This window comes from Urtica dioica, chromosome 10 (genome assembly GCF_054948205.1).
Source record: "Urtica dioica subsp. dioica isolate 48M chromosome 10, U.dioica_male_clone48M_v1_H2, whole genome shotgun sequence".
In the NCBI taxonomy this organism is placed as follows: domain Eukaryota; kingdom Viridiplantae; phylum Streptophyta; class Magnoliopsida; order Rosales; family Urticaceae; genus Urtica; species Urtica dioica.
The window spans coordinates 1,689,284-1,759,830 of NC_142765.1; the positions used below are offsets into that span (position 1 = coordinate 1,689,284).

Below are 70,547 nucleotides of genomic sequence, written 5' to 3' on the forward strand. Positions count from 1 at the left end.
GTGCGAGTCCTGTACTCGCATCCAGGTACGCCTCCAACGATTTTCGTTGGTCAAATTAGGTTAATTTTTACCGATTATAAAGCAGCCATTTTTTTAGGTGTTTCGCAGAAAAAAAAAAAAAAAATTAGGTCAAACGGATTTAGGATTGTGATCCTGTGATTAATTTTTTTGGAAATAGTTAATTGCTCATATAAATCGTGGTGTCAATTGAAGGCGTAATTTGGAATACCTTGCTGAACATTTGAAATTTGAGCTATTTTGCTTATCAATTAGTTATAAAAAAAAACAGATTAAGGTCAAATAGCCCTGAGGTGTCATGACTTAATAGCCAATTGAAATTTCAATTAATGGATTTACAAAAAAAAAAAAGTTTGTCTAAAATGAGTGAAATAGGCATAAATGTGCAAGTACCAGATGTCAATAATTTTTGTGACCTTGTAATAAATTGTTTATACATAAAACGTCACAAATTTTTATTTGACAACATTACTTTGGCTGTTTTGTTAATCAGTTAGCAATTTTGTATAATCTCCTCTATTAGTGGCATACTTGATCAGCAGGCATATTTGTTCATCGGAATTAGTGGCGTACTTTTAGTATATTGAGGTCTTTTCTCCATCAGGAAAAAAAAAATCACAATTCAGTGGCACAACTCGGTGTTTATTGTATTAGAAAAAAGAGGGAGAAATGAAAAGGAAAAGGATTTGAGGTTAAAACGGTCATTTGATGTGCTTGCAGGCGAACCCGGACCAGTGGGTGGCGGCGGTGCAGCTCCGGCAGCACGTGGCCCACCGGAGGACGTTCTTCTACATCGAGCAGATGATCCTAAAGCACGGCGCTGCCAACACGGCCATCAAGATCACCCAAATGGACACCGGAATCGATTTCTTCTTCTCCAACCGAAGCCACGCCGTGAAATTCCTCGAGTTCATCGGAAAAGTCTCCCCCGTGAAGAGCCGCCACGACAAACAGCTCGTCTCCCACGACGTCAAGTCCAGCACGTACAACTACAAGTACACATTCTCCGTCGAAATCTCCCCGATCTGCCGCGAAGATCTCATTTGCCTCCCCCCGAAAGTCTCGAACGGGCTCGGAAACATCGGTCCCATCGTGATCTGCACGAAGGTCACGAACAGTATAGCTCTCCTCGACCCGTTCACGCTCCGACACTGCTTTCTCGACGCCGATCAGTACTGGCGATCCTCGTTCAAGTCGTTTTTGACGAGCCGCCAGCTCGTCGAGTACATCGTTCTCGACATCGAGAAGATTTCGAGGGAAACCATCGTCGTCGGAGGTGTCGAGTACGCTCTCGCCGATGCTCAGATAGCTCGGGTCTCCGATTTCGGGAAAAACGACACGATTTTCTCGGTGCGGACCCACCTCGGGCACATCCTGAACCCCGGGGACAACGCGCTCGGCTACGACCTCTACGGAGCGAACCCGAACGACGACGAGCTCGAAAAGTACAAAGGGCTGGTTCTTCCAGATGCGGTGCTGGTGAAGAAGAGCTACGAGGAGAAGAGGCGGCAGAGAAGGCGGCGAGGGAAGGGTCAACGGCCATGGAAGCTCAAGTCGCTGAACATGGAGGTCGACGAGAAGACTCGGGTCGATCCGGAGAAGGTGAGCTCGGAGTACGAGCAGTTCTTGAGGGACCTCGAAGAGAACCCGGACTTGAGGTTCAACGTTGCGCTTTACCACAACGACGATTACGAGCCCTCCGAGGTCGCCTCTGTCACAGACGCCGGTGATCTTCCGGTGGTCCCTCTCGAGGAGTTGCTCGCCGATCTTGACCTCGGAGAAGATGAAGATGGAGATATGAACATGGCCGAATGATCTTTTTACCGATATAGATATCAGCAATTTTGGGTGTTTCTGTTTTGTTTGGTTGGTATTTATTTTTCTTTTTCTGGTTGTGCTTTTTTTGTTTTTAAGTTAGTTCTATACACATGTTATAAAGCGTTGTTATATTCACTGTCTTTTAAGGATTCCATGTTCATAGCCCAGTGTTTTAAATTACATACTGGTAAATTATGTGAAACCATATATTGTTTACCTCCAAAGTTCACTAGTTGAGCAGTTTCTTGTGTATGAGAGAGCATTCCCAGCGTCGACGTTGCACTAGAGATTCAGAAGGATCGTCGCTCTTATTTACATCTTTATTCCGGTCTAGAAACTCTAGCTCAACACTTCTATTCAGAACCAGAGACTATGCCTGGGAAGCTCTCATTTCTTAACCAACATGTTGTAGATCTCGCTGTGACTTTGGTCAAAACACGACAATGTTCCAGTCGAGAGAGAGAGAATCCATGTACCTCGTAGAGCTGCAAGCCTGGAAGATCAAAGGCTGCGGTGATTGAGTTCAACGTGGCGAGATCTCGGTCTTGGGAATTTCAACTCTCGAAGATGTCAAGTACATAACGGCAAGGTAACTTTCCATACCCTCGAACTCAATACCGAGCCGGATTAATATATTCGTGACTCTGTTTTCCCACAATCGGATCCCTTTGGTTTTGAAGCCGCCGAGATGAGGCGCTTTCGTGATCGATTTCGAACCCTTGATTCTTCGTCTTGTGGACGGGCAATACCGCTTCCTTGTGGGACCCGTTATGGACAAGCAAAGAGACCATCGTGTTTCACGAGACCATGCCCTTCAATGCTGTGCCGAATCACACTTCTGAGTATATCTACACATCCACAATCAGAGTCTTTATCGAGTTCTTAATTATACAATAGTCAGGGACGAAGCCAGGATTTCACTTTAGGGGGGCTAATTTGTAAAAACAATTCGGGGAGGCTAAATTATAATTTTAAAGGGTAAAAAATTGTAAAAATAAAAAGAAAAAGGGGTAAAAAGTGCAAAAAAAAAAAAAAAAAAATGGGGAGGGGGGGTTTGACTTCGTGTCTGACAATAGCTATATAAGATGTTGGTGTATAAACATCGGATAAAGAACAAATTTGAACATAAAAACGTTAGGAAACATATTCCAAATTTAATATTATTGGTGCTTGATAGCATCTACCCAGTGCCGGCCCTGGGCTAAGGCGGGCTAGGCCCATGCCTAGGGCCCCATATGTGGATGGGTCCCAAAAAATTTACACTTTTTGCATATTTTTTAGAAAATTTATATTTTTTACCCTAAAAATTTACATTTTTGGCCAATTTTTTAAAAAATTTACATTTTTACCCTGAAAATTTAAATTTTTATTAGTATTATAGGGCCCAAAAATATTGAATCGCCTAGAGTCCCCGGTGAGTTTGGGCCGGCCCTGCATCTACCGCATATTTTGAGTAAATAATTTTCCTCTCAAAATGAGCGAGTATCAGAAAATGAAACTCATTAAAATAGAAAGTGGTACAAAAACCTTTCTTTATATAAAGAAAAGAGAAGAAGTTAATGTCATTATCTCTTCTGATTTGGTAAAACAACGTTTTCTTATTTTCTTTGTTTTCGAATTTTTATAGTAGTGAGATTTTTATTTCATGCTCTAATTTGAATTTGTAATCAAATCTATAGCATTAGAATCAAGGAATAAAATCTCGCATCTCGCGGTCGTATCGTACTTTTATTTTTGGGGTATCTCGTCTCGTACCGTGGTATCTCGTCTCGTACCGTGGTATCTCGTGGTATTTGATGAACGTTCGGGGTATCTCGTACGTGTGGTATACCGCATTTCGTGGGATATACCACCCAAAAAAAGGTATTCCGCAGGTTATTTGAACAACTTTTTTATTATGATTTTGTATAAGTTTAGGATATACAGTCTATATAAATTTAAAATAAAGTTTTCAAGATTCCACACATGAAATTCTAAGTAGAGTACAAATCAATACACGTGTAATAGAGAGTTCTCAAGCAAAGTCACACTAAATAAAGAAAACAAATAAAGATACACGTAATAGAGAGTTCTCACACAAAACAACAAAAAATATAATAAGTGTACTACAAACCAAATCATAGTAAAAAGTAGAGTTCACAATCATTGTCGCTACTCGTTAATAGAGTGTCGAGGGCCCTGAAATGTATGAGGTTGTTGGTCTTGCATCAGGCAGTACTCGTACCAAGTCATCATGTGAGCATATGTAGTCATATAAGTCTCCACGTGACGATCGTAGTTATATTGATCTAATGCAACATAAATGAAGTATTTTGGGAGACCTGGTCGGTAATGAATACGAGGTTGTGGCTCATGTGGATGGTAAAAATCCCTTAAGATGGGGGAAAAGACAGGGATGACGGAGACCGGCACGGGCACATGCACTATCATCGGATACTCAGGATAAGTGTAAGACCCGCCATGCGGCTCAACTGGATGCGAGGATTCCGAGTCCTTCGGTGTAATTGAGAACCCACCGAAAAACTGTGACAATTGATCAACGTCTTTACTAGCAGAAGAGAATGACATTGCATCAGACAAACCTCCGTACGTATTGCCTCCATATCCTTACTCAAAAAATGCTGGATTCATGTGGTCGTATTCATTGTCTGTTTGTGGTACGCTATATCCACCACCGCCGCCGAATTAACAGCATTATCTAATTAAATAAATTACTACCTAAATTCGTATGGAAAAAAAAACCATTTCACAACAACATCAACATTAACAACATCTAATTAAATAAAATTACTACCTAAATTCGAATTAAAAAAAAAACTCATTTCAAAATCAAAACAACTTCAAGGTTAACAACATATAATTTAAATTACCAACTAAATTCGGAATAAAAAAACCCATCCCAATCAACATTAACAATATCATCAAATTATTCAAAATTACTACCTAAATTCGGATTATAATAAATCCATATCAACAATCCATTCTAAAATACTCAACAATCCATTCAAAATTCAACAAAAAAATAAAATTTCAGTTTTGAGCCTTATCGCGCGAGATCTGGGGGTACACGGCGATATTTGAGCAGTTTTACACCTCCACCGAACGAGAAACGACCTTCCCGCGCGAGATCCGGCGAGATCTACCCAGATTTGGTCTTCAACCGCGCGAGAAACGGAGTTCCAGTTTATCTTCTTCTTCTGCGGAAAACATGCGAAAATGAGGGAAAAGCGAGCAAAAACGAACTTAACCCAGACGAGATTTGAGGGTATACAACACGCGAGATAATGCACGAGATTTGACTAAACTTGTGAGATATACTCGTAGTTCTCTTGCAGCTTTCCCAAACACGAGATCGGGTATCTCGCGCGAGATTTTAAACCTTGTTATTATTTAGAATTACATATAAGATATAGGGAGCATTACCAATAAAAATAAAAATGCCATTTTCTGTCTACTTGTTTCAGCAGTGACGTCTTTTCTTACTTTTGTTTTTTTTTTTGTTTTGTGTCGTTTCCTCAATTTAAAGCAGAGTAATGCTTACGTATGTTCATACAGTGTCGAGTCATCTTCCTCGGAATTACCAGCACAGTTATCAAATCAAACCGCGACCAAAACCAAAAACCAAATCAATCATCATCAAGACATTGACAAAACTTGTTCTCCAGATTTTCTCGAAGCTCTAAAACCTTGTTGCCAATTATTATTTTTTAAAACTATATTGAGAGTCCACGAGCAGAATGTGTACTCTATAAGTTCCTTGCTGAATTGACCGCAAAAACACGATAAACACACGCAAAACAAAACAGAGATTGCATTGAGAAAATCGCCTCCAAGCTGAGAAGAGTTCGTTTTCAATTTCCCTCTTTCTTCGCATATCGATAAATACAGTGTAACTTTCTACAACTTTGATTAAAGGCTTCTCTTTTTCCAAGCATTTAAGTTTATTGGCTCTTGGGTTTGGTTTGGTGGGAATTCCAACTACATTCTAATTCTGAGACTCTTTTAGGTGATTTGTTGATTCTAGGTCAGGTGGTTGTGAGTTAGTAAAAGAAAATCAATAGGCGGTTTTGTTTGTATCTCCCAACTATAAATTCATTTGTCTCTTGGGTTTTGTTTGACCTCTCTTGAAGCATTTTTTTTATAGGTGATCAAAGCTGGGTTTGATTGAAAAAAGGGGCTTTGATTGAGGTAAAAAAAGTTTCGATCTTTGAGCATATCTTTGAAGAACAAAGAAGATTCAAAATAAAAAAAATAGTTTTCATTAAGGGACTGTATCTCCAATTCAAGATTCAAAGGTGGGTTTGATAGATAAAGGGCTTTGAGGAAAAAAAAAAAAAAGTTTCAATCTTTGAACATATCTTTGAAGAACAAAGAAGATTCAGGTAAAAAAATTTCATTACAAGTCAGAAACCAAAGCTGGGTTTGATAGGAAAAGTTTGAGGTAAAAAACAAAAAACAAAAAAGTTTCAATCTTTAAGCATATATTCGAAGAGCAAAGATGATCGAGACCGGTGCTACCGGCGGAGATGGCGTGGCACCACCGCAAGTGCACTCGAACGGCTCGGTGGAAGAGAAGCTCGACGAGCTCCGGCGGCTTCTGGGCAAAGCCGAGGGAGACCCGCTGAAGATCGTCGGAGTCGGCGCCGGAGCTTGGGGCAGCGTTTTCACAGCCATGTTGCAAGAAAGCTATGGTCACCTGAGAGACAAGGCCTTGGTCCGAATCTGGAGGCGGCCCGGGCGGGCCGTGGACCGAGCCACCGCGGAACACCTCTTCGACGTGATCAACTCGAGAGAGGACGTTCTGAGGAGGCTCATCCGGAGATGCGCTTACTTGAAGTACGTCGAGGCTCGGCTCGGAGATCGGATTTTGTTCGCGGACGAGATTCTCAAAGACGGGTTTTGCCTCAACATGATCGACACGCCGCTGTGTCCCATGAAGGTCGTGACGAACTTGCAAGAGGCGGTTTGGGACGCGGACGTGCTCGTTAACGGGCTTCCTTCGACGGAGACCGAGGAGGTTTTCGAGGAGATCTCGAGGTATTGGAAGGAGAGGCGAGCGATGCCTGTCATTGTTTCCTTGTCGAAAGGTGTCGAGGCCGAGTTGGACCCCGAGCCGAGGATTATCACCCCGACCCAGATGATCCATCGAGCCAGTGAGTCTCTTTCTTTAGCTGTTTGTTTGTTTATGTTTAGACGTTTTGTTCTAGTAAGGTTTGTAAGGTCATAAAATAGACATTCTAAATCGTCCTAGTATAGACTCACTAGTTGAACGTTTTCAGATCTAGACTTTTTGTACCATTTTTCAATTTGAAAAAACACTCGACGATGACGCTCAAAGATACCCTATGATGCTTTATGACGTTTTTTTTTTTTTTTTTTTTTTTTTTTTTTTTTGTCGTACCAAAGGTAATACTTTCTTAATTATGGCCAAAAGTATAGTTTTCATGAATTAAGACCTCTTAGAAGAGGTCTATTACATGAAATTTTCCATCCCATAATACTTAACAGGTATCAGAGCTCAATAGCTCTAACGAGCACCCAGTCCAAAATAATGGGATATGACCCAAGATGAGTGAGCTCCAATGGATAAAACTTGTTCGAATTCTGAGTTTAGTTTGTGATTCATTTTATTATTATTATTTTTTGCAGCGGGGGTTCCAATGGAGAATATTTTGTACCTGGGAGGGCCTAATATAGCATCAGAGATATACCACAAAGAGTACGCGAATGCTCGGATATGCGGAGCTGAGAAGTGGAGAAAGCCTTTGGCTAGGTTTCTGAGGCAGCCTCATTTCATAGTGTGGGACAACAACGACTTGCTTACTCACGAAGTTATGGGCGGTTTGAAAAATGTCTATGCCATCGGAGCTGGTAAGCGCTTTCACAGCGTTTTACGTTAACTGTTTGAAGAACTGAATTTGGTTTTTGCAATATTACAGTTTAGAGCTAGTTCCTACAACTTAATATGGCTTTGCAATGACAGTGACAAAGCTAGTCTCTGTTGGACTAGGACTCCTTTATCCATAATCTAGCCTCTATGATTTGGGTTGTTTTACTTGGGGAGGGAAATTATTGCCTCCGAACATTTTCTTTAGATTCATGCCACTAGGCAAAATCCAAAAGAGTAATACCCAACCTCACAGCCATTTTTTCATAGACGAAACTAAAACAGCTTTAAGGAAGCCAAAACAAAGTATATACCCGAAACTAGCAATAGAACTCATGGTTACGTTACTATTCATGGGCGTGCAGATACTATTCTTTACATTATTGAAAGATTATCTAATCAATCAACCCTTGTTGAAATCTCCTAACGGGTCGCGATTACATGTCGTGTGTTTATTGACTGTGACAGGAATGGTGGCGGGTTTGACGAAAGATAGCGCGACGAGCAAGTCGGTGTACTTTGCTCACTGCACGTCGGAGATGATTCTGATAACCCACCTTTTGGCCGAGAAGCCCGAGAGGCTCGCCGGACCATTGCTCGCCGACACTTACGTGACCCTCTTGAAAGGTCGAAACTCATGGTACGGCCACAAGCTCGCAACCCGAGACTTGACCCTCGACATGGGCGATAGCATCAAGGGCAAGGGCATGATTCAGGTTTAAAAAAAAAACACAAAAAAACGAAAAACAAAATCGATCTATGTATTCGCCGATGGTTCATTGATTGGTTGTCGATTGACTCTCTTTTGCAGGGCGTCTCTGCCGTGAAAGCGTTCTTCGAGCTCCTGAGCCAGTCGTCCTTGAGCGTCCAACATCCTGAAAAGAACGAGGCCGTCGCTCCCGTCGAGCTTTGCCCTATTCTCAAAATGCTGCATAGAATACTTATCACAAGGTTTTTTTTTTCCCTTAAAAAAACAAATCTTGAATATGAATTTTGATTTTAATCCATGTATTTGATTTGGTTTTTGGTTTTATCAGGGAATTCCCAGCAGAGGCCATTCTTCAGGCTTTGCGAGACGAGACGATGAACGACCCGAGGGATCGTATCGAAATAGCGCAGAGTCATGCCTTCTATAGGCCGTCGCTTCTTGGCCAGAAACCTTGAGTTTGGTGGTGTTTTCGATTTTAAAAGGCAGTGTGATTTGGTAGTGTGTTTTGCAAGAGCTGTGCTGTGATAAAAAGCACAGAGAATTAGCTTGGGACTCTTCTCTTGAGTTCATAAGTAGTTAGTATGATTTTTTTTTTTTTTTTTACAGGCCTCTCTTTCTTTGGCCTATGCGGTTTGTTGATGTCCGGTCTAGAATGGGACTAGCAACATAGAATATCAATTTTCTTCACAGAAAATTACAAATATGTCACCCTTTTCATTCATTTTTTTTTTCAATGTTGAGCTCAATTTCGCTAGGTTATATTAGAATGTGAGTTAAATTGTTTTACTCTGGGATTAAAATTTTCATTCATTTTGTGATATAATCCATTTTTATAAGGAGTAACGACGATACTGAAAACAAACATGAGAGATTTTACAAGACAAAAAAAAAATGGAGCGTAAACTGTATCCATCGAAAAATTTAAATTATTTCTGCAGCCAATAACCCTAATAGAAAAAGAGTTCATTAATATTAATACAAAATTGACTTTTATTGTGTTTTTTTTTAAATTCGTTGGACATTTTTACTCTTTAAGTTTTAGATGAAGTCGTGTTCCAAATATATATCTGATCGTAGGAGGAAATAAAATTAACAAACTAGTGAATTGGTACATTTGTATATAGACACTGAATTGGGATTTGAGTATTATTTTATCAACAAACTCGAAATGGAGTTTTCCACCAAAAAAAAGGGTGTAAAAGCTACTAGTTAGACTATGGGCGTGTTTGGCACAGCTTTTTTAAGCCTGTTTTTGTTGTTAGCAAAAACCAAACTGCAATCTTACTATTTGGTAAAACAGTTTTTAGAAAAAATTTCAAAAACGATTTTAAAAATTGTACATGTGTCACAAAAGCTAAGAATCTTATCTTTTAGAAAAAAAACGTTTTTGTATCTGATATAAAATTACTTTAATATCCTCACGTGATTATCCACAGCACTGTTAAATATTTATTTTGTGTCTATTTTAGTCTTTTTACTATAATATATTTATTTTACCAAACGCTAAATCAGTTTTTGTTACCAGCAACAACTATTTTATAAACAGTTTACCAAACACCTTGTCAGTTTTTGAAAAAAACAGTTTTTTTTCAAAAACTGAATCTAAAAGCGCTTTTTTTAAAAACAAAGCTGTGCCAAACGATGCCTATTTCTGTCTAAACCGTTTTTTTTTTTTTCTAAGGTATTCGTGTCCAAACCCCAAATTGAAACGACATATATTTCGTAATAAAACGACAGGAAAATTCAGTTGTTCCTCTATTAGAGAGAGAGAGAGAGGAATCGCGGGAGAATCAAGGGGAGAGAGAGAGAGAGAGAGATGTCTCTGGTAGATTACGACGCATCGTCGTCCGACGAAGACGAAGGCGTTCCGATCATGAAACCAAAAACGACGTCGCACAACCCTTTGCCCCAGAATCGCCCCCAAACCAAGTACTTTTCGCTTTCAATTTTCTCCAGAGATTTTTTTTTTTTTGGTTCAATTTTCCTTTCTCTAAATTCGTTCACAGCTCAAATTGCTTGCCGATTCGTAGTCAGCGATAGTCTTTCTAAGCTATTCGCAGTCAAATTTACTCACTACGAACTTTACTCGATAGAATTTTGCAAATTCTACACTTTCACAACTCAAGTCTGTATATAGGTTTTCCGTACTGCTAAGCATTGTAATCTTTTCTTTGTTTATAATTTAATCTAATAATAAACCTTCTAATCAATATATGAAATAGGTCGCAACGCTCACTCACAGTGTAGATTGCTTTAATAGAAAGATGAATCCCGAAATGGAATTCTCTATGCATTCATTTCTAAACATGTGTTTGTTTATTTGATCAGTTCAGAACCAAATCAGAAGCCAGAAAGTTCAAACCCGTCGATCGAGAAACTCCCTGACGCATCGGAGCTGTTGAACTCTGCGGGTTTCTCGCCGGGCATTTTCAGCGGAACCAACCACTCGCCTCAAAGCCCATCGCGAAAGAGGGTCTCGATGGGCTCGTCGTCTTTGCCTCGGATCGGTAAAGTTCCCAAAGGAACATTGCCTCGTTCCAGGAATGTCCTCGATACAGCCGGTCAGGTTCTTGTTCCTCCACAGCTTAGAGGAAGGTCAGTCTCTCTTTTTTTTTTCTTTTTTTTTTTTAATGGTTAGTGATATCTTTAGATGTTTTTGATGGGTGTGGAAGTAAGGAAAAGAAAAATCTCTGTCAAATGATATATTTTTTTCATCGAAGAAGCGATGATGATGCTAATGGTTTTTTTTTTCTTGGATTATGTGTAATTTTCTTAGGAGTAACATTGTGACCGAAGATATAACCAAGCTTTTCGTCAAAAGACAAGCCGAGGCTGCAAAGAGTGGAGTTTCTCAAGTTGGTGATACATAGTTTTTTTTTTTTTAACAATGCTGTAGTGTGTAGACTGTGTAGTAGTGTCTTCTTATCGATCAAAAAAGCGTTCGATACATTTTACAGTCCTTATTTTTTAATAATGAAATTGGTGAAATGTGGGACTTGTTTGTTTGTAGGCATAAATCAGGGCAGTTTAATTGGTAAACAAAAATCCTTCGTCTTTGTGTATGATTATACCATTTTTAATTCCGACTCGTTCGTAATTTGCACCATTATTTCATAGTTGTCGACTACTTTTCTTTGCCTTGGTATGTATGGATTTCTTTGTTCTGTGTTTTAATATATTGCTAAAAGCTACGTTCATCTGAGAGAACATACTCAACTCATACATAATTCTAATTTAATCGCCATTCTTTTCATTCTGAGTCATTCAAAGAACAGAACAAAATGAAAGAATTGGATCCATTTAAAAAATCAATGAATTTGAATTACCAAAGTCCTGAAAAGTAAAACTTCCAAAATTTTAGTCTGTCTAATGTTGCAGCCAGCTAGTCAACCCTCGTCCGCTGTGGCATCGTTCGGTCACACCCGTTCGGGTCCACTTGGAAGAGGTTCATAGCCATCGTCACGGTGATTTTGGCCGGCACGGGATTCGACCGGAATACACTTGAGAATAACGGCGACAAAGAGACTCACGGCTCCGATCAACACACTGAGACCCCACATATTCCAACTCAAAGGTACAGTTTCGGCGAAAAATCCCAATAACTCGACTATGATTGCCTGGAAAGCCACCGTGGAGACCATAACCATCATGAAAGGCCAACTTCCAAACATGCCTTTGAGCACATTGATCTTCTCCATATCCCTGCTGTTCACTTCATTGAATATCTGCGATTTCGAACCAAAGCATCAGTATATTCTGATGAAAACCGGGTAAGTAAAAAAAAAAAAAAAAAAAAAAAGTTTCCGCTCTGTATTAATTACTACCTGGCAGAAGACAAAGGCGTTGAATATGACAGTGTTGACGACCCGAGCGGAGTCGGGGCCGGAGAGGTTGAGAAGCTCTTTCCCTCGGAACTTGAGGAGCAAGAGAACGACGATCTGGTAAATGCTTTGTCCTATTATGTTCCTCCACATGATCGCGGTGATGAAGTTGACGTTCCTCCCGATCGGCGGCCTCTTCATCAGCTTGTCTGTTGGCGGCTCCGTAGCCAAAGCCAGCGCTCCGAGCGTGTCCATTATCAAGTTCACCCACAGCATCTGAACCGCAGTCAACGGCGCAGACCCTAAAATAAAAAAAAATAAAGGTCAGTCGGGTTTGGACCCTAAAGTCGATCGGAATCATCTCTCGAGCTTTTTTTTAGGAGATGATTATGACGGATTTTTAGAAGTTGGGGTGGGTATGAAGTGAGCATTTCGATAAAAGTTTCGGCGGATATGGATGATAATTTTTTTTTTTTTTTTTTTAGGACCTGAAACGCAAGCGGAGATGAAGTTGAGCATGAGAGCGACGACGTTGACGGTCAACTGAAATTGCACGAACTTTTGGATGTTGATGTAGACCGCCCGGCCCCACCGCACGACGTTCACTATCGTCGTGAAGTTGTCGTCCATTATGATCACGTCCGAGTTCTCTTTCGCCACCTGTTTGTAAAATTATCAAGTAATTAGTGTTCGTTTCGATTTTCGAAAGCTGAGTTTTTAGAAGGGATTCCGTTCCGAACCTCGGTTCCGGCGATTCCCATGGAGAGCCCGATGTCGGCCTCGTGGAGGGCCGGAGCGTCGTTGGTCCCGTCTCCGGTCACGGCCACGACTTCTTTGAACTTTCTTCTCAGGTGAGAGACGAGAGTGTGTTTGTCCAACGGCATCGATCGAGCCATCACTTGTAGCCTCGGAAGCAGCTCGTCGATCTCCTCGGAGCTCTTGTTTCGAAACTCGGGTCCTTCGATCGCCAGACCGCCTTCTGTCAGAATACCGCACTCTCTGGCTATGGCTTTCGCCGTGTTGATGTTGTCTCCGGTGACCATCCTGACCGTGATTCCGGCGGCGAGGCAAGCCTCCACAGCCTCTCTCACTCCGGGACGGACCGGGTCCTTGATTCCGACGACGGAGATCAGAGTGTAGCCCCGGTCGGGAATCTCGTCTTTTTCCACGTCGCTGAAAGCGGTGCAGAGAGTCCTCAGGGCTTCGCACGCGAACTCCTCGATCACTTTCGAGATCTTCGTCCGGAGCTCGTCGGAGAGAGGGACGGACTCCCCGTCGGAGTTCAGAACCCTGTCGCAGATCCCGAGCACTATCTCCGACGCCCCTTTGACGAAAGCTCTGAACTTTCCGGTCTCGTTCGGGATTCCGACGAGGACAGACATCTTCTTCTTCGACGAGTTGAAAGGCTCGACCTTTATTATCTTGTGATCCTCGTCGAAGGCTTTCGAGTCTCCTCCGAGGCCGACCCCGAACTCCACGAGAGCGACCTCCGTCGGAGTCCCTATCGTCCTCTCTCTCCCGTCTTTCCCTTTCGCCACCTCCGCGCTCGTGTTTTGGAATATCGACTGCAGAATCAGGTCCACCAATCTCGCGGAGAGCGCCGATCTCAGGCCGTCCGATTCTCCTCCGACCGTCTGGGATTTCTCTCCGGCCCAGATCTTCGTGACCACCATGTGGTTCGTGGTCAGAGTCCCGGTCTTGTCGGAGCAGATACAAGTTACCGAGCCCATGGTCTCGCAAGCCGAGAGGTGTCTCACGAGAGCCTTGTCGGACATGAGCTTCTTCATCGCAAAGGCGAGGCTGAGCGTCACCGCCAACGGAAGCCCCTCGGGAACCGCCACCACGATGATGATCACCGCGATCGCAAAATAGTTCAGGAGCTCCTTCGCGTCGCTCGATCCCCAGTCTCCGATCTCGCCGCGCATCGCTTTTCCGGCCAAGAATCTACCGGTCAGAACGAGGAAAGTCAGCACGGCGAAGACCAGCCCGATCTTCCCGATGATGGTCGCGACCCCGTTGAGCTTGACCTGAAGAGGCGTCTCGTTGTCACCGTCTTCCTCGCTCAGAGTCTCCATCAATCTCCCCCACTCGGTCCTCATCCCGACCGCCGTGACCATCATCTTCCCCGACCCGTCCTGAACCTTCGTCCCGGAGAGAAGAAACGGAGCTTCTTTTCCGATCATCACGGGCTCGCTCTCGCCGGAGAGGCTCGATTCGTCGACAGTGAGGCTAAACCCCGAGACGAAAAGCCCGTCGGCGGGTACTTGATCGCCGATCGAGAGGTGAACCACGTCTCCGACGACGAGGTCGAAGATCGAGACCTTGTTTCGGAACCCGTCTCGGGTTACTTGCACGACAATGTTCTTCTTCTCCTTGTCCAGGGCTCGGAACTGCAAGGATTGCTTGTAATCGCTCACCGCGGTGACCATCACGACGAGGACTATACTTAGGACGATTCCGAGCCCGTCGTACATTCCTCCCGGGAAGCCCTCGGTGGCGACTCCGACGCCGATAGAGACCGCGGCCGAGACCATTAGGATTATCAGAGTCAGGTCTTGGAACGCGTCCCACACGAACTTCCAGAACCCCTTTGGCGGCTTCTCGACGTAGCGGTTCGGCCCGAAAAACCGCTGGCGGAGCGCCACGTCATCGCCGGAGGACACGCCGGAGCCGAGCGAGACGCGGAGGTCTCCGGCGATGCCTTCGAGCCCGCCGTGGCTCTCGAGGGACTTGTTGTCGTGGGACCGGACGATGCTACCCAGCTCGTCCGGGTGGGCCGCGAAGCCAGCTTCTTCGAGCTCCCTCGACAGCTTGTACGTGGGTTTCGTGGCTTGCTTCCCAGCTACGTTAGGTCAATGAAAATTTGAGTAGAGAATACACAAAAAGAAGAGAAAAAAAATATTGATTTTTTGGGTCAGAAGATATTCAATACCTGCCATGAAGTGGAGAGCTGCTTTTTGGACATAGAGAGCAACTTTTAGTTTTTCCTGAACAAAGATGAGACCGTTAGAATGAAGTACAAACAGAGAGAGCCTCTATAAACATGTCATCTTGCGTGACAAGTCAACGGACTTTTTTTTGGGTTACCATGTAATCCTGTGATAGTTTCAGATGTACCAAAAAAAAAAAAAAAGTCAAGCTCTAGACTTCTAGTATGTCTCCTCTTAACTTTCTTTGTAATTTCTGTGGGTGATTGAATCATATGTTATCACATTGAGGTCGGAAAAAAAGGTACACAGATTTGAAAAATATGCTCTCTGATTTTGTGTAGTGAATTTCATGAAATCGAGACGTGAAACCAATGCCTATCTAGAAACCCCACATAACACTTACAAAATCATGTTTAATGAAAGCATACATTCCTTGTCGCTATATAGAAATAAAATAAAAACGATCAAGTGTGTGCGCACATCGGATGTGAAGAAAGTATCAAATTTAGATTTCTCTGAATGAATAGTGTGAAATATCAAAGAAATTTCCTTTTCGTTCTTATTTTCCTCATGAAATAATGAAGTCCTTTCAAATTATTGACTACATATATTGCAGTTACGATAGTTTCGGAACTAATGTTGAGAATATTGTTTAACTTTTTAAATTCATATTTTAATTGACCAACGAGAACGTGATATAAACTCTTTTCATTTAAAACTTAACTCAATCATTAACGTGATATAAACTCTTTTCATTTAAAACTCAACTCTTAATCATTAACGTGATTTCTACTAGTTCATAATAGTGGCGCGCGACTACAAATCACATTACATAATATAAATAAATAAATATTACTAGTTCAAATCCATTTAATGATAAATGATGTATATAAATCAAAATTAAAACAGCTGTCCAAAAGTCAGAAGTATTTATTTTAGTATCTCCTATTTTGCAAGTAACAAACTCATAAGGCATAATAGTTGTATATGGATAATACAGGTGTTTAATGTGCTGACAAATTCCATATTATTTCATAACAATAAATAAATAATAAAAAAAGATAAACTTCCTTAATTAGTAGGCTTCGAAAATTGAATTTCGCTTTTCATCTCCACTTGGGGTTTTTTTTTTTTTTTTTTTTTTAAATTATAAAACATGGAACCAAAAAAAGATGTCATCTTTACTCTCATTTCGCAGGTCTACAATGATATTTCACATACACAAATTTTCAGTTTAGAATGGGTAATCAATTTCCTTATATGGATTTACATATCACAAATGTCTGGCTTCTTAGCACTGATTCTTTTCCAAAAAAAAAAAAAAAAACACACAGACGTAGACATAACAATGCCAATAACAACAAAAATAATAACAATATTTAATGATATGAATCATATAATGTATTAGTACGTGTCGTACCTGAAGGTTGACACGCTTCTTTTCGTCCTCGGCGCGCTTGGCGAGATCGGCGACCATTCGAAACCGCCGGCGAGGGTTTTTGACGACGGAAACCGCCGATCGCCATCGCGCCAGAGCTTCCTCCGATGGCCTTTTCGGCTCCAACTCAAAGTTCTTCCTCAAGTACTCTTCCATTTTTTTGTCTGCGATATATAATCTTTTTTCACTCTCTCTCTCTCTCTCTAAAGCTTAAACCAAATATATACGTGTGTGTTCGTTTACAAATATATATATTATTATATACAGGGATAGACTCGTGTATGTAGGATCTGGTTAGTGAATTAGTAAATATAATAAATAAATAAAAAGTTACATGATGAGGTGGCCAACTGGAAGGCCCAGAGGGTATTTCTCATGCAAAGGAAAATGGGATATACACGACGCGACTTTATCAAACCAAAAGCTACCGAACAATCATAATATGAATAATATCGTATGGCATAGTCCGTTAATCATATGTGCACGAGCAGTAAATAAATTTAATTATAGTACTTAATCAAATGAGATTATATTTACTTATTATTATTATTATTATTATCTATGTTATAGCGACTTAGGAGTACATGGAGATTTTACATTTTGTTTTTGTTTTTTGTATTGATGAAACTTGGATATTTTTCTTTATTTGATTAAGATTATAGGAGAAGATCATCGCTTATGATTTTTAGTTGAGGTTTATAAAATATGAAAAAGGTCCAACTCCGACAAGGATAAAGAAGTAATCTTACAATGGGAGCAAAATTGTCTGTAAATTATAAATAATTATATATTATTTTATATGTATTTTTCTTGTTGTTTATAGTTTTATTTCAAAATGAGAGCAAAATTTTCTGTATATTAAAAATGAAGAGCTATGTGGAAGGTTTATAAGTTTGAGGTTCGGGAAATTAGATTATTCATAGGTCATGCCCTCCTCAATACTTTAGGACCAAAATTTAATAAGTCAAAATTGATTCAAAAGTATGACTTTCATATATGTTTAAATTCAAAAATACCCTTAATGAAATATATTTTTATTTTATATTTTGTATTTAATTTTTTTATTTATTTAATGGTCACAAAAGCAAATGTAGATATCCATTTTCCTTTGGTACGTAAAGTTACTTGGAAAATTTGAAAAAAAAAATGGTTTGAATTTTTTTTTCGTTTGGTACGTAAAGTTACTTGGAAAATTTGAAAATCTAAAAAAAAATTGTTTGAAAAATTTGAAAATTCGTTTGAAAATTTATTGACTTTTTGTCTTTTTATTAACATGAATGTCAATAAATCTTCAAACGATTCAGGAAAATTCTTTGAAGATTTATTAACATCGTTGTCAATAAATTTTATACATGTCAATAAATCTTCAATAGACTAAATTCTTTGAAGATTTATTGACATCCAGAAAATTTATTGACATCGATGTCAATATATCTTCAAAGAATTTCCCCATAATCATTTGAAGATTTATGACATTGATGTCAATAAAAAGACAAAATGTCAATAAATCTTCAAACGAATTTTCAAATTCTTAAAACCATTTTTTTTTTCCAGATTTCCCAAATTATTAGGTATATACGAGGCAGTGGAATAGTGAAACACGTTGATATGGACATAAATCTCTCTCTCTCTCTCTCTCTCTCTCTCTCTCTCTCTCTCTCTCTCTCTCTCTCTCTCTCTCTCTCTCTCTCTCTCTCTCTCTCTCTCTCCGCTTCCACGTCAATTCATCTTCTTCTCCATCATGATTTCTTCTTCTTCTTCTTCTTCTCCATCCAAAATGACAAAGAAACACCAAAACCCAAACCCAAACCCTAAAGTTAAAGTCATGACAAATAAATCTAAATCATCGCCGGTAAAATGGAGAGAGGCTCAAAACAAGATTGATAGTTGTTGATTTTCTTTTGGTTTGTTTGAATTTTTTCCAAATTTTTCAAGTTTCAAAAAAAAAATAGTAAGGTCGACAATGTCAATAAATCGGGTAGATTATTGATGATAATGTAAATAAACTAAATAGATGAAATATAAAAGAAAAATGATATTTCATTGAGGGTAGTTTTGTACCAACAAATATAAAGAAGTCATATTTTTGGATTAATTTTTATATATTTAATTTTGGTCCAAAATATTGAGGGTCCCTAGAATCTTCAGATGAGTTATCTGTGTAATACTTGAAGGCCCATCATTTTTATAAGGCCTACAGTGCAAACCCATTGCTCCCAGTTTTTAGGATTTGTCTTTAATTTAGTTAATCGGATCAAATTCACCACCCAGTGTACTTCAATTTGTTTTACATATTCCATTCAATCCTGTAAATTTTGATTTCATTTAGTGTAATATATATTTTATGGGAAAATATCAAGAGTATCCCTCGTGATGCGAGATTTATCCTCTCTATTTTTAGAAATATCAGACATCTCACTTCAGTTTAATATAAATGATATATACATCCCCTAAAAAATGTTATATTACAAATATCATCATTTTTCGTTTATTTTTTACAAAAAAAAAATAAAAAATTGAACTCCCCAAAATACTCTTAATGAAATAATTTTTTATTTTCTATTCTATATACAAAAAAAATTAAATTAAAAAATTTCTTTATAAAAAGTTAAGGATTTTTTTTATAAAGAGAGATTTTGATTTTTTTTAATAAAATAGTAAATAAATATTTATTCTATCAAGGGTGTTTTGGGGAGTTCAAATTATTTTTTTGTAAAAAATAAACGAAAAATTGTGATATTTGTAATATAACATTTTTTTTCAGGGAAAGTATATGTCATTTTATATTAAACTGAATGGATATGTGTGATATTTCTAGAAATAGATTGGATAAATCTCGCATTTCGATTAAACACGAGAGATATTTTTGATATTTTCCCATATTTTATTGTTATTCTGAAATTGGTGTTATTTTGGTATGATTGCATGGAAGGCTGAATTGACGTTATTGATATTCCAGCCTATCTAATTTCTAGAGTTCGACCACAAAAAAAATAGACTATTAGAACTGTAAAAAATGGTACGGAGAAACCTCAGAATTATTTTCCACGAGATCCTGAATTTTCGGTATCATATTTTACAGCTTCGAGATTCCTACATTTTTATTTTCTTTTAATTCTCGATTATTTATTTTAATTTTAGAGTAACTTACATAAGTAAAAAAAAAAAAAAGTACAACACTAAAAAGCACTAAAATAGTACTAAATAAAACTAAATGGCGATTCAAGTTCTGTAGCACTTCCCAAATGGTACCGAAACAAAAAAAATTGGAATCATTTTTTTTATATGATTTTTTTTTCTCATTTTCCAGATGGTACGGATCTCATATGATAAGCACTCGTGTATATTAATAATCAGATCATAATAAGTTTGTAACTGTGTGTGATATGTTTAATAAACCTAATAATGTATGAAATAAAAAGGGGAATCTTACGTAGCTACCTTGAAATTTTAAATCAATTTTGAAATACTTCACGAGCTAAATATCTTTCTAATGCAATATGTCTGATTCGGAAAATAAAAAAGCTGTTACAGATTTGGCCACACACAGAGAAACAATGACAGTGACAATAGGCTTGGTACGTATTTGGTATTTATTTTTGGACCCAATTGCTTATAGCAAAATAGTGTGGAATTTATCTTCTCATTGCAAAGCCATGGTGAACATTAAATACATATATGGTATATTGGAAAACTTTGGTTTTTATCCGTAGTATTTGCTTCCCTGAAAATCGCAGCTTTAACTAAACGAGTGATAATGGCTTTATTTTTTTTATCAGATTGCATTTATTTTAAGTTTCCAAATCTAAAACTATTTTTGACCAGCCAGACAAAATTAATCGGTTGTCTGACCGTTTTCTTTAACCTTGGTTAGAAGTAACTAGAAAATCAATTTATTTTTATCGTACCGATAAAAGAATCAATTATTAATCGGTCTTTTTTTTAATACGTTTTTAAACGTTTTTTTTATTGTCTATAAAATGGATTTTGATCCAGTTAATTGGAAGGAAAAAAAAAAGTTACCGGTTAATCTTTTACCCTTTTTTTTTTTGGTCAAAGGACTAATTAGCAACCTGATATCCCGTAACAGTTATTGTTGTACAGCTTGAAACACAGGTTAAAATCTGAAAAATTATGTAACATTTTTAAAGTAACACGTCGAGGTGGTTGTGGTGCAAATAATTCAGCATGAAAATGAGTATTTTTTTAGTGTCTAAGACTCGGAACCAATGGTATAGAATTGTGGGTTCAAATTTTACATATCTTCTTTAATTTGTTGGAGAGTGAATTTACATCCCTTCGCCATGGTGACAACTTTAGTGAATTAGTTCTGATTAATTTGTAATTAATTTGTGTGATTTTTCAATTATAGGACTTTATTTCTATTAATTATTGATTTATCTTAAATAATCAATTTATCATCGATCCCGTTTACATCTCTATTGATGCTCTTGCACTCTGAACTCGTCCCTCCTTGATTCTCACGTACTATGGAAAATCGCAAAATAATTGTTTAAAGATGAGATTTTTTAAATATAACCTCACTCTCAAAATTCTATAAATTACTGATTTTGATTAAATTCTGGACGATTTTTTTCTTGATGATTTTTCGACCTTGAAATTATGGAGATCATAAAGCATGTTGGACTAGCTTCACTCGAAAGTATATATGAACTCCTATATCTACGATATCTACGTCAGTTTTTTTATGTGTATGGATATACTTCTATAATGCAATTAATGTCAAAATTAAATAACAAAAGTACAAACTAAATATATTATCACGGTTTATTAAAGAATAAAAAGTTCTATCACGTAACAATAATAATAATTAGTTTCAAGTTACAACCTCGGATCTTATAGGCATATGTTAAACACATGTTATCTATGATAAGATAGCTAGAATGAACTCAATTAAAGTAAGGAATAAAACGTGGTGAAAATATTAACAAAAAGATATAAACATGACAAAAAGGGTATAATGATCCATGTAACTGTAAGCAAAATAATGAAAGAAAAAATAACTAGAGGGTAATCTCAAACCGACAAATCTTATGTCGTGGGCTAAAGAAGACCTTTCATGCCGATAACGATAACAGGGGATGAGGTGTAACTCAATATTTTTAATGTTGAATTCTTTCTTGGCTGATAGATAATGTAGAGGTTACACGTGAATACGTGAACAGAAACGGATGTCATGACATAACCGAAGTAAACATCACAGTGGTTAAGTGTTTTACTCATTTTCTTCACATTTTTTTACGATGAAACATGTGCATTGTCCGCCGTTTACACATCCACATCTTATTTAGCGATACATATTGTTACAAAAATAATGGCCGAACATCTTCACGATTGCAACCATTTTGAAATTTTTCAACCATGTGTCACAGCTATGAGAGCAAAAAAATTTAAATATTGGAGAACTTCAAAGATTCCGTACTTATATGGTTTTACATGCATTCTAGACACCCGAATGAAATTTGGGGGTTATCTGACATTTTTACAGTATTTAAAATGTCATATCGGACAAGATTACGTGGCACATGATCATGTTAGGGTCGTGGAAGAGTCTTACTCATTTTCAAGTATTACCAGCGACAGATTCCAACTTGTCCCGAGATGAGTCCACCCCGACACTCATCAACTAGTAAAGGAATATAGCTCGTTTTGCCCGAGGCGGAACTTCATCTCCAAGATCGTCACCACATCCTCCGCCCACTCAAGAGATGTCTGAACACGACGAGATTGTGCTATACACCTCTTAACAATTTGCCTCTATGAACCAAGACGACCTCAAAGTACATTCGATTCTGGTTTCAACGGTGTCATCCGAGTCCGCATTTAGTAGTTTGAGTTGCATCATTAACGATCAAAGGTAGAGCTTGAAATCCGAAATGGTCGAGGCACTCACCGTTTACAAAGATTGGTGTAAACATGAACAACGTTCTCAAGAAACATTTGTGAACATTGATCTTGTTGATAATTTTGATATAAATTTTCAAAACATGACTATTAATGAAATGTAGTCTTATTGTAATGTTTTACTCATAATCTCGTTGTAATATTTTAACTTAAAAAAAAGTTATTAATAAAGATGAAATTTATTTTGCATATTAGTACTTTCTTTTAGAATTTTAACACTTTAATCCTTTTCATTTACCATTCAAATCTGATTTTTTTTTTTTATTATTTAATGAAAATTAACGAAAAGGCTAATTTTTATTAAACCTAACGAAAATTTCACTTTCATTAAGCAATGGAATACACTAAATTGTCTAACAGAAATGCAACTTCTAATAAGTAATAATAAGAGGTGGAAGACACTTTATTCGAAATGAAATTTCCATGAGCTTTCAAATGTCGGGATGAGCCATGGCTATATTCTTTTTTCGTCAAAAGTGTCGTGGCTATAAATAGTTGGTTGTGAATATAGTATATTAGAAAACACGTTATAAATGTTTGAAAAATTAAATATATATTTATAAACTCAGGGTCCTTTATTTCTCCAATAAATATACAATCTCATTTGTTTCACAACTCATAGAATCTTAGCAGTACCAATGTCCATGTAATTGATTCGACCAAAGAATAAAATTAAAGTATGTAAAAATAAAATAAAACAAAGCATCCAAATATCTAAGACTAACAATAGTCCTTGACTTTATTCAAGTTTCATTGACTTTCTAAAACGAATTTCGGAACCACATGTAGATCGTCCCCGTAAGCCATAAATTAGGTTCCTACGTATATTCTTAAACATTAATTTGGTTTTACTAGCTTTCACGTGAAATAAGAGAGCACATTTTCTAGTGCGTATTACTCGCACACTTCATTTATATTCAAATATATATATATATATATATATATATATATATATATATATATATATATATATATATATATAACTTGTATGATTAGGTTAAGATAAATATAAGAGATGCATAAATAATGGAAAGCGAAACATCATGATCATGTACTTAATCAGCATTCGTATTATTCCCCCACAATTATATAGGCCACTACATAATTTTTCAAACATATTATAATTAGCAATCACAACAACTCGTATTGATGAACCCATCCAAAGATTATTAATTTTTCAAACACTATCTATCACTGAAATTGACCTGATTTCTATCTTTCTTTTCCTTCGGCTATAATGTAGAACCCCAATTCAATTTAACCATAAATTTAATTTGTTAATAGAGCAAAAGATGTAGTTGGTCAATAGCTTGGACAACATCCATTTCTATATTTTTAGTCACCAACGTCATTATTGCAATTTTTTTTTGCGATATATGATTAACCTTTTACCGTATTGATTGGCAAGCCAAACGCTAAAATCTACATATATTGATCAAATGAATGGAATTAAAATAGTCATAAACAAGAAGTAGTACAATTCAATTATATAGCGAAAAAAAAGGCTGCAAAATTATTTTATATACCGAAAAAATGATGTTTGTATAATAATGGCTGCAAAATTATTTTACATTATTGGGAAAACGATTTTTCCTCACACATGTACATGTCAAGAGATTGGTGTGATGAGTAGCCCAATTTGAATCCAGGTTCTGAGTTTTTTTTTCAACTCCCTTCTCTTGAGCCAAAATAAAAGACATTCAACTTCAGAAAGTATATAAGGTTCAACTCGAATCTCAATCGATGCAATGAAGAGTATTACTTTGCATAAAGGTCTTCGAAGATCGCATCGACACGAGTGTGATTAGGCAACTAAACATGTCCATCCGATATAAGTCGACGCTTGATCTTCTTGACCTTCAACATAAATTTGTTCATGGAAAGAGATCTTTTCTTCGTAGAAGATAGTTCACCTTTTGAGTTGTTTGATGCAAGACTTCGTAAGACTTTGTCTGAACGTTCAAGTAGTGTTGAAGCGTTGACTAAATCTTGCTTTGACTCTTCACATGTGATCATACGTACAAGTGATCAAATTTTCAGATATGGTAGAAAGAAATCGATCTTGACTCTCCGATTCTTCGAACTCTACTTTTGACTAGCATTCCACGTTTTCTTATAAAAATTAGATAGAAAACGAGTAAGTTTTGACGATCATGAGATAAAAGATTAAAGATACATCTGAGTGGACCGGAAGACTCGAAAAGTATCCTTTAACAAAAAATAGAAGAAACAAACTTCTATTTTTTTTAATTAAATTTTGTTTAATATTGGATTACTATAACCTTGTTAATTGATATATGTGTTTTTACGCGTTAAACTCCTATTTTTCGGCTTAAATTTAGCGAGTTCTCAAGTGTTTTTAATGGTTTTAGTGTGTTTATGAGGATTTATAGGTTTAAAAGAGTAAAAGAGCCTCTATAAGCTCTTTGGAGTCATTTTTAGGCAAAACGAAGCAATCGGGAATCGAAACGGGTAAAAACGAAGCACGAGAAGCGAAGGGACAAAAATAAGAGCCTCCGTGCGTCGTGCAGAGCATTCAGACAATCCCAGAGCGTTACGTGTGTTTCGTGGGGAAGTAAAAATTCTACCTCGCGGCGTGAGCCTCTCTTCGCACGCCGCGAGGTGTCGTCCAAATGTCGCCGAAAGTTCCATAAAGATATGTGCGCTCTGCGCACTTCTTAAAAGTTTCGAAGCGCGCCGCAAGCCTTCCTCTGCGCGCCGCAACCCTTCATCTGAGCGCCGCGAGCCCCTTTCTACGCGTTGTTTGAATCGTTTTGAGCTGTCGGATCAGTTTTAACGATCCAGATCACTCTGAAAATCAGGAGGAAACCTATATAATCAATTGGTGTGACCTATAAACACACTTTAGCTTTTATTTTAGTTTTTCTTAGATTGTTTGGCTAGTTGGGAGAGAAGAGGAAACCAGAGAAGAAGATGACCGTTCGCTCGATTAACAACCGCGAATTCAACATTTTTTCTTTCTTAGCACTATCCTTGGAATTCAGGTTTATGTTTATTTATTATGGTTTTCATGGATTGCTTTTGTTTATTTTGTTTTTCTTTTACTCCTGTCGCCATAAACTAATCCCCTTAAGGGTGATGGTGTAGCGAGTCTTGAACATGGTTATTGATTCAAATTCACTTTATTTAGGTATTTATTCGTTCTATATTGCTTTGCTTAATTCAATTTTGTTCTTAATGCTTGAATGTGACTAGCTAACTCGTTCATGATTTTTATATTGACTTGATCCTTGAGAAAGATTAGGTTGATTGTGTTTTTAAATTGAATTATTGTAATACATTACTATACTAGAGATAACTAGGTTGCTACTGAGTCGTTTAAGCGTTCTTGTGTTTAATGTTTGCCTTGGTTTTAGTAATTGATATCGAGAGATAAAATTTCAGCATAGGTTTAGGTTATAAGATGCTCGAGAGATATTTAGTGATATTATTATTGTGAACGTGACTAGCAAAGTATAAATGTTTAAATCGTGCGTTATTTCTGTGAATCCAAATCATCGAATAGATTTGTGAAATCAGAGTTCTTACCTTCGCACAGCCGTAAAACCATTTCTTTTTGCTTCCTTTATTTCTTGTTTAAATTAGTGATAATCCTTCTTCTCTATCTTTTAAGTTCAATTCAGTCTAGTTAATTAAATCGCTAATTAAGCTTAGTCCTCGTGAGTTCGACATCCGTAATTACTATTCTATATTACTTGGATGATATGTTCACTTGTGTGTGCGAAAATATCGCAACATTAATCAACCATGATTTAAATATTTCAAAACAAACATATTCCAATCTCGGCCACTAAACAACTAACATAAAACAATTAATTCATATAATATATAACCCTCAAAAGAATGACGAAATAAAATTAAGCTCGCGATGGAAGATTAATTGTGCAAGCCAAAACAAAATATAGATGTGTAAGGGTGTAATTCATGAAGAAGAAGAAAAAAAAATCAAACACTTGATTTAGATGTGGACTCGACATCCTCTGTATATCTTCAGTAATTTATATTTGTCTTCCCTAATTACTATCAATTTATAAAAGATTTTGTAGTATATTAAACAGTTAAAATTGTGACTTTTTAGGGTTAATTTAAACGTGTCAACTGACTTAGACCATGGAATTTTTTTAAGATGGAATAACAAATATTCATATCTTTGAATTAATTTTTATTGATGTAGATAAATATTTAAGTTACACCGCTATCATACAAATATTCAAATTCCAAAACATAAGAACATTCTACTTGATTTTACTAACCATTTTTCACATTATTTTAACACAAATTAAAAAAATATATATGTATATGCGAGATGAAGATTAACTGCAAAAAAAGTTAATACACATTAATTTCTAAATGACAGCTCAACACTTCAACTAGATAATCACAATTCTGACCTATTTATATAAGACAAATAAAAAAAAAATTACTTGTCAAGTTCATGTATGATTGCATGACTGCGAAATAAATATATTTGGAAAATAATTTTTTTTAATTCAAAACAGGGATTTATCATTGTCATTAGTTTTTTTTCGTAGAAGTTTCAAAGCTATCATTAAGGCTGTTATTAATGCGATTCATATTTGCCAATCACTATTTATTTTTTTTCTTCTGAAAATCGTGGCCGATATAAACAAGTTCTTAATAGTTAAATCCCACAAAGGACTTGTCATCCACCGACTCACCGAGGCCGTTAAAATCAAAATTTCCCATTTTTACATTTTACCTTTTTATTCACAAACTCCGAAGCAAACAGTTAATAATTAAAAACAGCAACTGTGGTCAATTTTCCATTTTAATTTTATTTAAATGTCACACATTCACTCACAAGCAGCCTTTCAGAGCCCCCAAAGATTCTCTTCATTTCATTCATCCGTGCAATTTTGTCATACGTGCGAGCATCACCATCAGCTTTTAGATTTTTGTACGTATACAGATTTGTATATATACATTATCATTCATCAATTCTTTTCCTTTAAATGAGTAATATATCTATTATATTAATATAGACATAGGCGTCACCACATGGGTGTGTGGGTCCCACAAAAAACCTGGCTGGCATTTTAATGGAAAATGGGACCCACGTTGAAGCAGTGTCAGCAACACCCCACCATGTGATGCTCTGCATTGTGGGACCCACATTCAGCTTTAATATTTAATGTTTTATAATTATTATTTCTCCCCCAATTCCATTTTCACCTCCATGAATAGAAGAAAATAATATTAATAAAAGAAAAAAGATTCAGACTTTGTGTACCCTATCAATAATGCAACAAAAGAAATATGTGATTTGACACCAAGAGACTTATACTTTTTCTTTTTTCTTTTTTCTTTTTTCTTTTTTCTTACTTGAAATCACTAAGCAAATCAGAAGTAAAGGAGACAAATAATTAATAAAGAGAAAATCTCGTAAAATAAGTAAAGTTCTTTTTTGAATTAAAACTTTCTCCTTTTGTTCTGTTTTTTTTTTTTTTCTGAATACATCCTTGTTCCTAAACTCCTTTCTAATTGGTAACACCACTATAGAAAGGTTTCATTACCTTGTATGGCAATAAAAAACACTACAAAGTAACAAATAAATAAATACTAAACATATGTAACTACATATTTATATAGGAATATGTTTAGTAGTCGTAGTAGTTGTAGAAGCTTCCCTTATGTTTTTCTTCTCTGCCCAAAATGCCCTTGACGTGTTCCTTTGCAGTTTGAAGCCATACACAGCATTTGATTTCTTTTTTCTTTTTCTTTTTTCTTTCTTTTTCTGCTTCTTCTGTACAATAATCTGATATCATCTTGATTTTTTCTAAGAATAGGTCTAAAACAATATACTAAAAAACACTAAGATTATGAGGCCCCTTTTCAATCATGGGAAGCTTGGAATTACAACGTGTTACAAGCTAACATTTGTTTCTTTTTTCTTTGACAACTTTATATTCTAATATTTCCTTGTGCATTTTTTTTACCTGTGGTTTTGACTCAAAACTACATAAAATGGGAACATGACCATGATGATGATGATAAAAACCAAAATAGCAACAACAAAAAAAAGGAAATTGGCTGTGATGACCCCACTTCCTTTACTAGCTGTCTTCTTCACGTATGCAATTTGTATAGTATTATGGTATTGATTGATGATCATGATGGCTTTTGGTGATGGTAAAGATAAGTAGTGATTCTCTACAATATATATTTGTTTTTGGATTAGTTTTGGGGAGTTATTTATTTCTCAGTGATATTCCTGCATACATTGAAACAAAACAAAACCCCCCAAAAGAATTAGTATAATGAAATGAATACAAAATAAAAGATATTAAAAATTAAAATTAAAATTAAAATTTAAAAAAAAAAAAAAAAACTTACCCTAAAGATTAGGGAAGCTAAAGCTAAATTCCAACCGGGAACTTGGGACCACCGGCCGTGCCGGCATACATGCCTATGGCTCCATGGCCAGATGTGAACCTGAATTTGAAATAAACAAAATCAATTGAAAAATTAAAAACAAGAATTTAATTTTATGTTGTCACCACAAAGATGGTGACATATCTTTGCGTAGCTAAGATTTTGGATAAAAAGGGAATCCAAAGTAAAGGCCAATAGATTGGAAAGTCATTATTAGTTTACAAAAAAAAGTTAGTTTTTTTTTTTTACCTTGGCAATTGGCAATTGAAGGACTTGAAAGATGCCATGTCCAATGTGGGAGATGATGGAATAAGTGTGGTGGACATATTTATGTTGGAAATTGAGGGAGAAGAATTGGTTGGTGATAATGTGTGACCATTGGCTTCATTTGGCACAACCACATGATGGCCAGAGAAGGCATTCATGTGATTATTGTAATTTGCTTCACCGGATTTTGTTGGAGATGCAAATGGACTATCCGGAAGATTATGCTCCAAACTGAAAAAATTTAAAAAAAAGAGAAAGAACCCCATTTTGGAATCAAGTCTTGTTAATTATTAGTACTACTAAAGTATGAAAAAATAATGATAAAGTTGGAATCTTTACATCACAAATGTGATAATGGACAATAAAGCTTTATTATTATACCTTTCCAACAAGTCACCCATTTCATCATGAGAGCTCTCTTTATCATTGACATTCTCATCGCGGCTAGATGGAGACTCTCTCCCGCTCCCCACGGACGCCGGTGGATCGAGAGCAGTCACGGGGATCGGGGTCGGGCTCGAACAGTTTTGATCTGCGAACAAAGATCGAAATTTTTACATTCGACGATACTTACAAGGATTAATATAATAAAAAAAACAAAAAATGAATATAGAGAATTGAGTACTTGGGTTACCGAGCGAGATTTCAGAGCTGCTGAAAAAGTTGGCCGGCGATTGGGTCGGAGACTGAATGGGACTTCCGACAGACATTGCTCGGTGGTGATTCTTCTTCACATCTAGAAGCTGAAGACCCATAATCCTTCGGCTTTGAAACTCGAGAGCTTGCTGAAACTCGGCTTGCTCTTCCAATTTCCTTCTCCACAACATGTCTTGAGAGTTGTAGTACATCCTACTTCCTAAAAGCACCCAAAAAAACAAAACCCATCAATCACAGGTTCAGAATGACTTAAAAGACTAGAACTTTTGTCATGTTAGGTACTAGCAAAACTAAACTAACCTAGTTGGAGATCAAATGGGTCTCTAGATTCCAATCCAGTGGGAGTTCCACAGGGAGAGAAATCCCCTCGCTCCACTTGTGCCTGTTGTTGCTTCCTGAAAAATAAGCAAACGCTTGAATCAATACTAAAAGTTTAGGTTTTTTTCCAAGGATATATATAATTAAGAAAGAAAAATAAATGAAAGAGAAAGAGTTGCCTGTACTTGTCCTGGACTTTTCCCTTCTCTTTGTAAGGCTTAACAAGCACTCTAGCATCGCACACAAAGTGAGGATTCCCTTTGGCCAAAATCAACTTCACAGTCTCTGAGTACACAAAAGTCACAAACCCAAACATCCTTTTTTGCTGGTATGGAATTCTCACATCTTGAACCGGTCCATAAATACTTCAAAAACATTTATATATATACAATAAAAAAACATCAACATTATAACTCACCAAAATCAAAATAACCCATGTAACTAAAATTAAATTCAATTATTTACCTGAAATAGTTCGACACATCTTCTTCTCTGAAAGTGCTGTCAGCCGGGAAAGTCAAGTAGATCTGCCTAGAAGCCGGATTTACACAACCATTCAACGCAAATTCATTTCTCTCCAAACGAGTCCTTCCAAATTTGTGCAAATCTTCACTACCCATCATAAAAGCCGTCGCAGCAGCCCTAGTAAAACAATCAAAAATCCACAAAGCTTCAATCTTTGTCACAAAAAAAACACTAAAGACTCGAACTTTACTTTATAAAAAAAAAAAAAGGTCAAACCTTTGAGACTCATTTTGTTGCTGCTGCTGAAGAAGAAAGTTCATGCACTTTGGAGAGTACGGAAACGAATCAGCCACTGACGAAACCAGTCTCTGCGCTTGAACGGACTTGGATCTCAGAAGCTCGTGGTGACAGTGATTATGATGATGATGGTCATTGCTTGAAAACTCATCGCCATGCAGAAACCTACAAGCCGTACCGTTTTTGCAAAACCCTCTAGCGTAGTAGAGACAAGGCTTCCATCCGAAGCCACCGGAGTTCGGATCCTCTGCGGAGAGGCACATGTCGCTCACCGATGAGCTCCGGCGATGGACCGTCGACGGAGAGCTCGGCCAGAACATATCGCCGGTGTCTTGGTGGGCGAAGAATAAATTGTTACTACTGTCCGGGGACGAGTTTTCGTTGAGGAAAGAGAGCTGGTCTTGGACTAGAAACTCGTCCATGGTGTTTCCACTGTTTTGTCGGTAAAAGGGTAGAGAAGAAGAGCTGAGAGAGTTTGAGGACGTTGAAGAGGAAGAGGAAGAAGAAGAAGGGTTTTCGTGAGATGGGTTTGTGATGGTTATTGAGAGACGATGAGAGTTATTAGAGTTTTGGCGTGAAATGGATATTGGGTTTGAGGAGCAAAAAGGAGAAGGAGAAGAGAGCGTTGAAGAAGGAGAGTTCGTTGAGGAAGGAAGTCCCAAGTCTTTCCTTGCCTTGAGGATCACTGATTGGACTAGGGTTTCTGGTCCGAAAGCCAGCCTTATCATCTCTTTCTCGCCATGGTCTTGGATCAGAAGGAGACCCATGATCTTAGAGGCGTTTTCAGGGTCAAAGCTTTGGATTCTTGAGTAAACAACCCTAGTCGCTTCATAAGAATCCATGGCTTCGTCTTTTTGATTTGTTGTTTTTGGGCGTTTTCTTTTCTCTAGTCTAGTAGTAGAAGAAGAATACTAGAGCTAGAAGAGGAGGTAATAAAGTTGTAATCTTTTGAGTTTTGACACATAACTCATAAGAGAGAGTTAAATTTTTTCTTTTTCTCAACAGCAAAAGAATGGAACTTTTTTTTTTTTTTTTTTACCTACCAAACCCAAGTAGGAGTAGTGATGAGTGGAGAGGCTAAAAGTAGTAGAGCTAGTAATAGTAATAGCAGTGACCAGTGAGTAGTGATTCTCTCTCTTTCTTTCTTTCTATAATTCTCTTTTTTGCTCGTAATATTCCTGCAACCCAAGAAAAAGAAAGGTAAAGAGAAAAAGAAAGTTGATTGAGAGAGAGAGAGTTTTTTTAATATATATATGTGTGAGAGAAAGTATAGTGTTCTCGTGTGGTTGTTGATTGATTAAAAAGGGAAGAGAGGAAAGGAAACACTTGAACAAATAATACAAATTAAAAATTAAATCAAAATGGAAATAACAAGAAAGACGAAACCTTTACCATCATTTTCTCTTTACTCAGAACTGTGATTCAAAAAAGTACGGCTTACCATGAAATATGGAGTGTATTTATTTTGCTGCCTTTCTCTCTCTCCCCTCTAATAATTCTCTCGCTCTCTCCTCTAATAATTTTAGCTCAAACTTCAAGCACTGTAAATGCAGTCAAAGTCTAAATATTTTTTTACTAGAAAAGCCAAACCACCGCCTCATATTCTCAGTATGCTGTTAATAGCAATGCGCAGAGAAAAGAAGAAAGAAAAGAAGCAATAAAATCCATCACTTGCCCATAATTAAATTCACTGCCAATGAAGAGCAGAAAAAGCTCTCTACTCTAGTAAACCCTCTACGTATATAACTATATATTTATCCCTTTTTCGCACTCTTAAAAGACTCCAACAGTCAACTTAATTATTACACTTTCTCTCTCCTGAGACCCAGAGAGATAGAGAGAGTTTTGTTTTTGTGTTTGTGTTTGTGTTTGTGTGTTGGTATTTTTTGAGCCGATCCAGATCTATGCTTCAAATACTGCACGGTCTCTTGCTTCTAATCTCTGACACCACTCACTCTCTCTCTCTCTCCCCCAAAGACATTTGCTACAACTTACAAACAAGCAAGACTATTTGACCGGATTTGCTAGCTGAAATAAGTGTTTTGCACGCGCCAATTAGGACCCTCGTGTCATCTGTGGGGCCCAGTAGACAAGGAGGGTTTTGTTTCCATTGGTGTGTGGAATACACGCTCCATTAGTTGTCGTTTGTTTATCCCCGTTGTGTAGTGGGTCTGTGGGTTAGTCAATGCCTCTCTTCTCTAGTATTATGACCATATTAGGCTAAAATAATCACATTATCATAATTATGGTAGACACTCTCTCACGTATGCGACTAAGTGTTTAATAATAGTTTTTTTTTTTTTTTAGTAATTTTTAATGTAGTTGTTAACTTCTTATGGGTTGGAATTGGATAATTGTTGTTTTGTCAATTTCATGTTCGTTTGGTTTAAAAATTAAAATCTTGATCTATTTTTTCCATCATTGAAGCAATGTTCCGTGGCGAGCTTATCTACATATTAATTTGTATTATTGATTAGGGAAGATTATTATAGAAAAATGAAATAATTAGAAAGAGCACTCTTTTCTAAAAGGATTGGTTTCTTTCCCTGTACCAAGACCTTTTTTATTTTCATTTTGGGTAAATATTTATTCATTTATATTTTAAAAATAATAATAACATACTTTACAACTCTTGTTGTTTACTATTTTGTAAGAGCGGTCATTTATAAATTTAAGTTTTCATAAATAGTCAATGTTTCGTTTATTTTGTAAAATAGTCATTTACCAAAATAAATATAATATGAAACCCACTTTCTCTCACCGTTCAAAGAGATTTTGTTCTCGAAATCCCACCATCAATATCGAATCTATAAAAACCAAGACCTATTGCTGCTTCTCAGACACCACGAAGAATACCTTGCATAGATCTTCGACGCGAAGAACACCATTAACAATACCTTGCATAAATCACTTGAAGTTCAAAGAAGGAGAATCGAACATAAATGTTAATTTCAGTAAATAATGGCTCATTTCAATAAATAACGAATATTATTAAGTCAAATTAACTGAAATAAACAACAAAGTTAAGAATACCCTGCACATATCTGTTGGAAAAAACATATTGGTATCAGACACGAATAATCGCTCTGATACCACTTGTAGGTGATTTGCTCACCTTAATAACCATATAAGTTGCAGAAGGTTGGTATCAGACACGAATAATCGCTCTGATACCACTTGTAGGTGATTTGTTCACCTTAATAACCATATAAGTTGCGGAATTAATTGATTACACTAACAAGAGCTAATTAATTTTATGGTTATCTAACAAGATATAGATGCACTTATTAATTAATTTATGAAAGCATTCAAACATGTCAAGCAACCGATAAGAACAAAGAATAAAGTTCATAGAAAACTTACGGGTTGGACTCACGAACTGAAACTTCAAACTTTCACAATCCGTCTTCAAAACGCCTAGAGCTCATTCTTCAAGCTTTCAGATCCTCGTACTCCTTTTAATGACATCGTAGTCTTTCGAGACGTAATCTCCAAACGAATAAAGAAAGACGGTGTGGGACCACATTCTATAATCTCACTCATCTATAAACAATGTCGTTTCAAGATTTCACTCTTATTTTTCTAAGAACGGGATTGAGTAATTCCAAGGGGAGAGAGAGAAAGAGAGAGAGAGATAGAGATAGAGAGAGAGAGCGCGCGGCCAACACAGAGGGATGGGCGAATTTTTGCTCTTTCAAAAATCTTATTTTTCTCTTCTCATGAACCATTATTTATAGTAATGCAATGAGATATTCATGGTAACTATCAGAATATATTATTATTTCATTTTATTGTGTTCACGTTATGGATTTAATTCAGCACATTTGATCCCATCTCATGAATCCTACTTTATCTCTTAGCCATCAGATCAATATCTATTAGATTTTATTTTCTGTTTAAATAAAGAATATTTATTACTGAGATAATAAAGGAAATAAGATATATTCTCTCTAGATATTCACGAGAAAGAATAAATGACAATATCTTATTTTATTTTAAATATTATTCCATCCTTAATTTAAACAACTAAAGCGAAAATATTGTTAATACCAATAAATAGAAAACGAATTTTATGGCACACGGCCAAGTGGATTTGCGCGACTTCCTAGTTGCCAATTTCAAAAATTCGACTTTCGCATGTTGCAAGGCTCAATTGCTTTAAATCCAATTTATTATTTATTTTACTTGGTCCAACAATAAATAAATAATGGATTAATTGGTTATTTACTTGATCAAACAATAAATAAACAATTCTACTATAAATACTTTAACAATTCAGCAAATACCAACTTTCTGAATTTAATGTTGTCAATCACCATTACAGCTTGTGAGATCTATAATAATGAAACTCATTATTATTAGAGGTTCTTTATTCGCCTTATTGAAGCCGAATCAAGGACTATAGACATAGTAATAAAAGCTTAACAAATCTGATAGAAAGACGAAAAAGTCATTTCTCTTTTTCACATCGATCTGTCTAATCTTGGTCAGACTCCACCTAGGTACACCAATACTGAACTCTCCTTTATACTATAATTATATTTACTTATCGTGACGACTGACGAGTGTCCAATGATCTAGTCAGTACGCGATCAAGATCCTCAAAGTTCAACGCGTATCGAGAAAGGTCAATTTATCCGTTATACTTTTCTTGATACTTATATACCCTAAGCACTGTTACTTCTCCATCGAAAGATTCTTCAGAACGTTCATACTTCGGAAGTGCCGGTAATCTATCGATTCTGGAATCAACCATTAGTCGAGTGAACAATGACCTTCTTTCAGGAAAGCTGGATTCCGTATCTGTCAACCACTTCCCACTCAAATTATGCTATGAAACTCCCAAGACATAAGTTGTGATTAGCATGATAGTAGCTTTTTAGAGAATGAGTCAAAGAGCGCGGTAACATGATCCAGTGTCCATGATCACTTCGAGATTTAGATCAAGTCTCTCTGTGACCATCATAGCAACCTCGGTTAGTGTGTCGTAACGGTACCTAAATGACACATCTACAACCAAAGCTTGTCTGGGCCGTGCACTTACCACAAGTGCATAATGCTCGCACGTCGTGATCAACCTTCACTAGTGTTCCACATATATGACTTTAGATACAGCTATCCAGGCGTGTATCAGTCATCGACCACGTCTTAGCTTACCGTTCGAACTCAGGTGCCCAACACATGACTCAATTTAATACGGAGGCTACAAATGATAGTTGTTATTGATCCTGATATTCAGAGCTCAACCCACTTATCATATGATGCTAATAAAGTAAACCATTATTCTATTTAGTAATCATTTATGATTTATTCATTATCTCTCGTGGGCAAGAATTCCTAACAATATCTTCGACGGGGAGAACACCATTGATTATCCCTAAATAACTGCTAATCAATTATACATTCTAAAAAATAAAAAAACTTATTTTTCAAGAAATTTTTTTGGACGTGGTCAAGGTTATAATTGGGATGGAAAATGTTGGTGGGATTGCCACATAAGCAAAAATGATTATTTTTCAAAGTTTTCTAAAAGTTGGCTCTTTTACGACTATACCGTTTGAAGTGGCATAGTTGATTATATTTTTCTTTTTTTTAAGGCAATTTTTTTAGGGAGAGTTAATTATAAAGCTTATTTAAACCCTTTACTTTAAATTTCTAATCGAACTATCTAAAAATTAAGAATATAGTTCAAATTAAAGCAATGCATGTGTCATGCTATAAAGACGTTGATATATAAGTATCAATATATGAGTGTCAATAGACTAAACTTTAGGGCCTTAAATCCATCATAATGAACTCGATCATGACCTCTTAAAATGAGTGTCAATATATGAGTATACATTATAATAATTACCTAAATTACTATACAATTTTTTCTATGGTAGTCAATTTGTAAATTTTGGTTATTTATGAAAGTGCATATGGTTTAAATATATATATATATATATAAGTATTCAAATAAAGTTAAAAAAAAAAACAAGTTATGCCGTGTATACAGTATCACGTCACATATGACAAGATACCGTACAAATACTAAAATATATCATGTAATCTGCAGTATGGTTGGAGAATTTTATGCACCAAATTTGACGTTATGCCGTTTGATTGGAGATGACCTTATAATCAAATATATTTCTTAACATTTTAATGTCTAGCGCAAATAATTATGATATTCTATTTTTTATGCTAATTATATAGTTGCCATTGGTATTTGGCATGAAAAATTAGTCTCAACACTTGACAAATGAGAAACATAATATTACATATATCTCATTTAGTCACTAATTTTTTTTTTTTTTTTTATCTAATATAATTCTCATCTCCCAAGCACATGATTAGGGGTCACTCGTGGTCATGTCCCACAAGGTTTATGCTTCACTTTACATGGGGCTTTTGCTAATTCCATATAAAATAATTATCATTGTTTGTGATGATGGTTTGTGTCTTTGCGAAACTATAATACCTAAATATGCAAGTGAGAGAGAAAAGGGAGAGTGTGGTTTGGTGCTTTTGATGGTAGAAAATTACAAAAGATGTGGGGATTTGCACAGGATGGCAGATCATGGCTATTGGCTTTTATTTAATTTTAATTTTTTTTTCCTTTTCCACTTGTCGTTTTTCCTACATGTCCCACAAAATAAATAAATAAATAGTGACCAAATCTCAACCTTTAAATATATATTTTATTTTGAATTAATGACATTTTTAGTCCCTGGACTATGTAGTGTGTAACAACTTGGTCCTTCGGCGAAAAAAGCTGTAGCATCGATACCTGGTGAATGTGAGAAAATCACGATTGATCCTTCTGTCAAATTTTCCGTCTATTTAGACAGAAATGTGCTGACGTGGCAGGGTAGTTACCATTTTGCCCATGTTTTAATGGTTTTCCTCTTCTTTTTATATGTTTTCCCTCTTTCTAATTGTTTGGTTTAGTCATTAACGTGTTTGAATTGAACCAGACACAGTGTGCCATTTTCATGGAGATCTAAAGTCTAAACAATGAGATCATATTCGAAATCAAAACTCAGAACAACCTGGAATTATATATCTCAAACAAGAATAAAAATATCCTCAAGCTTAAAATCAAACTCAGATCATCCAATTGTATATGATCTCCAATTCGATGATAAACTCTATAATTCAGAAACTAAATTTCCCTAAAAAAAAAAAAAAGTTTAAGAAACTGGAATCAGTATTTCCCTCTCAAAGAATGCCACTTCAATTTCAGTTGAAACCACAAGGGAGGCGATCCGAGGACGCCTCTGTTCAGCCTCGGATCGAAAACATCGAAGTTTGCTTTCCTCAGCCCGTCCAGCGCCGCCTGCGCCGCCACCGCCGGCAACAAAACCGGGCGAGCCTCCGCCGGAACCGTCGGCCTGGAGAGCGAATCGTTGTCTTCTTCCACAACTTTCTCAAGCTTCTTGTATGCATACAAGGGAAGTTTTGACCCTATAATCCAAACACATCACAGCAACAAAGTTTAGATCTTCATGATTAGCTAGAACATGAACACAAAATACAAACTCCTCACCGAAATCAGACACAATAAATCAAAACCACAAACTTTGTTCATGGTTTCAAATTCTTCAAGTATTTTCATATCAGCTCAATAATTTATTATAACTCACAATAAACAACAAAATCACAAATCCCTAACCCTAACTCCTCAAAACGCATACCAAACAACAAAATTACCAAAAAAAATTAGTACCTGGAAGACAACAGGTCCTGAAGCAATTCCGGCCACAACCTCCGACTTTCGGCTCGTCGGAGTCGTCCTTCTGGTAGTTCGACACGACGGTCGGAACTCGCTTGATTCTGAGCATCATCTTATCGGCTGTTATAACACGACCTCTTGAACGGAGAAGGAAAGGAGGCGAGGAAGGAGAAGGGAAAGAGAGAAGAAACAGTGAGTGGATTGTAGATCGGAGAAGGAAGAGAAATCAGGAGTCGCCGAGGCCGCCGCCGGCGAGAAAGAGGAGGTCGGAGGGAGAACCGCCTTCGGAGGGAAGAGCGCTGCGGCCGCCGTGAGGGGAGGGGATACAGGTCAAGACTACTGAGCCTTTGCGACGGAGAATTGACCGGACATGAATCGGAAGAGACCGCGAATCTCCGTGTATAGCCGTGATGTCCACAACTTGACTCTCCTGGGCTTTACCCCCAAATTTAATCAACAAAAACACTTTGGATTCGATTGGATTGGATTTTGAGAGATAAAAGGTCGGAGCTTTAGGGCTTTTTGCAGGGATTGGTTTTGGGGACTTGTTGATTATTTCTGGTTGAATGAGATTAGGGATTTCTTTGGAGTGTGTTCGCCGGGGAACCTCGTCCGGTCCTCTGTTAGCGACGTCCTGGAAGTGAATTTAGTGAGAGGTGCGAATGAAGATATTTGGGCTAAGCCCAGGACAGTCCGCTCCGGAAAAAAAAAAGAGGAGACGTGGAAATTACTTAACTACCCTAGTCGATCAAGCCACGTCAGCACATTTCTGTCTAAATAGACGAAAAATTTGACAGAAGGATCAATCGTGATTTTATCACATTCACCAGGTATCGATGTTACAGCTTTTTTCGCCGAAGGACCAAGTTGTTACACACGACATAGTCCAGGGACTAAAAATGTCATTAATTCTTTTATTTTTCAGGAACACCCATTTAAATATATATTTTATTTTTCAGGAACACCCACTTCATATAAGGAGCGCCAATTACTTTTTTTTTTTTTTTTTTTTTCAATACTTTTTGCCCTATGACTTACCACTGCCACTTCTTTGTTGCTAATTTGAAATGCATTAGTTTTCTCATACACATAAGATTGCACAAGTTTGTGTATATGTTCGATCATGTATTCAAGCCAACAAATATAGGAATGTTACTTGTTGTAAGAAAAGTCCAAATATAGTGCGTATTGATGTTTGAAATATTCCACATGAATCTCATTCTATTTTTTACCACCAAATGTGACTATATACCAACTAGTATAGAGTCTTGAAAAAATGGGAGTGGGAAATTAAGCTTCCCATGAATAGTATATAATTCCTTTTTTTTTAATCAATATAAGTAAATAATTCATGAGGATTATGCCATATTTTATGCGTGCACTATATAGTGAATAGCTTCTTGTTGGTGTGAGAAACAAAAAGTTGTTGGGAAACATTTATAGTACTTGAAAATATTAATGAAAGGAATGGCCTTCATGATGTGGAGAGAGAGAGAGAGAGAGAGAGAGAGAGAGAGAGAGAGAGAGAGAGAGAGAGAGAGAGAGAGAGAGAGAGAGAGAGAGCTTTTTTTTTTTTTTTTTTTTTTTTATTGATTAAGAGAGAGAGAGAGCTTTTGGAGGAGCTAGATGAGAGAGGGATGAGACCCTTTTTCCACATGGGTCGTGGGTACCTCTTCATAATTATATCACTTAAGCTGTGTTTGTGTGTGTATATAAACACACACTAATAATTTATGTTCACACACGCCAACTAACTAACAATATTTTGAACAAAAGAAGAAGGAAAGAAATATTGCCACTACATATGGTATAGATCTTAGGGCATGTTTGGTATCTTTTTCCAAAAAATTATACTACTTTGTTTGGGTTATTTTTCTTGGGTTGTAATCACCATTCTACGGAATCCTGATTACTTCATTTTCATTCCTTACATATTGGAGAGAATGAGTCATTTCATTGTGTAATCAATTATTTTTCCAAATTTATCCCTTAATCATTAAATTAATAAATATAAATTATTCTTAAAAAAATTAAAAACTCTCCAATTTCAGAACACCAAACTCAGACACGTTAACGAATATTTTGTCAAAGAGATAAAGTTTTTAAGTCTTTTTTTTCTAATTTTTTGTAGAACAAATGTTATCAGACTCCATTGACGGGGTTTCTTAAACTTACGATCTGGTTTGATAGGGCTAAGATTAGTTAGGTATATTTGGCAATTGATTCCATTTTATTTTTAACTATTTAAAATTGTATAGCAAACAAAAACAAAACAAAAGAATACCCATTTTTATTATATTGCCATTCTTATTCTCATCCAATTTTATCTAAGTAACCAAGCATGCCCTTAGTAATCACTATTAGTCTACTTTGGAACCCATGACAGATATGGTGTGTCATGTCGCAGTTGTTCGAATTCCTTATGATCCGCAATTGAAACAAGTTCTTGCTAATGGTAAAAAAGGGGCTTTGAATGTGGGGGTTGTTCTTATTTTACCCGAAGGTTTTGAATTAGCCCCTCCCGATCGTATTTCCCCCGAGCTTAAAGAAAAGATGGGAAATCTGTCGTTTCAGAGGTATCGCCCCACTAAAAAAAATATTCTTGTGATAGGTCCTGTTCCTGGTCAAAAATAATCTTCATTGTGCCTTGAATTCCAAAAACTAATTTTTGGTATCGTAAAAAAAAAAAAAAAAAAAAAAAAAAAAGATTACGTACTTCACTGCAAGGCCGGTTTTTAGTATCTTCTTTTTGCATGTATTATGATGATACCTAAACCTTAATTTTGGCTCCAAAACTTTCCCTATTAGTTCAAAACATCCGTAATGACTACGTGGCTGTACCTGTACCTGTACTGTCCTATAACCCCAAAAAAATAATAAAATCTTGCGAAATAGGAACTATCAAATCTTCCTAAATAAGAACTATCATAACTATCAAATCTTTAATATAATTATCAATTCGGCTCTCTAGCTAGGAGCCTATGACTATGAGCAGTGACGATCTAGGTGGGGGCCAGGGTGGGCCAATGCCCCCCTCAATTTTTGAAAATTATTTTTTAACCCCAAATTTTTATATTTTTATAATTTTACCCCTAAATTTTATTAATAATTATGTTTTTGACCCAAATTTATAAGTTTTTTTTCAATAATGCCCCTCCTAAAAAATATTTCTCAAATTTGCCCCCCCTTGATTGAAATCCTGGATCCGTCACTGACTATGAGCGTATATATATATATATATATATATATATATATATATAAATAAAAAATAAAACCCTCTTATCTTCTATTGGTAATCAAAGCAATGCATTTTCGATCGGTTGGTAAACTTTATCAGTCTATTAATCGGTGTATTATGATTAAACCTGGCCTAGCGGGATCTCCCGCGCCTCCCGCTACCGCCCAACCCCGGACTCCCGTTAATTGGTCAAACGGGAGTCCCGTCCCGTTAAGTAATGGGACGGGACGGGAGTTTGCCTAACGGGAATTCGGGACCCCATTAGGCATAAAAAAAAATAAAAAAAATAAAAAATAAAAAAGTCGGTTTTAAATGAATTTAAATAAATAAATAGAGGGATGTAAGTGAAAGGAATTTAGATTAAGTGGGTATAAATGAAGATTTAAATGAAGTTCAATAATTATATACAAGGACTTAATTGAAAAGATTTTGAAGTAAATGGGTAGAAAAAATAATAAAAAAATGTGAAATTAAAAATGGGCCTCCTAAAAAACCTCACCGACCCCTAAAAAGGTGCGACGGCGAGGAAAAAGAGCACCCCTTTCCTCGTTAATTATTTGAAAATTTATCCCGGACAAGGGCCGGGATATCCCTTAGTTATACAAGTTAGTCTAACCATTTATGTTTACATTTGCGAAATCAACTTCAAAATCGTCAAGAATATCGAAGCACATGAATGTTTCTTGTGCTCGATTTCTATGTTGAATCCAATCTTTACCGCACGTCAATGCTTCGACCATCTCCGGTTTCAAGCTACATCTTCTATCGTCGATGATGCGGCCCGCGCTACTAAAAGCCGCCTCAGATGACACGGTTGAAACAGGGATGGTGAGGATGTCTTGTGCCATAGATGACAAGACCGAGAACCTCCTCGCATTCTGTCTCCACCAAACCAAGAGGTCGATGGCTTCGTCATCCGTCCTGACCTAATCGTTCCGATCGTACTCTTGGATCTCCGGATGGGACCGTGCGTCGGTTGCGCTCGACATCGTCTGACTTGTCCCAGCTTCTTGTTGTTGAGGTGATGGGATGTACGCGGGCGCGTTGACGAAGACATTCGTGTATTTGTGTCTTCTCGGATAATGCGTCTGTGATTGAGATGGTTGTGCTCGGTATTGCGGTCTTCTCGGATAATTATGATGAGAAGTCCACTAAATTGTAACTAGAGACTATAATTGTGAAGTATGTTTCCAAAACATTCTCACATGTGGAAACAATCATTAGTTGAACAGCAACACAAGATTGAGGTAAATTGGGTTAAATTAGATTTTTATCCCAGTGCCAGCTCACTTTTAAGGATAAATGAATAAAAGCCTTTTTTATTTTTTAATAATTTAATTTTACATCATATATCATATCATCAATTACATTAAATATTTAATAAAAAATTATAAAATCTAATCTTCAAACATTTACGTTTTTTAATGATTGAACATTCGCCTTAAGAAGAGATCGCCTCACTAAAAAGAGGTCTTATCACCCAAATTAAGCTTTCGAAGGTAGCTATTTTTAAATTTTAATTACACCTTTTAAGAAAGCATAAAAAAATCATAAAATGCCACGTGTCGATCAATTACATTGTCACGTGTCAACATGTGAATGAAAATTGAAATTGTTTAGCTCTTTGTTATATATGTAATGGATTGCACCTTTTTTTTTCTTCCTCATTTTATGTATATAATTGATTGCTTTAAAATTATTACCCTTATACAGCTAGATTAGCAATAGAGAATTTAGCTTTATGAATAATCCCCTTACAAAGCTTTTGTATATTCAATATCTTTTGGTATTACATTCTACTTGAACATTTCCTAAAAAAATAGTCATCAATTACATAATAATTTAAATACAAATTACAAATAGTGATATTTAAAACCTATAATTTCTTAATTTTTTTTTTACATCATCCTCCTCTCTAAAAAATGACTACTTCAGTATTAGTTTAAGTTTTGCAAAAGAAACTCTCTCAAAAAATATATTTCTTCTACCTCCTAAATACTTATAATTCACAAATTGGTATCAGAGCCAAGATGAAATTCAGGAGTACATCGTTAGGGACATACCGTTGTCACGACTTAACAAGTCGAACTACAGTAAATGGAGTATTCAAATGTGGGTTTTGCTCGGTGCTCAAAATGCATGGGAAGTAGCCAAAGATGGCTATGAGGAGTCGACTCCAACAACAAATCATACGGCGAATCAGTTGAAGGCGTTAAAAGATACATGCATGAAAGACAAAGCTGCTTTATATATTTTGTTCCAATCAGTAGATGAGTCGGGTTTTGAGAAAATTGACGATGCAAAGACTTTGAAGGAAGCATGGGACAAGTTGGAGATAGTTTCCAAGGGCACCGACTAAGTCAAACAAGTGCGACTTCAAATTCTTCAGGGAGAGTTGGAGGCCATGAAGATAAAGGAGTCGGAAGGCGTATCCGACTACATCACATGTGCTCAGCAAGGATGAAACAGTTGTAACGCAACGGAGAAACCCTCAAAGATGTAAGGGTTATTGAGAAGATTCTATGGTCGACCGAGAATTTTGAGAATGTTGTTTGCGCTATTGAAGAATCTGGAGGAGATGTTTGTCGATGAGCTTGCTGGTTCTCTTGAAGCGCATGAACTATGAAAAAAGCAGAAGAAAGAAGAGGAGCTCGATGAGGCGTTACAAGTTAAAGCAAGCTTGAAGACACGGTCATGAAGGTTGTGCTTTTGGTCGTGGTGGAGGCCACGATTTTGAAAACAACTATGAAGATGAAGACCAATTTTTTCATCAAAATTGGCGCGGTCGAGGATGTGGTCGAGGTAGAAGCGGTTGGTCGAAACGCTCTAGTATCGAGTGCTACAATTGTGGCAAGTATGGGGACTATGCAAAATAGTGCTACTATGGGGAAAATGTGGAAGAAAATGCGAATCTAGTCGAGGAAGAGAAGACAAGTGATGATGGTGTTCTCTTGATTGCGCACAAAGACACCGTTGATGAAGAAGAGCCAAAACAACCAAAGAGGCAAAGTTCACAAGATCAATACAAGTCATCAAGTGAAGCACACTTGGTATGTCTTTTGGCGGATATCGAGAACATCGATTTTGAAGAATCAGTGATAGATAAGAAATGGAAAGTCGCTATGAGGGAAGAGATCAAGGCGGGGATAAAACAATCAAAGAGGCGGAGTTCACAAGAGCAGTACAAGTCATCAAGTGAAGCACACTTGGTATGTCTTTTGGCGGATATCAAGAACATCGATTTTGAAGAATCGGTGATAGATAAGAAATGGAAAGTCGCTATGGGGATTGACTATGGTGAAGTATTTTTATCTGGTTGCAATAATGGAGACAATTCAGCCTCTTTTATCCCAAGTGGCTAAATTCAAGTCACCGATGAATCAAATGGTTGAAAAATCTACATTTTCAAAATGGTGCTCTTGAAGAGGAAGTGTTTGTGGAGGAACCACCTGGGTACATGAAAGTCTATAACAAATATGCAATTAAGTTGACAAAGAATCCAGTCCATTATGAGAGAAGCGATCACATAGATGTTCGTTTTCATTTTATTCGGAATATGTGACGGAAGGTGATGCGTAAATGAGTCATGTAACGAGTCGTGATCAAGTCAATGATATCATAGAGGTGCTGCCAAAGACGTTGTTAAAAAATTCCAAGAGAATGATTGGAATGAAAGATGGAAGAGCTTTGAATTTAAGGGAGGAATTGTTCGAATAACCTAAAAAAGTGTAACGGTAGTCCACATTAAACGCACTTTTGAAGAATCAAATGATCATGGAATCAAGCATCCAATTTAAAGCTCAAGTCTATAATGCCGAAATTTTTTCAGAGCATTTTGAGTTTGGTGGAAGGAGTTACGGTAGTTTTAGGCTCCATTTTGAACCTGGAAAATAGGAGGAAAAAGAAAATGGAAATCTCTCCTATTTTATTTAGGTTGTTTGGATTGAGGAAAATAGGGTGGAAAAAATATATGATGGAAAATACGAGGGAAAATGTATAACTAAAATGAGGATTTTATTTTCCTTCGAAAATCAAATGGAAAATGAGAATCTCTCCAAATTTGTCTATGAGATGATCACATTTGTGTATCTCGTCTAGGGACCGAACCAGAAAAGCTCAATAAGGGGGCTTATTTGAAGAAAAAAAATATTTAGAGGGACTAATTAAAAAAAATCATGGTAAAAATGAATTTTAAAAAAAAAATGTGTCAAAAGTGTAAATTTTAGGATAAAAAAATGTAAAACTTTTAAAAATGAGCAAAAAATGTAAATAAAAAAATTTAGGGGAGCTAGTTAAAAAAAATTCATGGTAACAATGAATTTTTTCAAAAAAAAAGGTTAAAAGTGTAAATTTTTTAAGGCAAAAAATGTAAATAAAAAAATTTGAGGGGGGGTCTGGATCTGAGTTAGCTCCGTCCCTGGTCTCATCGTTACTTTCCCGTCAATTTTCTCTCATATTTTCCATGACTTCCAAACACAATTAGAATTTTGAGTTTTTCTATTATTTTCTCTCACATTTTCATTTTATCTATTATTTTCATTTTTTCTCTTATTTTTTAGATTTCAAACGGAGCCTTAGTGAGTAGTAGTAGTCAAGAAGAAATGTAGTGTCATGAATGGCTTTTATCTGCATATAATTGTTTGTACGGTTTTCTTTGTTTTTTTTCTTCTGGTTCTAAGAGCCTATGTGTAAAGATTTGTATTAGCTGAAAATGTAAGAGTGAAAGAGAGAAAAATCGAATAAAAATATTGATTTAAATTTTGTTAAAGAAACTCTCTAAAAAAAGACTATTTCCTATTCTTCCTATATACTTATAATTCACAATAATTACAGCATGAAAACGTAAAGAGATCCATTTGCTCTATCTGATTATGGCTGAAAATATTATAAAACTATGGCTTTTGAATAGGACTTACAAACATAGGAAACAAATTTCTAACGTGTTCTCTCTCGCTCTAAGTTTTAGAGTTTTTCTATATTTTATGTAAATAAAAAATTATGGGCATATATATATATATATATATATATATTTGTTAGTTTTAATCTTTACTACATGTTTTGATTAAATTATTTTGTATCTTAAAATCCAAAATCAAGTTTGTTTTAATATTTTCCGTTGAAATAATGCAATTTTTATAGTTCGCTGATGAATCTCCACGTGAGATAGGTTTTTTTTTCCGGCTTCATCCCGCCAATCATATCTGTATCGTATATTCATGATTCACGATGATGATAATATATGCCTTGTTCTTCGCCTAATAGGAAAGAAACATTAGTTTATGCGTGTGTGGAAGAATGAGAGAGATGTAGAATGAAGGAAAATATTATACTTGTATATTAAAAGAGCATGAGAGTTATATAAGAAATAAATTATCTATGAAATATGGATAATCATACATCATTAAAATAAATATAATATTAGCTCTAATGAATACTATTATTAGTAGAATATAAATGATTTTTTTTAAATAATATATATATATATATATATATATATATATATATATATATATATATATATTGGTACATGACTAATATTGTTACCGTGTATAAACATATCATGGGCATTGCTACCGGAAGTTAATGCGCCAACGGGACTATCGTTACCGAGGTTGTGGTTAACGGAAGTGCCACTTCCGACAGTTTGCGGAAGTGGCAGATGTCTGGCGGAAGTATACATTTTCGTTAGGTACCATTGTGACTTCTCTTCCCCCATCCCTTCTCCCCCTTATTAGCTTTTTAAAAAAAAAAAATTACTTTGAGCCGTTGATGATGTTACATCAATGGCTGGAAATAACAAATTTAACGGAAGTTAATATTTTTCATTACGTGTAACGGTAATATCGCTGCAACTAAGCTTCGGAAGGAAGTTTTACGCTTAACGGAAGTACCAATTTCGTTAAGCAATGAAAAGCTCAATAACGATAACGGTATTATCATTTCCGTCTGTCTCTCACGATGAGTACTATAAGCTTTCATGTATATGCACTCTGATCAGTTGGAATAGCTAATTCATTATAACGTAAATAATAATTAGTTTTATAAGAATAGTATGAGTGAAACTCTCTTACTCTATGATGGTGATTGACCCTATTCATCCTAATCATTAACTTGCGTATTATTATAATTTATATCTATATCGCGCTCATTTGTACTTGCTCCAGCATTTCATTGCCGTCAAGCAAAACTTTTTTTTTTTTTTAATTTTTAACAAAATAAAATACTGATGGGTAAATTTATAACAAAAGTGTTCCTTTCTTTCATTGTCACAAAATGCTAGCAAATCAATACCATAAGATTTTCTCAAAGTTATTTTAATCTTTTGTGCGTTCAAATGGGCCAGGTGTCTACTGATTATTAATCAAATAAAGTTAGAAATCTATTTCTTTTCCCACGAAGTAAATACTTGGAGGGAAAAAAGGGAAGAAGAGAGAAGTGGAGCACTGGAGCGTAAACTATAAGATTATTTGCAATATATATAAGCACTTGACATCATATTTTACAGTGCTTCTCTATGGTTTTGAAAAAATTTAGTTAACTAGTTAATTTAGACTTTTGAGATTGTTATATAATCAACGTTTGATAAATATTTGATAAATGATCACAAACATGACGTGACATTTTTTCGTCAATTTAAGCGTGTAAATATGTGAATGTGACTATTTACCAAATTTTTACTAAACTTTGGCTAAATAGCAATCTCAAAGTATAAATATGACTATATACTTAATGGACCAATTTTTTTAACAAAAAATTAGAAAAATAGCAAACTTAAACGTTTGATATTGCTAAATAGCAAATGTTTGGTAAATATTAGGTAAATAGCCATAAATGATGACGTGGCTTAATATGGCAGTGGCTATTTACTTAATATTTACGTTTGTAAATATATAAAATTGGCTATTAACTTAATATTTACCGAACCTTGGCTATTTAGCAATTTCCAACGTTTAAGTTGACTATTTTGCTAAATTACCATTTTTTTAATTCAAATGTAACATTAATATTTTATGCCGCTTATCTATTAATTAATCATTATATTCCATCAATGTAAATTTTTTATCTCAATCAATATTTTAGTTGATTTTTTTTTACGTATAAACTTACTAACATAAGCATAACAAAGTTAGATATAATCATAATTATTAAAATTGATTTATTAATCAACATTTTTTATTGATCATAATAAGAAATGATCCTATTAAGTGTGTAATATGTTCATAATTATAGTTTACTGATTTTTCAGAATGATTAATATAAATAGATACTATATATACTTAGCTACTTTGAATCAGCTTTGTTCGGCAATCAAAATATACCATGTTGTATGGTCATGTCTACTTTTTTATTTTTATTTTTTATGTTTAGCTTGATAAATTAATAGGAAAAAAATTAAACTAAAACATTAATTAAAAGATAGAATTTTAACAGTATTAAAATATGAGGACAATTTAACAGTATATACTTAATTGAATGAATGTATGCATGACTGTGATCGAATTAAAAATACAAGGGACACAAATTAAATAAAATATTTGAATAAAACTTAAGAATTATATATTATATTTGGTGAAATTTGTTGTAACTAGTCCATCTAACCTTATTATTAGGGAAATAGCCAAAATTTCATTTAATTAAGAAAATAACTAATTTTTTCTTAGCAGACAATTATACCCTTCGCGAATCAGTTAATTAATTAACTGAATGTTTGGATTCGAAATTCACAAAAAATTCACAAAAATCAGAACTTAAGTCAATTCCTATTAAAATCATTCAATTAATTAACCTAATTCATAATTTAGTCAGTTAGTAAATTAACTTTACTCACACAAAAAATCAGAATCTAAGCTAATTCTTAATTCAACCAGTCGGTCAATTAATTAACCTAACATAATTTAATCAGTTAATTAATTAACTGATTCGTGAATTAGAGAGTGAACCTGAGAGAGAGAGAGAGATAGAGAGCGAACCAGAGAGAGTTCGGAGAGAAGAATCGCGGCAGTGACGCCGCTGGAATAGGCAGCGCAAGTTTTGAGGACGCGAGAGGCGATCTAGTTCCAGCTCAGAGATCTTGGATCGGAATCTCCGTCTTCGAATACCGGAGATATCGTGGACCTCGCGTGGTCGACGAATCTCAGAAAAGGATCGTCGTCTTGTTCGACCACCATTGCTGAGGTGAGAAAGAAGAAGACACTCCGGGAAGGGGACTCGGCGACCGGTTTAGGCGTCGACGAGCACGGCGACCGAGCGCGACGGAGGATTGGCGGCGGGCTGGAGAAGATGAAGTCGACGACAGATATCGGAGAGGTTTTCGCTGGGAGAGGGAATCGAGGCCTGAGGCTGTGGAAATGAGAACGAGTTTTGGGTGAGGGTAATTTTGGAACTGAAATATCACTTGGGCTATTCTTTTAATTAATTCAAACTTGGGCTATTCCTTTAACAAAAATGGGTTGATTGGGCTAGTAGGCTAATTCACCCTTATATTTGTGTTGTTTTCCTATTTTTACTACATTCACTCAGGAATTTCAACAAAATATTTAAAGGTTGACCGATAATAACAATATATAGGAGTCCTTTAATCGGGATTCCACTTGTCTTATCTTACTTTCGCTCATACTTTTTATGAGCGCTTGAGACCTCAGCTGTCGAGGAAGAACTGGAAGTTTGTCTGTTTGTTATCACTCATATTATGAATGGTCTTTTTCCGCGTTGTCCATCTTATGTTCGAGGAGTCTCGAAAGAGCGTGCAATATAATAAAGCATATTGATTTATGATCATTCACATGCCTCGCAGATTGATAATTTGGTGATTGGCTCGAGCTCTCTAGTCGAGCTTATACCTCAACCTTGAGGTCGATATCTGCATCATGTTCAAAATATCGAGATATATCGGTGATATATTGCCGATATATCGTATTTTGAATAGTCTCGGTAAAATATCAGCTATAATCGTTATCGTTTTATAAATATAGTTACAATATCGATGATATATCGACAAAATACCGATATTTTTAGTAGTTAACAAATCCAAAATATTGTCCAAATCTGAATTTTTTTAATAAAAGAAAATAAGACAATTTACTATTTGTTTTTTTTTTATTTTTTTTCTTTATTTTTTATTATTTATATCTTTTACTTATTAATTTTACTTAGTATAATGATATTATTAATATTTCCTTATTTATATTTTATAATACATATAAATATATATACATATGACAAATTCTATACTAATAGACAAAATTTTTAAATATATAATACTATTCTTTTTTATTATTTTAAATAATATTTGTAATGAAGTAGAAAAATATTACAATTTCTTTGAAAAATAAATATATTTTATTACATCTTTTAATATTGAGAAAGTAATGTAAATATTAATAATGTATATCTATAAGAAAAAAGTTATAGGTATATTTTAAATTTGATTGTTTTATTAAAAATTTAAAATATAAATAGTGGTACATATTTTGTTATAAATTTTTTGTCGATATATTCGTCGGTAATTGATATATCACCGATATAATCTGTGAAAATATCATGAGGTTCCATCTCAAAACCAATTGGTAATGAGATGAGTCACCCATGACATTTATAAGTTCTTGTTAATTCCCATTCACTTTCGATGTGGGATTCCTAACATAATCGATAGTCAGTATTAAAATTGTTATAGAATATCCGCCTATGACGACCCGACTTTTCGGACCGTCTTACTTATCTTACTTTTTAAAACTTAAGAAAATTTGAGGTAAATTTTTTTTTAAGCATAACTTAAAATATAAAGTTTGAAAACTCATAACCTAAAAATAAATTTGTCATTTAAAAACTTGATGAACGAAAACAACCAAAATTCAAAGTTGCGTGATCAAAATATAAAACCAAAAATACCATTGTGTTGTTACGTGTTTTGTTGGCTTTATTTTTTAGTGCAAGTGGTATGGAAAGATGTCGGATGTTATGTTTCATCTTCTGGATTGACATCTTTCCTCGTGTGTGCAGACAGTTTTTCTGGCAAGTTTCCAGTTTCGACAGATTGCTTTACTGGTGACTTATTGTTGAGTTATTGCCTCGCTACTGTCTTCATTACAAGATATCTGCCTCGCTGGAGCCTTCATTGCAAGATATTCTCCGCTGCTATCTTTATTGCTCGAATATCCTCTTTGATGGAGTCTTTACATTGAGATATTCGCTTGAGGCCGGGTAAGGAAACCCGAGATATCTTCCAGGATTGTCCAGCTGCTATAAAAGCCGTGTGCTCTCCCTTAGCAGCCTTGACACTTTTGATCAAACACTCAGAGCTCTTAGACGTGCAAGACCGGCGGACTGGGAGGCTGTGTGTTTTGGTTTTAAGTGGTGTACTCTCTCAAACACTATTCTACAGATTGAGTGTATGTGAGATTTGGGTTCTTGTGCTTTTCGTGATTGAAGGTTCACGTGCTTCTGAAGACTGAAGGTCAACCGAGCCAGGAGGTTGCTCGAAGGGTGGAATTGAGACGGAGCTCAAATTCAGGGGGAGTCCCTGTCTAGGTGATCACTGGTAGTAATAGTCTCTAGGTTTTATTGATTTGTTGATTGTAATCAGATATAACCTTGTGTGTACTATTGACTACAAGATAGTGAAAATCCTTTCCACTGGCAGCGTGCCCCCAGACGTAGGTGTGTTTCACCGAACTGGGTAACCATATCCTGTGTACTTTATTTCTGCACTTTTGTTGTTTATCCATATCTGTGTTCAAACAAGTTGTCGGACACATTGTCAACACATTGTGTGCGACATCTTGCCTTTGCAACTAATCAGAATTTCAATTGGTATCAGAGCAGGCACCTTGATCTCTTAGGTGGTTTCCTGTATTTTCTTTCTGATTGCCTATTATGGATAGTTCCCGAGAAGGAGGTTCTGTCAATCGCCCTCCAGTACTCAACGGAACCAACTATGGATATTGGAAGGCACGCATGACCGCCTTCTTGAGGTCCCTGGATAGTCGAACATGGAAAGCTGTGATACATGGGTGGGAAGCTCCTGTGACTACTGATGACAAAGGAGCCCGTACTGGAACCAAGCCGGAAAAAGACTGGACCCCCACTGAGGATGAGGCGGCCCTTGGTAACTCCCGTGCTCTCAATGCTATATTTAATGGTGTTGATAAAGATGTTTTCAGGTTGATAAATACTTGCACTACTGCCAAAGAGGCCTGGGAAATTCTCGCTGTTGCCTATGAGGGAACTACAAAGGTCCGGGAACAAAAACTTCAGTACCTCACAACCAATTTCGAAGCTCTCATGATGCTCGAAGACGAAACTGTCGCTGAGTTCAACGTTCGCATTCGTGATCTCGCCAATGAATCTTATTCTCTCGGAAAACCCATGACAGATGAAGATCTTGTTCGAAAAACCCTGAGAGCTTTGAGCCCCAGATTCAAGATGAAAATCACGGCCATTGAGGAAGTTCATGACCTAAAGACGTTGAAATTCGACGAATTAATGGGATCTCTCATGACATTTGAACTCTCTCTTCCTAAGGTGGAAAAGAAACAAAGAGGGATGGCCCTCAAAAGTTCTGTTCATGAACCGAGGGATCAGGTATATTCAGACTCTGACAATGATATTGATGATACTATTGCTATGCTTGCAAAAAACTATGGCAGGGTCATGAAAAGACTTAATCAGATGAATGGGAAAAATGTCTCACAAGATGTCAAGGACAATTTCCAACAACGTTTCCAGAAAAATACTTATCCTCACAGGAATAGTAAAAGTGGTGAACGATCTGGGAAAGGCAAAGGCATTCAGTGTCACGAGTGTGAAGGATTTGGACATATTCAGAAGGAGTGTCCCAACTTCCTCAAGAGACAGAAAAAGGGATACAACGCTACTCTTTCAGATGAAGAAGATGAAGAGAGCGACTCAGATCAGATAAGTAATTTTGTAGCCTTTACTGCGTCTGTTCATACTCATGAGTCTACTAATGAATTTGGTGAGTACTCTCAGAAATATGTTCTTGATGATGAACTATCTGACGATGCTATGAATGAAGCCTACAATACCCTTCATACCAAATGGGTTGAGGAATCTCAGATTCTAGACAAACAGGGTGCTCTCATCCTTACCCTGACTGAAGATAAAGCTAGACTTCTGGAGACTATTGTGGATCTAAAGAAGGAAGTCAGTCGTTTGAACGGCGAACTCGAGCACATGACTAAAACTGTTAGAATGCTGAACTCTGGGACTGACAGTCTTGACAAAATCCTCACCATCGGCAAACCCGCGAAGAACATGAAGGGACTTGGATATACCCATGGCGCGTCATCATCTCAGACTACGTTCGTTCCCCAAAAGCAGACTAGCCAGATGTCACGAAACTTGCCTCAATCATCTGGTAACAACAAATTTCATGACATTTCTCGATATCATCAATCTGGACCAAACAGGTCTCCTGTCAACAGACCTCGCTGGGTATGCCATTATTGTGGAAGAAAGGGACATATCCGTCCTTTCTGCTATCGTTTGTATGGGAGAAATATCCGTCAACACAGGTCCATCCACAGAAATGTCTCCTCTCATCAACAACCTGCTACTCGGATGGAATGGAGAGTGAAGAATACCTCCTATCATGCCAATATTGCCTACACCTCTCTGAGCGCTTCCACCGGGAATGACTGGTACTTTGACAGCGGCTGTTCTCGTCATATGACTGGGGATCACACCTTTCTGACCAACATAAAACCTTACTCGAACTGCCATGTTACCTTTGGAGATGGAGTCAAAGCCAAAATTGTGGGTAAAGGTCAATTAAACTATCCTGGTATGTCTTGTTTGACTGAGGCTTTGTTGGTAGAAGGACTCACTGCTAATCTCATTAGTATTAGTCAACTTTGTGATCTGAATTTGCATGTCAACTTTACTCGTGATAAGTGTGTGGTGATTAATGAAGATCAGGATGAACTTATGCGAGGAAACAGATCACGTGACAACTGCTATATGTGGAACCCCGCACCTACCAGCAAGTGTCTCTTGACCAAAGCAGATGAAACCAAGCTGTGGCATGAAAAGCTCGGTCATCTAAATCTCAGAAGTATGCAGAAAATTGTCTCTGAGAATGCTATCATCGGTGTCCCAAATCTGAAGATTGTCGAAGGTAAAATTTGCGGTGAGTGCCAGATTGGGAAACAGGTCAAGAAGCCCCACAAGATGGTGCAACATCTTACCACATCTCGGGTTCTGGAACTTCTCCACATGGACCTGATGGGACCGATGCAGGTCGAGAGCCTTGGAGGGAAGAGATATGTGTTCGTCTGTGTGGATGACTACTCCAGGTACACGTGGGTTGATTTTATTCGTGAAAAGTCTGACACTTTTGCTGTTTTTGAAGCTCTTTGTAAGAAGGTTCAGAGAGAAAAAGGGGAGAGCATAGGCAAAGTGATCAGAATTCGGAGTGATCATGGGAGGGAATTTGAGAACACAAGCTTTGCTAAGTTTTGTATTGAAGAAGGGATAGCACATGAGTTCTCAGCTCCTATCACACCTCAACAAAATGGAATTGTTGAACGAAAAAATCGAACCCTTCAGGAGATGGCTAGAGTAATGATGTTGGCCAAGAATATTCCACCACATTTCTGGGCTGAAGCTTTAAATACTGCCTGCCATATTCACAATCGTGTTACTATTCGTCCAGGTACTTCCAGCACTCATTATGAAATATGGAGGGGGAGAAAGCCAAATGTGAAATACTTCCATGTTTTTGGTTCGGTGTGTTATATTCTTGCTGACAGGGATCCACGGCGTAAATTTGACCCGAAAAGTGATGAAGGTATATTCCTTGGATACTCTAGAAATAGTCGTGCATACCGTGTTTTTAACAAACGCACTAAGACTATAATGGAATCAATAAACGTGGTGATAAATGATGATGATCATGATGCTACTAACAGTCCTAATGATGAGGATGAAGTTTTTCCCAGTAACCCAGATGTCAGGACAGATGCTGCTAACTCCTTGGACGACATCTCCACTGGAAATCCGAATGTCAGGACTGATGCTGATGACAAAGTTAGCGACATTGTTCCAGATGAAGGCTCTCCTCCTGAGACTGACCAGAGAGTCCCCTCTCGAAGAATTCAGAAAAATCATCCTGCTCATGAGGTGATTGGCGAAATCAGTGAAGGAATAAAGACTCGTCCAAAACCTCCTGTTAACTACCGGGAAATGATTGGTAATCTCTGCTTCGTCTCTAAGATTGAACCAAAAAATGTTAACGAGGCTATTGATGATGAATATTGGGTTAATGCTATGCAAGAAGAACTGGTTCAGTTTGAAAGAAACCAAGTCTGGGAGCTGGTCCCCAAGCCTAACAATGTAAATGTCATTGAGACTAAATGGATTTTTAAGAATAAATCTGATGAACATGGTAATATAACTCGCAACAAAGCTAGACTTGTGGCGCAGGGCTATTCACAGGTGGAAGGTGTTGATTTTGATGAAACCTTTGCCCCTGTTGCGAGACTAGAAGCTATCAGACTTTTGCTTGGCATCTCGTGTCACCTGCAATTCAAGCTTTATCAGATGGACGTTAAGAGTGCTTTCCTCAATGGGTACTTGAATGAGGAAGTTTATGTAGCTCAACCGAAAGGGTTTACAGATCCTAGCTCTCCTCAACATGTCTACAAACTCAGAAAAGCTCTCTACGGCCTTAAGCAGGCCCCTCGTGCTTGGTATGAAAGACTTACCCAATTTCTTGTGCAGAATGGGTATACTCGAGGTGGCGTTGACAAGACTTTATTCGCGAAAAAGGAGAATGGCAATCTCATGATAGCTCAGATTTATGTTGACGACATCGTCTTTGGAGGAATGTCAAGCAAAATGGTGGATCTTTTTGTTCGACAAATGCAGTCAGAATTTGAGATGAGTATGGTCGGCGAATTAAACTACTTTCTGGGTTTTCAGATCAAACAGATGAATGATGGTATCTTCCTTTCCCAAAGTAAGTATGCCAAAAACTTGGTGAAAAAGTTTGGCCTGGAGAAATCCTCTCACAAGCGGACCCCGGCCGCTACTCACATCAAACTCACTAAGGATGAGCATGGAGAATCTGTTGATCAAAGTCTCTACAGGAGCATCATTGGCAGTCTTCTTTATCTCACTGCCAGCCGACCAGATATAGCCTACTCTGTAGGTGTTTGTGCGCGCTATCAAGCCAATCCCAAAGCTAGCCATCTGGCTCAAGCTAAGCGAATCATAAGGTACATCTCAGGCACTGCTGATTTCGGTTTACTATATACCTATGATACTTCTTCTACGCTTGTGGGATACTGTGATGCTGACTGGGCAGGTAGCACGATTGATAGAAAGAGTACTTCTGGTGGATGTTTCTATCTTGGAAACAATCTCATCTCCTGGTTCAGCAAGAAGCAAAACTGTGTTTCCTTGTCCACAGCTGAGGCTGAATACATCGCTGCTGGGAGCAGTTGCACTCAGCTTCTCTGGATGAAGCAGATGCTCGACGAGTATGATGTTGGACAAGATGTCATGACATTATTCTGCGACAACATTAGCGCCATCAACATCTCAAAGAATCCTGTTCAACACAGTAAGACCAAGCATATTGAGATCAGACATCATTTTATTCGAGATCTTGTGGAAGAAAAGAAGATCAAACTCGAATACATTCACACTGAGAAACAGCTGGCTGACATTTTCACCAAGGCTTTGGATGCTAACCGGTTTGAAAATCTCAGATCTTCTCTGGGGTTATGTGTTATTGATCAATAGCAATTATTGTTTATCGAAGGATTTTTTGGTCCTAACTTTTGCACTAATCCTTCGCTGACTCTTGTTCGTGTTACTGGTGTGTTATTTTTCTCATGGGCCCATGATTCTGGTTGGCCCATTCGACTGATTTGCCGGGCTATATTGCCAAGTGTTGTCTCTCAGGGCCCAGGAACTCTCAAGGCCCACTTGAAGTTGCGACGTCGTTTTTCTTGCCATGTTCTCACTCATGCAGACGGTTACTCTTCCGAGAAAGAAGGGGAAGTTATTTCCTGTTTGAATTTCGAAATTTCTTATTCTTCTTCAGTGCTCCTAAGATTTGTTTCCCGAATTTGCTGTCTTACCCATTTTGACAGTTACCTTTGTGATAGTTTCCTCATTTCTTTTTCCAAAATGGTGGGTACAAGAAGCGGGATCAGTACCTCTACTCCCTCTGGAAAAGTCGAAGCCACAATGAGGAAGAAAAATGTCGGGACAAGAAAGCCCAGTGCTGAGAGCAACATGCATGGAGTTAGGGTTCGTGGCCTGAAACCCAGCATACGCGCCGATGGTCAGGCCGGAGGTGCGATCGCTGGGTCATCAGTACCACCTGAGAATCCATCTCTATCTGCCGCCAGACGCACAATTCTGAAGAAAGCTGCTCTCTCCATCTCAGACATCACAGGAGGAGTTAGTTCCAGCAGTTCGTCTGAGGAAGAAAGAAGAAGTGCTGATGATCCTGAAGAAGAAACCCCTTCCGGTGTTTCCCCCGTCGAAAGCCCTCACAAGGTTGTAATAGGTAATCCTACTGTCTCTGCCTCCTCCATTGATAAAGTTTCGCTGCCTCAAGAGCCTACTCCGGAAGATGCCATTGGGGGCATGTTAGGCTTAAGTAAAGATGTTTCGCAAGATGTGCCTGCATTTTGTCAGAGGCAAGAAAGAACATCCGACCCTATCCAGGATGTTGGAGAAGATATCCTTGCTTCTCTGAAAAAGAAAATTCAGAAAGATGATGATGTGTGTCTAGCCACTCTTCTCTCAGAGAAGAAAAAGAAGAAAAGAAAGCTAGTGGAAGAAGCTGCTCCCACTATCATCCCGGCTAAAAAGAAGATGAAGAAACCAGTAAAGATGGGTTTGAACAAGAAACGGCTGAAGGGAAAGTCTGTTGAAGAGACAATTCCAGATGTTCTGAAAGATTTGGAAGAGGAAGAAGATGTTGCCCGTCCTGAAGGGATGTCTCTCATCTCCAGGAAATCTGTCGGAGGCCAAAAGCTTCCCAGGGATGTCCCCGCCGCTCCTCTAGACAATGTCTCCTTCCATGAAGAAGATCGTGTCAGAAAATGGAGGTATGTCTATCACAGATCCATTTTTCCGGAAAAAGAATTGTCTAAAGAGGCTCTGAAGATTGATGTGATTATGGAACTCTTGTCCGACGCTCAACTTGGGAAGACTGTCACTGGGATCGGTCCTTATTATCCCAGACTGGTAAAAGAGTGCATCGTGAATCTGTCCTCTGAGATTGACCAGCCCCATCACCCTGAGTTTGGGAAAGTCTATGTTCGTGGCCATTGTTTTGATATATCATCCTCTGCCATCAACGAGTTTCTGGGTAGAGGAAAAATTGTCACTGCTGATCGGCTTCCTTCCTTGGATGAGGTTGCCAAAGAGCTCACCAACGATGATAAGAAGACATGGCCCACCAAGGGTTCCCTGCCGTCCTCAGATCTCTCGGCAAAGTATTCTGTTCTGTACAGAATTGGGATTGCTAATTGGGCCCCTTCCTCTCACGGCTCAAGCATCAACTCCGACCTGGCATGCCTCATTTTCCAGATTGGCACTCGGGCGTCCTTTGACTTTGGGGAGTTTGTTTTCAGTCACCTGGCGAAGCATGCTAAGTCCTATGCAGTAAAGCTTCCTATTGGCTTTCCTTCGCTCCTGTCTGGCTTGCTGGTTGCTCAGAAGAAGGATCTGCTCAGGGCTGACGATGTTGCAGGTAAACCTCCCAGTGAACTCTCTTTCAGTCCTAAGCTGTTTGAAGGGAAACATGCCAGGGACCTTGTCATGCCTTCTGTCGCAACATCTGTCCCGGCTGGTGGTACCATCAAAGTGGCTCCCCTGTCAGAAAATGCCAAGAGCGATATCCTCAAGGGCTTGTTGGAAGAAGTTGCTGCTCTTAAGGAAGTCATTGCCATCTCCTCTCGTAGAAAGACTGCGTGTGAGCGTCTTATCTCTGTCATGACTCTTCCTTCTACCATGGATGGTGCGTCCTCGTCTCAACCAGGTCCTGCCACTGGGTCTCATATCTCTGAAGCCACTGAAGACTCTGATTCTGAAGATGATATGTATGAGGATGATCAGGATACTATTGGTTGATTCGGTTCTGGTCTGTAATATTCTCTGTTCTAGACATCGTTTGCTACTTTTTCTTCAGACTGATATGTTTCGTTTTGGATGTTTGTAAGACAGCTCTATCGTACTTTTTCTGCTGAATGATATGCTGTTTTCCTAGTTCTCATTTCTTTTTCAGGCTTTTATTCCTCCCTCTGTGTTGGTCGATCCTTGCCTTTGGTATCTTTTTGAGGCAATCAGGGGGAGAGGCGTCATGAGGTCATTTATTTTGACTCTCTTTCTGGTGTTGACGCTTGTATGAGAACTGGTCCTGGAAGTGCTTGCCTAAAAAATAGCCAAAGGGGGAGATTGTTGTTACGTGTTTTGTTGGCTTTATTTTTTAGTGCAAGTGGTATGGAAAGATGTCGGATGTTATGTTTCATCTTCTGGATTGACATCTTTCCTCGTGTGTGCAGACAGTTTTTCTGGCAAGTTTCCAGTTTCGACAGATTGCTTCACTGGTGACTTATTGTTGAGTTATTGCCTCGCTACTGTCTTCATTACAAGATATCTGCCTCGCTGGAGCCTTCATTGCAAGATATTCTCCGCTGCTATCTTTATTGCTCGAATATCCTCTTTGATGGAGTCTTTACATTGAGATATTCGCTTGAGGCCGGGTAAGGAAACCCGAGATATCTTCCAGGATTGTCCAGCTGCTATAAAAGCCGTGTGCTCTCCCTTAGCAGCCTTGACACTTTTGATCAAACACTCAGAGCTCTTAGACGTGCAAGACCGGCGGACTGGGAGGCTGTGTGTTTTGGTTTTAAGTGGTGTACTCTCTCAAACACTATTCTACAGATTGAGTGTATGTGAGATTTGGGTTCTTGTGCTTTTCGTGATTGAAGGTTCACGTGCTTCTGAAGACTGAAGGTCAACCGAGCCAGGAGGTTGCTCGAAGGGTGGAATTGAGACGGAGCTCAAATTCAGGGGGAGTCCCTGTCTAGGTGATCACTGGTAGTAATAGTCTCTAGGTTTTATTGATTTGTTGATTGTAATCAGATATAACCTTGTGTGTACTATTGACTACAAGATAGTGAAAATCCTTTCCACTGGCAGCGTGCCCCCAGACGTAGGTGTGTTTCACCGAACTGGGTAACCATATCCTGTGTACTTTATTTCTGCACTTTTGTTGTTTATCCATATCTGTGTTCAAACAAGTTGTCGGACACATTGTCAACACATTGTGTGCGACATCTTGCCTTTGCAACTAATCAGAATTTCACATTGTAAATAAATATCATAAATAAATTCGTAACCTTTAACGGAATTGAAAAGCATAACTTAAACCATGAAAAATAAAACCTTGGGTTTGGATAATTGAAAAACTGAAAGCAAAGCGGAAGTATTTTATTTTCGAAAACAGCAACCATAACCCAACCCTTTCACCATCGTCGCCGCTTATCCACCCTATTCACTTGCTCATAGGTTGTTTACCTACAACACAGACGTATATTTTTTTCGAAGAGTTGAGCTTACGCTCAACGAGAATAATATAAAGCTCACAAAATAAAAAGAGTAATGCAATGCATGAACCGGTTATTAGTATTTTAAAACTAATTGATGACTTGATCTTTCTTTTCTTGATTCTATCAACTTTTAGTTCGGGGTGCCCCTAGGGTAGTCGTACCAATTTTAGTGCACATTTTAGAGACGAAGATATGGGGTTGCAAGGTCCCACACTTCGCTCTATCTAATAAACATATTAGGGCCTCGGCCCGAGAAATTTCCCCATTTGGGCCCGTAAGTCGGCTCGAGAAATTCTCCTTAAGACCTCCGTAGCTCGAGGCGGTACGACTCTCTTGCTTATCTTTATCTTTTCACTTTTTTATTTATTTATTTTCGTTAACGAAAGACGTATGACATAAAATATACATGATAACATGACTAGAAATAAGAACATGATATAAGTATTCTAATTTATAACATATCACCACATAACATACCATACCATATCATATCATCACATAACATACCATACCATATCATATCATAAACTCAGCATATCATCACATATCATTCATAATTTATCACACATATCAAAACAATCGACATATAAAGTCACATAACACAACTAAAACAGATCACATAGTCACTAATTTTTATTTTCGAACAAATCCGTGTTGTAGTGAGATTATTCTCACATTCGTTTCGGAAAGTACGATCGTTGATCGTGGACGGCTCGGAAAAGCCAAGCGGCTCGGAGCCTATTTAGAGCTACGAATTTTCAAACAAAGAGAGAGATGAGGGAGGGAGAGCAGAGAAGAAGCGTGAAAAGAAAATGATGAGATGTTTATATATAGCTTAATTAAACTCTAAAAGCCCAAAACTAATCCTACTTCTATTCCTAAAATAATAATAATAATAATTATTATTGTTATTATAAAGCATACGAATTGTACACGTTATGTTATATTATATAAGACCACATGTATATATTACTTGGAATATATTATTATAATATATATATATATATATATATATATATATATGACCTTTAATTTATAACTATGATATATATATATATATATGTAAACTATGTATATTTATACATGATTTATTTATTATATATATAATTTATATATATATATATATTATATCCATATTTTGTAATCTAAAGAGTATATTAAATTAAAAAAAATACTCTAAAACATACATAAAATAAAAACTTCAATAACTACCACATAAAAAAATCATTCACTACTACTTTATTAAAAAAAAAAAATTAACGTCACTCGAACACCAAAATTTTAGCTTTTTAATTAAGCTTAAAATTTGATATTTCACACCGCCGATACTCGATATATCCGTAAAATCAAAACCTCGATATAAGTATTGTTATCAATATTTTACACCTTGATCTGCATCTGCGAGCTAGATACGATGTAATAAATGCTCGGAATAGATAGTCCTCTGATCTAATTTGGTCAAGTCCTTGCCAATTTTAAGCATATTGGTCTATGATCTAATTGGAATTTGATCACTAGACGATTGAATATTTCCAATCATTTCTCGCGAGACTTATGTTACATACATGTGGGGTATAAAACTCTCGTAACCCAGAATCTATACTCTATAAATATATGATTAACTTGGATATTGATACCATAGTCATGATGGCCAGGAAAAGAAAATGCAAATATTTATCTCTTTATCATCCGGGTACTACGAATGTTTGTTGATGATCATTTTGAAATTTATGCTTTGTCGTCCGTTAAATACACCATCAATTCTTAAAGCGAGAAAATAGGTTATTATGAGAGACCGCACACTTTTTTTTTTTATATGTCCTGTCATCCATAATAAATGAGTGCTATTTATAATAATAGCTTTCAAACTTCAGCTGTATAATTAACACTATCATTTTATAGTAATATTATAAGTTGCGTAGAAAATATGAGTGGAGAGGAGATGGGTCCATAAAAGGGTACAAAATAGACAAAGAAAAAAATAAAAAACTTTTCCTGCAATATATGTAGAGGATTGCGATCATTTAATAAGCCCTACTCAAACCCTTTTATATCTGATTCATCTGTCAAATGGTCTACAGTGTTTCTCTTTTTTGTATTGCGTCTGTCAAGTGGCTTTTATAGTAAGTGTAATTTTTCCCAGTCAAATCACTATATTTAACGCAGGAGTCCATAGCCAGTCTTTTTAGGTTAATAAGCTGGACATAAAATATTGGTAACGCTTATGAAGCACTAAAAAACTTGATAAAACATTTAAATGAACTTTTATAACAATATTATTCATCTTAACATGTTATTTCATACCAAAAAAAAAATAACAAGTTTGTACGGCCCACTGAAATAGTACAATGAACTAAATTGTAGTATGATTTTCAGAATTTTTTAAAACAAATTAAAAAATCAAATGATCTTTTATTTTCAAGTTTCAAAAGAACGTGAAGGACTTTTTACCAGAACTAAACTAGCCGCCAAAAAATTATGTTGATCAAAGGTTTTTTGTAATTAACCATAAAATAAAATGTCATATTCCCGGATATTAAGGTGGGCGGTTTCTAAAGTTAATTTGCTACTTTTGACTCTTTTACTAACACGTCTCTAATAAGTTACATGTACTTGATAAATCATAATAACACCATTACCAAGCATGTTAATATACTACTTTCAAAGTTAATTACGTACTTCTGTTAAAACCATATTGCTTATATAATCATTATGATTAAATAGAAGACAAACTCGTGTCTCTCGTCCAAAATATTTTCTAAATTCTAACCAAGATTTTATCGTTGCAATTGATTATATGAGTTTCTATACATACACGGACAGTGTGATTTAGTATATTAAGGACATAATAAGATCAGTATGAAAATATGAAAGAGAGTGGTTTTCAGGTTTTGACGAAGATATATGTGAGAATTCATATTTTGATGACAAAGTGGAGTTGCCATTTATAGTCGAGTTGAGAATTCAAATGGGAAAAGATGGTCATAAATGTGTGAGAGAGAAGAGAGAGTGGAAAAGAAGAGGGACAAAGTTGGAGAAATAAAAATAATTAATATTAGAGTATAAGAGCAGTAAGACCATGTGCCAATGTGTTTGCATGATATGTCTCACGGTCTCACCTGAATTTTATGGGACAAAAAAGGCCTCGCTCATTATGGCTTCATATGCATTTATCATATATTTATATATTTTCAATATATTGCTCTTGCTATCGTGGATGTGACAAAGCACTATTGCACTTGTTGATGGTAATCTAAATGAATAATGAACTATTTTTGGGCGTTACATTATAGGAAAAATGGTATGAACTAGCCAATCCCAAACTATTATTTTTGCAAAATAGTCATAGTTTCATTTGTTTGGTAAAATGACCATCTCTCAAATAGCCATCTTTCTAGACCACGCCGCGTCGCGCGTTGCTCGCCAGAGCCCCCGCGCCACCACTCTCATCGGAAAGCGGACTCTCGCCGAGTTCCAGTCTCACCAGGCCTACGGCGGAGGACTCGGAATCCCTAACCAGGCGAACTACCTCCGCTCCGTGAAGCCCAGGCTGTACCAGCACTCCTCTCCGCGATCTCGCCGCCCTCGCCGTCTCCGTCATCGCCGCCTCCGGTGACGCCGTCTCCGTCGAGTCTTCTCCCGCAGCGATCCGGTTTCGCCGCCGCCGTCGGAGCGATCGGGAACATCGCGAGCGTCGAGGACGCAAGAATCGCGTCGCCGAAGAAGGAGATGTTTCGGTTCTGCTTCAGATCCTCGATTTCCAGATTGTCATTAAATTTAATCCTGCCTCGATTTATTTTAATCCAGCCGTCATAAACCTTACATTATGTCTTTATAGTTCGTTGGGATTAAATTTAATCCAACCTAGATTAATCTTACTTTGGCTAGTTTGCTTATAGTTGACAAACTATGGCTACTTTGCAAAAGCTTAAGTTCTATTTGGCTATATAGCCGCTTGACCCTACATTATATTGTTGGTATTAGGCTTTAATTGACTTTTGGAAATATATATATATATATATATATATTTAAATGGTGACTCAAATTTGTTTAATGTGTCGTTTTAGGCGTAATAAAAACAAATTAATAATTAATATAGAAGCACATTTGACTTATTTGAATATATTTTAGTCAATCAATTTTCTCAACTAATGCTCTTTTAATATGCATTAATTTGTAACATTCAATCGCCACCACCATAAGAGCACGATTTTCATCCACTATGTAAACTTCAATGAAAGACGACGAATGAGAAGTGCTTGAATCGCCATGGTAAATCGAGTCTGTCCCTTCCGATGATCAGTTTTTCAACCGCCATGAATCTGCCTCTGCACCATCGAAAAATCTCGAAGACTCTCCGGACTCGCTGTTTCCCTCTTCCTCGGCTTCCACTCCATCGACTCCCACACCGTTGGAATATCCTCCGACGGCAAACTCGCCTCCGGCGAGAGAGGCTACAGCTCCGGTTGTGGATGGCGCGTAGGGCGGAGTCCGATGCGATCAACTCTTGGAGATTATGGATCATCGCGACAGTGCCCGGCCGAAGCTTCAACGACGAGGCTCGCTCAAGGGTTGAGATTCCCCAGAGCTCGTCCCACGGGGGCTTCCCGGTGTAGGATCCAGGTTCAAAGGCCGAGGCTGAGGCGGAGGGAAAAGACGGTTGTTCTACTCCTCCTCAGAATCAAGATGGCGTGGTGGAGGCGGGCTCAAAGTTCTTCTATAGAGTTTGTGGCATTGGAGGCGTGCCTCGATGCTGAGTTCCGTGTTTTGGAAAACGAAGTAAGTTATCTTCGTCTGCTTCAACGTTGGGTTTGATGTGGCTTAGTGTTCTCCGCTGTATACATTGTTTATTTTTAGTTTATTTGTGCTAATGCCAATAGGTTTGTGAGTTGCTTAAGTCCATTTATGGATTAAAGCAAGCATTCAGGTCATGAAATATTAGATTCGATGAAACTGTAAAGAGCTTCGGCTTTGAGCAGTCAATAGATGAGCCGTGCGTTTACAAGTTAATGCACGAAGGTAATGTTGTGTTTCTAGTACTATATGTCGATGATATATTATTCATAGGTAATGATGTGAGTAAGTTATCTGAGGTTAAGGTCTGGCTGACAAAACAATTCGATATGAAGGATCTAGGAGAAGCCGCGTACATTCTGGGGATTCAAATCTTTCGAGATAGGAAGAACCGAACTCTGTCGCTCTCTCAAGCATCTTATATTGATAAGGTGATTGATCGCTTCTCGAGGCAAGACTCCAAGAAGGGCCAAACAATCTTTAGGCATGGAGTCTCAAAGTTTATTTGTTTAAATATTGGTAAATTTGTTTCAGGCAGCGGCGAAGTCGGATCGGTTTCGTTCGCGACGGCGAGCGTGAAAGGCAAGCAGAATCAACAGCGGAATATTTGTGTTAATTTCGGCAAAATTTAAGCTTACTATTGGCTAGTTAACTATAATAATAATAATAATAATAATAATAATAATAATAACAACAACAACGTGGCTTGTATGGCTAGTATTGAGAAGTTAAGGTTTGAGCATCATCATGTAGAGGTTGCGTTTGGTTTTAGAAAAATATGGCATCATATAAATAAAAATATTAATAATTTTATTTAATTTTTAAGAACATGTCTATTTTAGTTTTTTTATTATAATATATTTATTTTACCAAACGCTAAATCAACTTTTGTTATCAGCAACAACTGTTTTATAAACAGTTTACCAAACATCTGTTAGTAAAAAAAAAACACTTTTTTTAAAAACAAAGCTATGCCAAACGGGACCAAAATCGGATTCAGGATCAAACCCTTTTTTATATATATTTTGTACAAATATTTTTTTTTCTCTTCCTTTGAGAAAATTCTTGTTACAGTTAATCACTACTTATTTTGCTGTTTGGTGAATTGCCTGCCTTGGCACTCAAGTGTCTCTCACTCAAAAATTTATATTAAAATTGAATGATACATAAAAGAGAGCGGTACATTACTAAAATTAAAGAGAACATGTGACCCTAATAACCCTGATGAGGCAAACCTTGTGCCAATCTAGACCTGTTCCCATTTTTAGCCTCGGTTCTAGAAGACCACACTCGCGGACCTCCAAATAGGAAATAGACGCGGGTAGGCCTTCCTCGGGCAAGCACTCGAGTTTGGGGCACTTTACGATTTTGAGCTTATCAAGCGACGCGAGGTGTTGAAGGCCTTTCCCGTTAAGGGCTTTGAGATTTGGTGCATCCTCGATCTCGAGACTTTTTAGAGTTTTCGGAATCAACCCCTCCTCGGGGAACGAATCCATTTCCATGTCCCCAAAAGATACAATTTTCAAATGTCGGAGCTCCACGAGACCCCACTGCGTTCTCTGCGTTACAAGCTTCTTGCACTCGAATATTTCAAGCCACTTCAAACTCGAGGGTAGTGGAAATCCCGATAATTCCAATTCCGAACAATCTTGTATGCATAAAAGTGTTAGGGAAGGGAACGCAATGTTCATTTCTCCATGCCTCGGAAGTAAAGCCTTCATTTGTGGGCATCTGATGATATAGAGCTCCCTGAGGCTACGAAACGAATCGAATATCGGTAGTTGGCTACAACGCGCACAATCAACAAGTCGCAATTCGATTATATTACTGAATGTAGCACCGTCGGCTACCCAATCCGAGAGCTTGGTACCATTGTACCCCTCAATCGAAAGCCTCTTCAAGTTTTCATGAGGCTTGAGCGCGTTCAGAATATCTTCATCTTTTCTCGGATTCCCAGTGTCAACACACCACTTCAGAGTCAGCTTACCAATGCTCGACTTCTTCTCGAACTCAGCATCCAAGATGCATTCCAGGTCAACAATGTTTTCAAGCCCAACAATTTCGAGACTTCCGTCTGGACGATAGTGAGAGAGGTTCTTCAACTCCCATAGCTTAGACCCGTCGAGCTTATCGTTCAAAACTAGCTTAGACAATGTTCGCAAGCCTTTCAAGTTCCACTTGCGCATTGACATATTTTTCAGGCAAGGCGTATCACTAATGTCGAGGTGTCGTAAGTTCACCAGGCTTCCCATTTCAAGTGGTAGCTCAGCAAGAAATGCACATCTATTCAATAGTAACGTATGTAGATGTTCGATACAACAAATAGTATCGGGTAAGGTTCTGATATCAGTGCGAGATAAATCCAAGTACCTTAGATTCTTTAGGTTTCCAATTTTGGCAGGAAGTTCAGTGAGCAATGGACACCCATTCAACAATAGTGTCTGTAGATTGAAGAGACTGCAAATCGTATCAGGTAACTTATTGATCCGACTATAGGATAAATCTAGGTACCTAAGATGCTTTAACTTTCCGATCGAATTTTGCAATTTCGTTTTAGAAGAATAGGACAAGCAAAGCACTCTCAGGCATCTAAAGTTCTTTACCAATAGATCATGATTCACTTCTCTTACCATGTAGTAATATAGTTGCGACGATGCTAGGTAAGTTCGTAAGCATTTCGCCTGGCACAAGTCTCCAAAGCTACCTGTATCGGGGAGTTCCTTGTCGTACAAGAAATGCCGCGTCTTCGTGGTGATGCCACGCGAAATTTTCTCTCCTCCTTCGCTAAACCTAACGCAAAAGCTTTTTCCCAGCACAAAAGTGGCTAAGTCGTGCACCAGGTCGTGCATAACAACGCTAGATTCATCGTTTTCGCATCTCTGAAATAGTGACCTCGAGATCAATGCATTGAAATACTCCTCTCCAACATCTTCCATGTTCTCTCCTTGCAAAATCCCTTCAGCCATCCATAATAATATAATCTTTCTCATCTCGTACTTGTAATCCTTGGGGAAGATTGAGCAATAAGCAAAGCAACGCTTCAGATGCGATGGGAGGTAAGTGTAGCTCAGCCAGAGAGAAGGAAGGATCTCGTCGCTGTCTCGTTTACGCGAATCCCACACTTCACTTCTCAAGACCTCTTCCCACTCTCTGGGGTCCGACACCGAAGATAGAAAACCCGCGAGCGACGTTACGGCCAGAGGAAGCCCTTTGCACTTATCGACAATCTTTTTACCCACTTCTTCGAGACGTTCATCCCCAACTTTATCTAAGCCGAGGAAGGCGTGCCTTTTGAATAATCGCCAACAATCTCCGTCCGACAAAGTTTGGAGTGGGTGGGACCGAAGACCGCCCATCCTTGACGCGACGGTTTCGCTACGCGTTGTCACGATGACCTTACCTCCACAACCCGACCCCGAACCGAGGCAACTCTTCAACGCGTTCCAAAGATTGTATTTTTCGTTCCACACATCGTCGAGCACGACGAGAAAAAAGCTTTTCCCGTTCAGAAAAGACCCCATTTCGTCTCCGAGCTCGCCCAACTCCCGAGACTTGCTTTTCCTGCCAGCCAACCCTTCGAAGACTAGTTTCGCCAGCCTTAACACGTCAAAGTCGTCGGAGACCGTGACCCACGCTCTATGCTCAAAAAATTCCTTCACTCGATCGTCGTTGTAAACCATCCGAGCGAGGGTAGTCTTTCCAACCCCACCCATCCCCACCACCGGGACCACAGAGATCTTCTCGTCACTAGCGTCACCGTCGACGAATAACAACCTGATCAGAGCTTCTTTATCGCCGGCCCTTCCATAAAATTCGGAAGAACTCCCGATTAGAGGAGCCGGAGATCTCTGTAGAAGCCGCTTCCCTCGAACTCCTTCCTTGAGACCGAGACGGTCCTTTTGGTCCAAAAGAAAGTCCATCTTTGCGATCAGTTTCTCTATCTTCCTCTTCACCATGGCGTCATCAAAACTGCCGAGTCGAAGACCCAAAATCGGGACGCTTTTCCTCTGCCCCGAGGCTGCGCTAGTGTTGATATCGTCCACGATGTCTTCGGCTTCGGAGAGAAGGTGATTGAGCATGTCGACCCAGCTCTTGACGTCGGAATCGGCGACTTGCTTGTCCTCGGCGTCGTTCAGAAGCTTGTTCGCCGACCACAAAGTGACGTTGAGCTTCTCCAACGCCTCGGCCGTCGAATCGCCTCCAAAGAACTTGAGAACCTCCGGCGAAACCAGCCTCTCG

General features: G+C 37.4%; 7 protein-coding genes across 10 annotated transcripts in view; 3 read left to right on the forward strand and 4 right to left on the reverse strand.

The window, feature by feature from the left end:
• NMD3 (nonsense-mediated mRNA decay NMD3 family protein) overlaps positions 1 to 2,053 on the forward strand; it is a 2,559-nt gene extending 506 nt beyond the window's left edge. Inside the window, exons 1-2 of the mRNA XM_089628791.1 lie at positions 1 to 25; positions 739 to 2,053. The exon at positions 1 to 25 is cut by the window's left edge and continues 506 nt beyond it. Coding sequence (XP_089484917.1) covers positions 1 to 25; positions 739 to 1,833 — 1,120 coding nt within the window. The 3' untranslated portion in view covers positions 1,834 to 2,053. The remainder of the gene's footprint in view (positions 26 to 738) is intronic.
• A 3,328-nt stretch (positions 2,054 to 5,381) lies between these two features.
• Positions 5,382 to 9,224, forward strand: LOC149382922 (putative glycerol-3-phosphate dehydrogenase [NAD(+)] 1, cytosolic). Its single transcript, XM_089629066.1, has 6 exons — positions 5,382 to 5,725; positions 5,981 to 6,989; positions 7,486 to 7,707; positions 8,192 to 8,439; positions 8,535 to 8,674; positions 8,761 to 9,224. The coding sequence occupies exons 2-6, from the start codon at positions 6,335 to 6,337 to the stop codon at positions 8,885 to 8,887; spliced, it is 1,392 nt and encodes a 463-aa protein (XP_089485192.1). The 5' UTR covers positions 5,382 to 5,725; positions 5,981 to 6,334; the 3' UTR covers positions 8,888 to 9,224.
• Positions 9,225 to 10,184: 960 nt separating this feature from the next.
• Positions 10,185 to 11,538, forward strand: LOC149382923 (uncharacterized). Its single transcript, XM_089629267.1, has 3 exons — positions 10,185 to 10,361; positions 10,761 to 11,027; positions 11,209 to 11,538. Exons 1-3 carry the CDS (start codon positions 10,249 to 10,251, stop codon positions 11,300 to 11,302), a joined length of 474 nt encoding a protein of 157 aa, XP_089485393.1. The 5' UTR covers positions 10,185 to 10,248; the 3' UTR covers positions 11,303 to 11,538.
• Positions 11,539 to 11,763: 225 nt separating this feature from the next.
• Positions 11,764 to 16,777, reverse strand: LOC149382924 (putative calcium-transporting ATPase 11, plasma membrane-type). Its single transcript, XM_089629276.1, has 6 exons — positions 16,604 to 16,777; positions 15,186 to 15,240; positions 12,994 to 15,095; positions 12,742 to 12,913; positions 12,257 to 12,555; positions 11,764 to 12,157 (listed from the first exon to the last, which is right to left on the reverse strand). Exons 1-6 carry the CDS (start codon positions 16,775 to 16,777, stop codon positions 11,849 to 11,851), a joined length of 3,111 nt encoding a protein of 1,036 aa, XP_089485402.1. The 3' UTR covers positions 11,764 to 11,848.
• Positions 16,778 to 27,931: 11,154 nt separating this feature from the next.
• LOC149382925 (Zinc finger (CCCH-type) family protein / RNA recognition motif (RRM)-containing protein) lies at positions 27,932 to 32,856 on the reverse strand. Of its 3 annotated transcripts, none has more exons than XM_089628383.1 (10): positions 32,406 to 32,856; positions 30,944 to 32,142; positions 30,668 to 30,844; positions 30,382 to 30,567; positions 30,185 to 30,279; positions 29,862 to 30,083; positions 29,609 to 29,759; positions 29,210 to 29,458; positions 28,922 to 29,020; positions 27,932 to 28,799 (listed from the first exon to the last, which is right to left on the reverse strand). In XM_089628383.1, the coding sequence occupies exons 2-9, from the start codon at positions 31,804 to 31,806 to the stop codon at positions 28,945 to 28,947; spliced, it is 2,019 nt and encodes a 672-aa protein (XP_089484509.1). In that variant the 5' UTR covers positions 31,807 to 32,142; positions 32,406 to 32,856; the 3' UTR covers positions 27,932 to 28,799; positions 28,922 to 28,944. The 3 variants fall into 3 exon arrangements, with proteins under 3 accessions (XP_089484509.1, XP_089484507.1, XP_089484508.1); XM_089628381.1 differs by having other exon boundaries at positions 29,853 to 30,083; XM_089628382.1 differs by having other exon boundaries at positions 29,853 to 30,083; positions 30,388 to 30,567; positions 32,406 to 32,855.
• A 4,857-nt stretch (positions 32,857 to 37,713) lies between these two features.
• On the reverse strand, positions 37,714 to 39,376 carry LOC149382926 (uncharacterized). The gene is made up of 2 exons (XM_089629262.1): positions 38,676 to 39,376; positions 37,714 to 38,413 (listed from the first exon to the last, which is right to left on the reverse strand). Exons 1-2 carry the CDS (start codon positions 38,791 to 38,793, stop codon positions 38,154 to 38,156), a joined length of 378 nt encoding a protein of 125 aa, XP_089485388.1. The 5' UTR covers positions 38,794 to 39,376; the 3' UTR covers positions 37,714 to 38,153.
• A 28,060-nt stretch (positions 39,377 to 67,436) lies between these two features.
• The window catches only part of LOC149382927 (putative disease resistance RPP13-like protein 1), a 3,464-nt gene continuing 353 nt past the window's right edge, over positions 67,437 to 70,547 (reverse strand). Inside the window, exons 1-2 of one of the 2 annotated variants that reach the window (XM_089629593.1) lie at positions 68,939 to 70,547; positions 67,437 to 68,749 (exon numbers count right to left, since the gene is read on the reverse strand). The exon at positions 68,939 to 70,547 is cut by the window's right edge and continues 353 nt beyond it. In XM_089629593.1, the coding sequence (XP_089485719.1) occupies positions 67,502 to 68,749; positions 68,939 to 70,547 (2,857 nt within the window). In that variant the 3' untranslated portion in view covers positions 67,437 to 67,501. Of the gene's footprint in view, positions 68,766 to 68,938 lie in introns of both variants that reach the window. The other variant, XM_089629594.1, reaches the window with a different exon arrangement.

Excerpts from the sequence above, each read along its gene's own strand:
- LOC149382925 (XM_089628381.1), bottom strand. The coding sequence starts at position 31,806 with ATGGATTCTTATGAAGCGACTAGGGTTGTTTACTCAAGAATCCAAAGC. Across the intron at positions 29,760-29,852 it reads AATCTCGCTCGGTAACCCAA|ATCAAAACTGTTCGAGCCCG; the intron begins GTACTCAATTCT and ends CTTTGTTCGCAG. Across the intron at positions 29,021-29,209 it reads TTCAATTGCCAATTGCCAAG|GTTCACATCTGGCCATGGAG; the intron begins GTAAAAAAAAAA and ends TTTCAAATTCAG.
- LOC149382926 (XM_089629262.1), bottom strand. The coding sequence starts at position 38,793 with ATGATGCTCAGAATCAAGCGAGTTCCGACCGTCGTGTCGAACTACCAG. Across the intron at positions 38,414-38,675 it reads CAGGACCTGTTGTCTTCCAG|GGTCAAAACTTCCCTTGTAT; the intron begins GTACTAATTTTT and ends TTTGGATTATAG.
- LOC149382922 (XM_089629066.1), top strand. The coding sequence starts at position 6,335 with ATGATCGAGACCGGTGCTACCGGCGGAGATGGCGTGGCACCACCGCAA. Across the intron at positions 7,708-8,191 it reads TGTCTATGCCATCGGAGCTG|GAATGGTGGCGGGTTTGACG; the intron begins GTAAGCGCTTTC and ends TGACTGTGACAG. Across the intron at positions 8,675-8,760 it reads CATAGAATACTTATCACAAG|GGAATTCCCAGCAGAGGCCA; the intron begins GTTTTTTTTTTC and ends TGGTTTTATCAG.
- LOC149382923 (XM_089629267.1), top strand. The coding sequence starts at position 10,249 with ATGTCTCTGGTAGATTACGACGCATCGTCGTCCGACGAAGACGAAGGC. Across the intron at positions 10,362-10,760 it reads CAGAATCGCCCCCAAACCAA|TTCAGAACCAAATCAGAAGC; the intron begins GTACTTTTCGCT and ends TTATTTGATCAG. Across the intron at positions 11,028-11,208 it reads CCTCCACAGCTTAGAGGAAG|GAGTAACATTGTGACCGAAG; the intron begins GTCAGTCTCTCT and ends TAATTTTCTTAG.
- LOC149382924 (XM_089629276.1), bottom strand. The coding sequence starts at position 16,777 with ATGGAAGAGTACTTGAGGAAGAACTTTGAGTTGGAGCCGAAAAGGCCA. Across the intron at positions 15,096-15,185 it reads AGCTCTCCACTTCATGGCAG|CTGGGAAGCAAGCCACGAAA; the intron begins GTATTGAATATC and ends GACCTAACGTAG. Across the intron at positions 12,158-12,256 it reads ACGCCTTTGTCTTCTGCCAG|ATATTCAATGAAGTGAACAG; the intron begins GTAGTAATTAAT and ends TCGAAATCGCAG.